The sequence below is a fragment of the Hordeum vulgare genome, chromosome 2H (assembly GCF_904849725.1).
Source record: "Hordeum vulgare subsp. vulgare chromosome 2H, MorexV3_pseudomolecules_assembly, whole genome shotgun sequence".
Classification (NCBI taxonomy): Eukaryota; Viridiplantae; Streptophyta; class Magnoliopsida; order Poales; family Poaceae; genus Hordeum; species Hordeum vulgare.
In genome coordinates, this window is record NC_058519.1 from 535,853,606 (window position 1) to 535,925,694 (window position 72,089).

General features: G+C 43.6%; 3 protein-coding genes across 3 annotated transcripts; 2 read left to right on the forward strand and 1 right to left on the reverse strand.

Moving 5' to 3' along the window:
- The first annotated feature begins 25,679 nt into the window (after positions 1 to 25,679).
- Positions 25,680 to 38,002, forward strand: LOC123427058 (ATP-dependent DNA helicase Q-like 5). The gene is made up of 21 exons (XM_045111001.1): positions 25,680 to 26,801; positions 26,873 to 26,992; positions 27,079 to 27,132; positions 27,393 to 27,505; positions 28,215 to 28,427; positions 28,523 to 28,601; positions 28,704 to 28,757; positions 28,832 to 28,906; positions 29,163 to 29,216; positions 29,359 to 29,403; positions 29,479 to 29,573; positions 29,653 to 29,779; positions 30,563 to 30,661; positions 30,891 to 30,946; positions 31,033 to 31,135; positions 35,957 to 36,085; positions 36,789 to 36,967; positions 37,071 to 37,095; positions 37,182 to 37,297; positions 37,390 to 37,595; positions 37,682 to 38,002. Exons 1-20 carry the CDS (start codon positions 25,779 to 25,781, stop codon positions 37,472 to 37,474), a joined length of 2,844 nt encoding a protein of 947 aa, XP_044966936.1. The 5' UTR covers positions 25,680 to 25,778; the 3' UTR covers positions 37,475 to 37,595; positions 37,682 to 38,002.
- An 885-nt stretch (positions 38,003 to 38,887) lies between these two features.
- LOC123427060 (uncharacterized membrane protein YuiD-like) lies at positions 38,888 to 44,218 on the forward strand. The gene is made up of 5 exons (XM_045111004.1): positions 38,888 to 39,285; positions 41,677 to 41,833; positions 42,315 to 42,365; positions 43,176 to 43,268; positions 43,841 to 44,218. The coding sequence occupies exons 1-5, from the start codon at positions 39,200 to 39,202 to the stop codon at positions 43,910 to 43,912; spliced, it is 459 nt and encodes a 152-aa protein (XP_044966939.1). The 5' UTR covers positions 38,888 to 39,199; the 3' UTR covers positions 43,913 to 44,218.
- Positions 44,189 to 46,560, reverse strand: LOC123427059 (malate synthase). The gene is made up of 4 exons (XM_045111003.1): positions 45,968 to 46,560; positions 45,566 to 45,894; positions 45,167 to 45,497; positions 44,189 to 45,070 (listed from the first exon to the last, which is right to left on the reverse strand). The coding sequence occupies exons 1-4, from the start codon at positions 46,343 to 46,345 to the stop codon at positions 44,417 to 44,419; spliced, it is 1,692 nt and encodes a 563-aa protein (XP_044966938.1). The 5' UTR covers positions 46,346 to 46,560; the 3' UTR covers positions 44,189 to 44,416.
- Positions 46,561 to 72,089: the final 25,529 nt, after the last annotated feature.

The window sequence follows — 72,089 nt, forward strand, 5'->3', positions numbered from 1 at the left end:
CCACCGAGACCTCTGGTTCAGCAATTCCTCAACCAAAGTCAGTGACGTCAAAAACAAGGGCTCCAAAGCCTCAAGAGAAACCAGCTCACGCATCAGTTACAAAACCCTCAACGCCAAAATCCTCAGCGCAAAAATCCTCAGCACCACCACCAAAGCCTCAAGAGAAACCAGAACTGAAGCCGGTCATGAAGCCAATGCCCGCTACCTCCAGCTCCTCACTCCCAGCTGCAACCAGCTCGGAGACAAAGTCTTCGCCACCTCCTGTGAAGACTCAGGTGTCTGCTGAAAGAGCAACACAACCAAGCCCCAGCAAAATCATCACAGCCCCGTCTCCATCAGAGGGTAGTGATGAATATGATGATCAAACCCTGCAAGCTATAATAAAAAACAAGCAGGAGAGGGTAGCTCAAGCGTCTGGTAGCACCATTCCTCTCGCCATGGACCCCAAGGTCCTCCTAGACTACATAAACATCTGGTATGAGGATCCAAACACTCCGCTTGATGATTTGAAACTTCCCCTGGAATCAGCCACATGGTGGCCACATTCATCAACGAAGCCAAGTGGAAAGAACAGCAAGCCAAGCAGGCCAAGGTTGCTAAGCTTAAAAAGGAGAAATTCCTCAAGCAGAATCTCCTCAACTTGACGCCTGATGCACTGGTGTCAACACAGGCTGAGTTGAAGACTTTGACTGATAAGTACTCCAAGCTATTGATCGTCAGAGTCTCAAAAGCAGTTTCATCAAATTTACCACTAAAGTTGTTGATGACTACAACAAGACGGCTGCCCCTCCAGTATCAACTCCTCAGCCTCTGATTGAAGAGCCAGCCGATGAATCTCCTCAAGCTGATGAAACTCCTCAAGCTGAGGAAATACCCCAAGAAAGCCGTGTGGATGTACCGGCTATTGAAGAAATCACCACGGAAAATCCAGCTCAAGAATCTGCTACAGCTGGTGAGACTACCCCTGATCCAGCTGCTTCATCAAAGCAAGCTGATGACCCTCCTCCAGCTAGTTCCTCAAAGCCAGCTGATGAATATGTCGAGAGAACCCCTTCACCAAAAACTTCAAAGGTGAAGAAGATGACTCCGTCTGCATCAGACGTGAAGAAAAACCAGGGCTGCTGAGAAGGAAGCCAAAAAGAGAAAGGCCTCCTCAACATAAGAAGAAACTGAGGCCAAGCACCTCAAAGCGCTTGAATATAATGCTCCACTGGACCCTGTGCCCCTCAACGTCGCTCCATCCTATGAACTAGTCACCCTTGTAGACCAAGAGAAAGGGACGGATGAGGAAATGAAGGATGCCGCATATGAGGAACACACTGACAAAAAATTTCGTATTGACGACAGTCCTCAGCCCTCCATTCCTCAGGAAGACACTGCACAAGGATCAGCTGCACCAGCTGATGAAACTGCCTCTGTCACCAAGCAAGCTGAGGAAGAGCAAAGTGAAATTCCTCAAGCTGATGAAATTCAAAGTCCTGAGAAAAATCCTCAAGATGAGGAACATGCTGACCCAACTCCTCCACCTGAGCAAGATCTTCACACTGAGGCTTAGAATGAACCTATTCCTCAGCCTGATGCCCAGCCAGATCCCATTCCTCAACATGAAGCACAACATGAGCAAGCTCCTCAGCCTGAAGCCCAAGCTGATGAAATTCCTCGGCCTGATGACAATGCTGAAGAAAATGCACCTGATCAAGACAATGCCTTCGTCGTGCTCAACCCTGAGACTGCAATTGTTGTCTCCCCTCCTGTTCCTCAGCAAAATCTTCAGCCAATGCATCGTCAGCCATTCTCCAAGCGTCCAAAGTTTCAAAAGGAGAACTTCTTTGAAGAACGCATGTACTTCATTGGAGAAAATCCCTATGACAAGCCTCAAATCAGACATCTGAAGTTTTGGACGAGGACACAGCTGAATTACTATGCCTCTGTGCTATATGGAAGAAATAAGAGATTCCAGCACAGGCATATTCCTCATGTTGAACTTGAAGCAATTCCATGCCTGGTCCCAGTCCTCAATGTTCTTCATGAAGTTGGACTGCTACCAATGTGCTCAAACATCTCTGATTGGAACAGTGAGCTCATTCTTCAGTTTTATGCCACTCTTCACATATCTGGCGATCCTAAAGACATTAACACCTGGGTGTTTGACTGGATGACACAAAACACTCACTACAAGGCTCCTACTACTGAGCTACTGCGTGAATTGCCAATAGCAATTCCCTCATAGGACGCTGTGAAGCTTTATGGTGAGCGTGAGCTGCCCAACGGGATGATGGAAGTCCTAATGAAGCCTTTGGCTAAAGGGAAACCACCGAGAAAAACCTTCCTCGTCCACGAGCTCAAGTATGAACCAAGATCTGTTTACAGAATCCTCTGCAGCGTCCTTGCACCGATCAAGGGACACGATGATGAAGAAGATGTCGTAGGCATCATGAAGAATATCCTCTTCAACATCATCCATGGTATTCCTATCAACATACATGATTTCTTCTTGAGGACTTTGGCCGACAATGCCATGTGTCCATTTGATCACAAGATATATGCCCCATGGATCATGAGATTCATCAGGACAAGGACAGGCATCAACTTCCATGCTGATGTCAACAACCATGTTGGTTATATGCCTCCTATCCGGGTAAACAAGAATATTTTCGAGCCAGTTGAAGGAAAAGGAAAGTCAGTTATTGATGAAGGTCGTAGGCCCCTTGATGGCCAGTTCAGAGAGCCGGAAGCATATTCTTCATGGGATGATACTCAGACTCACCCTCAAAGCCATGTTGCTCCTCGCGTGCTGAATACAAGAGAGCTTCTCCTCAGTCTTCACTAGAGGGTGGATCGCAATCACAAGTGGGTCAAACGCCAGTTCGGCGCCATTGTGAAAACCATCACTGAAACACAGAACTCTGTGAAGCTTAACCATCACTATCTGCATGAGGTTTTTGATTGCACCTGGGCTACACTTGCTCATCTGAAGACTCAGACAGAACTTGAAGAATTGGACTTTGAGCGAGACTTTGACTGGTCTTGGCCTCCCAAGAAGAAGTTCAGGCCAATTCCAGTTCCAGACCTTGAAGACAGTTCCTTTTCTTCATTCCGCACTGCTGAATCTGATGAAGAACAGCACGACACTGCCACCGGTCCAAGGAAGAAGACTACTCCCAAGAAGCACCACGCGTCTTCATCAACCGCCGAGAAGTGAAGTCTTCACGGGCATTAGTCCTCAGTTTGTCCCTTTTTGTCACTTGATGACAAAGGGGGAGAAACTTGAGATTTAGTCTAGTCTTCAAGCGGGATATTTTGGGGCTTATGAACTATATTTAAGTTACAAACTCTTGGCTCTTCTGAAGTTTTTATGTAATGAGTTGTAACTTAAGCCCGATGGTACTCTGACGCTTTTGAACGTTTTTCTTCGCATGCTTATTCCTCAAGTTTTTAATGCATGCATGCTGGAATTCGTCAGATACCATTTGTCATCATGCATCTTCATTTTCTTCATACTATATGTTACATGTATGCATGATTTACAAGACTCAGGGGGAGATCTCCATGATATAAATCATCAATGTGCATTTGCTGTAGAAAGCAAAATCCTCAAGATATGCACATCTTCAGGGGGAGTCTCTCCGAATCTTGATTTCAAATTCCTCAAATAAGTATTTACACTTCATATTTTTATCCCTGTTGAAGACTTAACCTAATTGTCATCAACCACCAAAAAGGGGGAGATTGTAAGTGCATCTAGTGCCCCTTAGTGATTTTGGTGGTTTGAAGACTTATAGGTTAAGTATCTAATGTGTTTATGAGTGTACACAGGATCTATAAGTCACTGAGGAGTTTGAGATATTTGATGAATATCGACCCCTAAAAATGTATATCTTCGGTTGAAGAAATTGGTCTGAGGCTGAAGAATTGAATCGTGAAGAATCTGCGATGAAATTGATATTCCTCATGAAGATATTGAAATTGAGGAATTCGGTGTGTCCTGAAGAAAATCATTTTGAAGAATTTGAAGCATGAAGATTTACTCTTTCTGTCTTATTTTCTTCACACTTGAGTAATAGGAACACCGTACTGTTAAAGGGGGCCGAAGTTACACTTTGGAATGAATTTCCTCATGATGCTCAACCCAAGCCTAATCCTACCAAAAGCCTCAAGTGAGGAATACGAGTGACATGAGGACTCTCACAGTTGAGGGCTCCGACCATTTTGATAGCCACGCCACATCATTGGTCTTATCCACACCAACGGTCATATTATTTAAGGGCATTAGTGTCAAATCATGTCGGGATGCTCCCAGGCTATAAATAGCCGCCCCCCACAACCATTAGCTGGTTGGCTGCTCCGTTAGAAACTGACACTTGTCATAAGAGCAACCCAATTCCTCAGAGTCTTCGAGAGTAATTCATCAGTGAGGAAATACCCCAAACACCAAACCACAAACCTAGAACCAAGTGATTGAGCATCACTAAAGAAGTTGTTCCTGTGTGGGACTGAAGCTTTTTACCTTTGAGGACTGTGCATCCTCCAAAACCTTTTACCTTTGAGGACTGTGCATCCTCCAGACGGTTAGGCGTCATGGTCTAGAGCAATCCAGCAGTCAATTGTGGATCACCGGGTAACCAAGTTTCTGAGGGTTTGGAAGTCTGCCCTGAAGACTTGCCACGAGTGTTGGGCGAGGACTGTGTGTTCTTAGCCCAAGGAGAACACGGTAGTGACTGTGTGTCCCGGGACTGTGTGTCCTTTGGTTTCAATACCAAGCCGCTCCAAACCAGATGTACAGCTGTAACAACAGTTGGAACTGGGTCAACTATTGTCTTCGCTGTGAAACGGGTTCTAATTCCTCAACTCCTTACTTTTCCTCAGATTATGTGTTGATGACTTTCACTGTTACTGTTTGAAGAATTTGCTAAAGACTTTATATGAAATTCCTCAACCCCAAATTCTTCACGCTAGTTAATCCTCATTTGTTTTCTGCGTGCCTACTCATTGTGCAATCTGTTTTCACATTCCTCACACTGAAAAACTGCTGTTGTGAAACTTTGCACTTCTGATCCTTTACTGTTTTCGCTGTAAGTTAGTCATCAGTGAGGAACTTCCTCAAAAGGAATTTCCTCGGTGATGAAATTCTAAAAATCTCCTATTCACCCCCCTCTAGTCGATATAACGCACTTTCAGCATGTGATATCACGGGGTTTGGATGCACTAGTGAAAGTTGCATCGGTCCTCGAGTGGGCAATGCACGGTACCAAAGAGTCTGGCAAATATGAGAAAGTGAGATTGCGTATGTCCATGGTGTCACATTAGTCATAAAGAACTTATGTATTTATTACAAAAATTTATTAGTTTTATCACAAATCAAAGTACTACTTGCATTCCCTCATGGAGAGGGTTGGGAGAAATTATGCATCGCGCGACTCTAACAAGAAACAACACTAGGATTTCAATGAGGAATAGAAATGCTCACACATCATCACCATGCCTTTTAAAAAATTTAGACGAACAAGAAGTTTAACATCTCTTAATATCTTCACCTCTCTAAATTAATAATAATGCACTCACACCTTTTTCATATCACCACATCAATATCATTAACCCATAATTTCTCTATATGTGCTACATGATGGTTTTAATTATCACTCATTGAACACCTATTATTTTTGGTCCAGTCTTATGACCCATGCGAATTACCGTCACTATTTATTTAACTCACAAACAAATATAAGTGAATAACGAGAGTATAATATTTCTAGAAAATCTACACGCCATCGTGCTAAAAAATATATAAGTGAAGTACTAGAGCAAGTGCTAAGCTTAAAAGATATAAGTGGATCACATAGAGCATTCTAACAAATTATGATGATGGTGTGTCTCTATCAAATAGTATTGGCCATAAAATGATGATTGTGGTACACTTAAAGTAAAAGTAAACAAAAGAAACCAACTCTCCACGCAAAACTCATATCATGTAATGAATAAAAATGTAGCTCCAAGTGACATACCGATGGAGTGAGACGAAAGAGGGGATACCTTCCGGGGCATCCACAAGCTTAGATGCTTGATTCTTCGTGTAATATTACCTTGGGGTACCTTATTCATCCCCAAGCTGAGGCTTTTGCTCCTCCTCATTCCTTTGTCCATCGGGTAATACCGAAAACTTGCAAACTTCAGTCACATAAAACTCAACAAAACTTCGTGAGAGTCGTTAGTATAAGCAACATACCAAATACTTCAGGTACATCCATGGCTTATACCCCCTCATACAATCCATAGCATCATCAAAACAAGCAAACTATGCAAGCAAAAACAGAATATGTTTAAAACAGAACAGTTTGTAGCAATATGTAGTGAACCTACACTTATGTAACTCCAAAAATCATGAAAAACTTGGACGGCATGAGGAATTTGTATATAAGTACCGTGTCAAAAAATCAGCTTAAAAAGACATTCCAGTAAAATCAAAGAAATTCTGCACTCGGCGTCAATTTTTTGTTTTTGCACCGTATCAATTCTACTCATCATACAAATCATCCCAAATGCTTTACTTGGCACAAACACTAACTAAAACATAAAGACACGATTATTATAGAGGCAAAAATTATGTTATCACAAACAAACATAAAGGAAAAACAAAAATAAAGATAACTATTGTATTGCCTCCCGACAAGCGCTATTGTTTTACGCCCCTAGCTAGGCATATTGCATAGTTTCAAGTGTTGTAATATTTGACACTCCACCCATAAGTAGCTCTCATGATTGTTTCATAAGGTGGTATAATTGTCTTTCGAGGGAAGTTTTCCATCCTTTTCTTTAATGGGAATTGGAACCTTATGTTTCCCTCTTTCATGTCAATGATTGCACCTATAGTTCATAGGAAGGGTCTTCGAAGTATAATGGGGCAAGTAGGATTGCACTCAATATCAATCACAATGAAATCTAAAGGCACATGATTTTTCAATTATAAGCACATCATTAATCTACCTAACGGTTTCTTAATGATAGAATCCGCAAGATGCAAGTTTAGGGAACACTCTTCAATATTAGTGAGACCAAGCACATCACATAAAGATTTAGGTATAGTTGAAACACTAGAACCAAGGTCACACAAAGCATTGCATTCATATTTATTTATCTTAATTCTGATAGTATGTTCCCACTTATTATGCTATTTTATAGGAATAGAAACTTCAAGCTCAAGTTTGTCATCATAAGCTTTTACCATAGCTTTTACTATATGTTGACTAAAAGCTTTGTTTTGTTCACAAGAATTGGGTGAGATAATAATGAATTGCAGTAAGGAAATACATTCTACTAGAGAAAAATTATCATAATTGAAGTCTTTGTAATCCAAGATAGTGGACGCATCACTAGATAAAGTTTTGACCTCTCTGAACCCACCTTTTCCGTTTTAGCATTAAAATCATCACCCTCCAAGCAAACGGGATGCTCCTTAACTAGAGTAGACTCATACCGAGTATATTTATAATTAATATTTATATAATTAAACAAATATTCAATACGATAAGTACCAATCATGTTAAGATCTTCATCATGATTCCGATAAAAATCGGGTGGGGGAGCTTTTCCTAGGAATTCCCGCTTAGCTTTCAACTTAGAGGTCCTCTCCTTAATTTCATTAATATAAACTTGGATAGATTTAGTAGTCTAATTAAAATAATTCTTAGGAGGCAAAGCTTTACTTTTAAGAGTTTCTACATCAAGAGCAATTCTATCCATGTTTGTAGCCAAAGTATCAACAACATGCAATTTTTCTTCTACCATTGTATTGAAAACTTTTTGAGTATTAATAGATTATTTAATAATATTTCCAAGATCATAGAGAATTTATTGTTATTGGTAGAAGTATTCTTATAAGATTTCTAAGGTCATGCAAAGTTACCACCTCAGCAGAATCTATAAGATTTCTAGGCACAAAGTTTAGTCGAGCATAGAAGTTTTGGATAATTATCCACAAGTTTAAACCATGGGTGGGACACTTCCTTATCATCAATTTCATTCTCTACCACGCTTGTGCATCATGTTCTTGATCGTGTTGTTTAAAATTCATTATTTGATTTCTAGGGGAGATGATCTTAGCACGAGGAAAATACTTAGCAATATAAGCATATTTACACTTATCCCATGTTCCAATACTATTACGTGGTAAAGATGAAAACCAAGATTTAGCTTTATCTCTTAGTGAAAAAGGAAACAATTTTAATTTCACAGTATCACCATCCATATCCTTTTTCTTTCATATCACAAAGTTCAACAAAGTTATTAAGATGTGAAGCGAGATTCTCATTAGGACTTCCTGAAAATTGATCTTTCATGACAAGATTCGGCAATGCAGCATTTATCAAAAGCCTTTGTACTAGTGGCGGGTGGTATATGAGTACTAATAAAATCATTGTTATTAGTATTTTATAAGTCACACAACTTAGTAGTATCTTGAGACATGGAGACTGAGCAAGCAAAGTAACAAGCAGGACAAGTAAACTAGAGAGCAAAGATGCAAACTATTGACAAGCAAAGGTAAACATTTTTTTCATTTTTTATGATACGAACTAAATATACCAGAAAATAAAAAGGGGAACAAGTGAATGAAAATGTGTGTGAAATTACTTGGTAGTTGGAGATCATATTCCCCGGCAACGGCACCAAACTTCTTCTTGATACTTGTGATGTGCGCTGGGTTTTCTGTGAAGAGAAACGGGTTATCGCAACATGATGTGGGTAAGTATTTCCCTCATTTATGAAACCAAGGTTTATCAAACCAATGGAAATATCAATCACAACCGTCTTCAACGACTGCACACAAAGGAACAAACAACTTGCACCCAACGCACGCAAGAGGGTTGTCAATCACCTTGGTCTCGTTATTTGCAAGCAAGTGAGATGTGTAGATAATTGTAAATTGCAAAATAAAATAAAAACAAGTAAATGACAGCAAGGTATTGAAGGTTTTGTAAATATATGGTGAATAGACCCGGGGGCCATAGTTTCCCCCTAATGGCATCTCGCATGAAAACAACATATGGTGGGTAGACAAATTACTGTTGGGCAATCGGTAGAAAAGCAGATAGTTATGCGATATTCACGGCAATGATCATGTGTATATAGGCATCACGTCCATAAACAAATAGGCCAACTCATGTCTGCACCTATTACTATTACTCTACTCATCGACCGCTATCGAACATGCATCTAGAGTATTAAGTAAAATAGAGTAATGCATGGAGAACAATGAAATGGTGTAGACAAAGTAAACTCGAGCAATATGAATAAACCCATCGTGTTATCCTTAGTAGAAGCAACATAAAAACGCATCTTGTCCCCTTCTATCACTAGGATATAGAAATTCACCAGGTTGAACCTACTACAACGCACCTCTCTCACCAAAGAAATATCAATCTAGTTGGCCAAACTATTTCAATAGATCAGAGAGAATTACGAAGCTATCATAATCATGCACATAAGAAGCATATTATTAATCAGAGAAGACTCAAATATTTTCCTGAATAATCTGGACATGAACCCACAATTAATCAGATCCCAACAAACGCACCGCACAAAAGGAATTACATCATGTGGATCAAAGCAACGATGCGACGATCATTGTATTGAAGATCAAGAGGGAGGGAGGGGGAGAGAGAGAGAGAGATTGCCATCTAGGTACTAGGTATGGATACATAGGTGTGTCGTGAACTATTGACACATCATCGTGAGGGCAACAAGGTTGGTGAAGAGGCCCTCCGTGATTGATCCCTCCTCCGGCAGGGTGTCGGAACGGAGCTCTAGATGGCCTCCCGTCGGAACACGGACTTGCGGCGGCATAAAAAGTGTTTAGGGACTACCTCTAGGGTTTTTAGGATATATGAGAATTTATAAGCGAGAGAACAGAGTCAGGAGGGCCTTAAGGGGCCCACAAGCCATGAGGGGCGCCCCCAGGTTGCGCCGTGTTGGCTTCTGGGCCCCTCGGGTGGCCTCTAGACTTCTTCCAATGCTCAATGGTCTTCTTTTGGTCGAGAAAAAATCTCCAAAAAGTTTCAGGTCAATTGGACTTTGTTTGGTATAGAAAACCTGAACAAAAAACAACAACTCGCACCAGGCGCTGGGTCAATAGTTTAGTGCTCAAAAATAATATAAATTGGTAAATAAATACCCAAAAGTATCTTAGAATGATAATATATCAGCATGGAACAATAAAAAATTATAGATACGTTGGAGATGTATCAACATCCAAGTCCCGCTATTGGTTATTTGTTGATGATATGTCTTGGTCATGTCTACATGATTCTCAAACCCGTAGGTCCGCACGCGATGTAATATTGTTGAGTTATATGTGTTGGTTACCGAATGTTGTTCGGAGTCCTGGATGATATCCCGAACATGACGAGGAGCTCCGGAATGGTCCAGGGGTAAAGATTCATATATGGGAAGTTGGTAGCCGGGTTTGGAATAGTTCCAAGACTTGACGGTTCTATGTCGGGGATGCTGAAAGGGTTCCGGTTGTCCACCATGGAGGTACACCTATGGTGGAGGGCCGCATGGGTTGAGAGGGGTGGTGCACCAGCCCTTGGTGGGCTGGGCGCCCTCACGTCCCAAGGTCCCATGCGGCCAAGGGTGGGAAACCTAGGGTGGCCATTGTCCCCTTACCTTAGGGGCCAAGGCATCCCCTAGGGTACCGCCACCAACCCCAGGGGAAACCCTAAGCCGATCGGCCTCGCCCCTTGCCCTGTATAAAGAGAAGGAGAGGGAGGGCAGCCACACCCAAGCCATGGGCGCATCCCTCCCTCTCTTTCCCTATCCCGTTTTCTCCTCCAATCGCGTCTGCGACAACGCTTGGTGAAGTCGTGCTGAGATTGCTCCACCACCACCGCCACCACACCTTCGTGTTGCCGGTCTACTACCCCAACCTCGCTCACTGGATCGAGGATGCGGAGACATTATCGTGCTACACGTGTGCTGAACGCGGAGGTGTCGTCCGTTCGACACTTGATTAGGACGGGTCATGGTTATACATCGACGACGTTTTAATGCTTCCGTTTAGCAATCTACAAGGGTGTGTAGATACACCCCCCCTCTCGTAGCTATGCATCTCCACGGATAGATCTTGCGTGTGTGTAGGATTTTTTTGTTTCCCATGCTATGTTCTCCAACACGTTGAGGGATGGTTATACGATTCAATTATGGTAGCACTTTCGAGAGATTGCACTAGTGAAAGTATGAACCCTAGGCCATATTTCTAAGCATTGCAACACCATTTTTGCTCATATTTCCTACTTTTTACCTTGTCGTTTTTATAATTTTAGATACAAAAACCTTTATCTACTATCCATACTGCACCTATATAACCATCTCTTCGCCGAACTAGTGCACATATACAATTTACCATTGTATTGGGTGTGTTGGGGACACAAGAGATTGCTTGTCCTTGATTGCAGGGTTGTTTTGAGAGAGACCATCTTCATCCTACACATCCCACAAATTGATAAACCTTAGGTCATCCACTAGAGTTAAATTTGTTGTTGTTCTACAAAACTCTGCGCTTGGAGGCCCAACAGAGTCTACAAGAATAAACTTGCATGGTAGATATCAGGAGGCTGATACGTCCCAAACGTATCTATAATCTATGTTTGTTCCATGATCTTTTGGGTGACATTGTTATATGTTTTGCTACACTTTCAAACCTTTTACACATATTTGGACGAACCTACTAACTCAGTGCACCCAGTGCTAGTTTCTGTCTGCTAATGTCTTTTTTGCAGGGACTTTTACCCCCAATTTACCGAGTCCCAAAAATACCAAGAAAATATATAAAAATCAGCGTGACGGAACCTTCGAGAGCACCAAAGGTGGGCCAGAGGGGAGCCAGGTGTCGCCCAAGCGGCCTCCCTGCGCGGCCTACCCCCTGGTCGCGCCCACGGGTCGCCTGGGTGGGGCCCACCCCCTCTCGTGCCCTACCTTGGCTCCTATTTTTACCCCCGTGGAGGAAACCCTGATTCCGGAACCCTTTTCTCCAGAAGCAATTCCGATCTCCGTCGCCATCGCCAACAAGTTTCGAGGGACCATAATTCCTGTGCCGACACCCTGCCGGGACGGGGAAGTGCCCCCGGATTCATCTCCTCGACGTTGCTTCCTCCCTCCATGAAGCGGGAGTAGTTCTTTCTCAGGGCTGAGGTCTTCTATAGTAGATATGTGGTTAACTCTCTCTCTCTCTCTCTCTCATGACGTGATCTTGATTGTGTTCATGGGCTATGTTAATCTAGGGTGATCCCAAGATGTTTCCCCTTCTTCTATGTATTGGATTGATGTACTCACTTGATCTTATCTAGTATAATCCCCGGGACCATGGTGACAGCGGTCTATTGGACATGGATTAGAGCAATATTTTCATGAGTGATTTCCTCTTTTGTGAATTGATTGAAGATCGAGAGTCTCATGGTGCTTGTCTTTGACTATCCTTGAGATACGTTGTGGTGATTGTGGTACTCTCTTTGGATGGTCGCGGTGACATTGGGAAATCCATAGAGAGAACTATGAACTCTGAGGTGTGCTTTTGTAGTCCTACATAATTCTCATCCTCTCTTGATCACAAAGGAATGACCTCCGAGTACGTCTCCATTGCATGTTTTAGTGAAATATCCTATGATTAGGCTATGTTAATGTTGTTGGGAGTTGCCACTAGTGAAAGTATTAAGCCTAGGCCCTATTTCTCACCATTGTTACACTGTTTATGCTCACTTCTGTCACTTGCTACCTTGCTGCCATTTTTATTTCAGATTTACAATACGTTGTTTTACCATCCATATCACTTGCCTTTTAACATCTCTTTGCCGAACTAGTGCACCAATACAACTGACAATTGTATTAGGTGTGTTGGGGACACAAGAGACTTCTTGTATCTTAATTGCAAGGTTGCTTGAGATAGATCATCTTCAATCTCTACTTCCCTGAGTTCGATAAACCTTAGGTCATCCACTTGAGGGAAATTGCTCCTGTCCTACAAACCTCTGCACTTGGAGGCCCAACATAGTGTACAAGAATAGAAGCGTGCGTAGACATCGGGCTATTTTTGGCGTTGTTGCCGGGGAAGTGAGTGCTTGAAGGTATATCTTTAGATCTTGCAATTAAATATTTTTGTTTCTTGTTTTTATTTCACTAGTTAGGCTTAATGGAAAACAACAAAAATACGAGAGAGCTTTATAATCTTTATCTTGAACTAGGACATGAAGTGTTTCAGGAGAAAATTAAAAAACATATGGAGCTTTATTATTTGCATAACAATTATGATGGTGGCAATGTTATTAGTATGCTTCCTTTGAATATCAATATTGCTAATGACATGGAAAACTCTAGGCTTGGGGATGACGGGTTTGATCAAAATGATATTTTTAGTCCCCCAACTTTTGAGGAGAAAATTTACTTTGATGATTACCATGATGATAATGATTGTTTTACTCCCACTATTACCAATGAGAAAGATTATTCTTATGTGGAGAGTAAGAGTACCTTTTTGCATCTGGATCATGGTAACAATGCTTTATGTGATACTTATATTGTTGAGTTTATTCATGATCCCACTGAAAATTATTATGAGAAGGGAACATATGCTTATAGATATTTCAATAATATCAAGTTCCCTCTCTTTATGTTGAAGGTTTTGAAGCTACACTTGTTTTGCCTTCTTATGCTTATTTTTTGTGCTTCAATGAATTGTTCTATTACAATATTCCTATGCGTAGGAAGCATGTTAGACTTAAATGTGTTTGGTATTTTCTTCTTGATGCTCTCTTTTGTTCTACAACTCTTATTTCTACGAGAGCATCATTAAAATCTTACACTACAAGAATCAGAGACTTTGCCGTCTGCCATGGCAGACGGCAAAGGGGAGCACCCCGGACGGCAAAGCCTTTGTCGTCCGTCAGCAGACGACAAACTAGACGTCAAAAAAATATCCGATGAAGGGGTTCTTTGCCGTCTGCCTCGGGCCTACGGACGACAAAGAACCTTTTCCATGGGGGCACGCGGCAAAGAACATGGACGGCAGATCCGCGGGGCACCTCCGTCAAGTGTTAAGGGTAGCCTGCTGGGCCCACCGACCCTTTGTCGTCTGCCCTTACCCCATTTGCCGTCTGCCGGGAGCCTGCCCTTTGCCGTCTACCGTGGGGTGGCCCTTTGCCGTCTGTTAGCAGATGGCAAAGAGCCTGTATTGCTCCTTTTTTGTGTGTTTTCTTTTATTTCCCTACATTTTCATAGTATACACACACACACAGACACACATATATATATATATAGTTTCAGACATCTTCAACATGTATATTTCACAGCATATATATTTTCAACATCATCATGAAATATTTAACAAGCTAGAGAACACATAGGCTAGCACAATACGTAGTTTCACATAGTTCATCCATATATATACATACATACGTTTTACATTGTTCGTCAATACAAATGAAAAAACTAAACACTAGCAGTCCATCAATGCCAGCTTCCATGAAATGAATCAAATCTGCAAAAACGAGAGTAATTAAGAAAGTTAGAAGAAGTAAAAGAAGAAAAAGACTAAAAGAATAAGAAGTAAAAGAATAAGAAGTAAAAGAATAAGAAGAAGTAGAAGGTGCCAGAATGACCTTAACAATCTTATCAGGGAACTTCTCTGCAAGATCTTCAATGCTCGTTCCTCCCTCGGCACAAGCTATAATGAGCTGGAAAAAAAAAGAACCTTAGCAATCAACCCTAGAAAAAAAACTCTCAAAGCAGGAGTCTCTGCAATTGAAACAGGGGAGAATGGACATTATGTAGCTACAGGTTTGATTGATAATGTACAATATATTACATGCACTAAAATATATTATATTCAAACTCTAGCCATACATGTGTTTTTAGGAAAAGCCAAAGGCTTAAATATTACCGAAACATCACTTTACAATCAATGCCTGATTGTGAGTCTCATCAGAGTTTGGATACTCAATTCTATCTCAAGTGTGGCTAAACTTTGCTTTAGCCAAACAACAAAACATAAAGTCAATTATGTTGCTCTCGGTGCATGGATTCCATGCTTCATCAACATAATAACAAAAGGAAAAGAGAATCCTATTTTCCATGTGTAAGACATAGCAGTTCAAGACAAAGCAATTTTCATATTGTAGTCGACATGAAAGGTTCTTGTTGAACCAAAACTTTGTAGAAATCTTCTACTAAATGATCAACAATAATTATTTCATCCCTTGCAAATTTCACTAGTTAACCCGCCAGTAACATCAACCCTACTACATCAACACTCAACCCAACAATAGTTGTCGAGCCAGTTGCACCTATTGCTATCGCACCCACTGAACCAACAACGCCCATTCCAACTCCTGATGCAGTTTTTTCTCAAAACCTGTTTTAAGAATATTTTGTAAAAAAACAGTTTTTACTAACAATCTGTCAAGAAATCACTTGTAGGAAATTATGTTTGGATTTAAGAGCCTTAAACAACGCATGTAGAGAACCATGTTTTCCTACCTTTACAAAAAAAACTGGATGGATGTGATTCTGTTTGCATGCAGGGCACACTAGATAAACCCGCCAGCTAGAAACTAGGAAGTGGGTTGTTGAGGTTAGAATAAACGGGATTATACAAAAACAACTAATAGCCATTTTCCAAAAGCTCAGTTTTTCAATGTTACGAGAACCAATTTTGGATATCTTTGGGTTAGTTAGAGAAAACCAAACAAAGTTTTAGTTTGTTGCGTTGTTAGACAAGTTTAAGAAAAACTAGATCTCTAAATACTCGTTAACCAAACAACCTCTGTACATGCTACTGCCTGCATAAGGTGGCCAACATAATTTATATCATTGGGTTGACCCAATCAAACTAGTAGCCAGATGGCTCATCCTCTTGCGCCATATGGTTTGTATTGATTTCTAACTGAACAATGATGATTCTGCTAATTTATATAACTCAATTAAAAAAAGCCTAATGAGTGCGTGATACATCAGCACAATAAACCAAAATGGATACTAAATTCCAAGTAATTCTTACCAATGTTCATATTGCAGAACGTTCGACTGACGTAATACTGTTTAGATCAAATTCTCTCTCTTAAGGCTGCCATGCCAAGCATCCCTGGAACCATCTCTGGTTGCGAGTATATCTGAGCTAACAAATTCATTACACTGAAATAGAAAATAAATGTTGACAAATTAGTTTCAAAATATGAAAGAATAGACGCAAATTTGGTCAAGTAATCTTTTGCTTATGCTCAACTTTACGCTAATGTATGTTTGTCACACGACCCGAGATTGAAGTAATACCTGCTTGTAGATGGGCTTAGATCATCTAGATCAAGCAATATATCCCATAATGACATCACAACTGAGTTCAGCATTTGATCATTTAGTCTAACTAAAGAAGCAGCAGCAGGGATCAGGGCCTCTACAACTACAACACGGACATCATCATCCTGATCTTCCAGGCCAGCCTTCCAAGCATGAAGGACATACTCAAACAGATCTTTAAGCATTTCCTGGTGAGGCAGAAAACAATATTATCAATTTTGTATATGGATTGGGTATAAAATTCTTACAATGGTATTAATGAACAAGCCAATAACACTGCACGGTGGAGCACCTAGACTGACATGAGTTGTGCATGCCCAAGGTGTCGTCAACCACATAACAACAGTGCAATATGAAAAAAAAATCTTATATTAGGTAATCAGTTGCTTAATTAGCAACCACCTTGCGAATCGCAACCATGTATTTGGTTCAAAGGAGGTACTGAACATCATCGTATCCATAATGGACATCTGAGACGAGGGGGGCTGAGGCGAGGCAAAGCGTTGGCCCAGGCGTCGACGAGCGAGCGGGGGTTGCAAGCGGCTGCCCTCGTGCTCGATCCCGAGGAGGGCGTGGCGGCGCAGAGAACACCCGGCGACGGTCTAGCAGGGGCTCCGGCGGGTCTCTTGCGCGGCGGGATGGGTGGATCCGGTCTATGTGCTCCGGATTCGGCTTGTGGCGCGGTCGGGCGGAGCTTAGGGCGAGGACGACGACGTCGGGCGCCATGGCCGCACGGGTTCCTCCCTGAAGAACAAGCAAGAAATGATAGGGAGAGAGAGGTATGACATGATGAGGATAACATCGGGAGGAAGGAGAGGGACTTACACATGGACGCGCGAGGATGACTGGTGACTGCGGCAGCCGGCGGCACGGCTCCTGGCACGGGGAAGCTTGGGTCGGACGGACGGAGGGCAACCGGCGGCGGCTGCGAGTGCGGAGTGTCGGAGGGGAGGAAGGTTGTCGAGTTGTGTGGGAGGAGGCGGTGCAGTGATTGGGGCGGCACGACATAGGGGGATCCACCATGAGGGAGGCGGCGTGATGGTGGTGGTGTGGTGGCGCGAGGAGGCGAGGCAGAGTGGATTGCAGAGGGAGAGAGAGAGGGATTGGGGGAGAGGACAAATTGGGAGTGGGGAGATGGATGCACGGTGTTAGTGGCCGTCCTCTTTGCCATCTGCCCGGGTATCAAGCTAACAGCAAAGAGGTCGAGGCAGATGGCAAAGGGTTCTATGCAGATGGCAAAAAGGATCGTGATGGCAAAGGGGACAGCTTCAGCTGCGGTGACTCTTTGTCTTCTGTCCGGTCCATCTTTGTCATCCGCCAGTCGACGACAAAGAACACATTGATGGCAAAGAGTATCTTTGCCATCAGCCATCTCTTTGTTGTCGTTTCTTGGCAGCTGACGGCAAAGAGCTTCTTTGCCATCTGCCAGTAGACGGCAAAGATCACGCACATGGCAAATTCTCTGTTTCCAGTAGTGTTAAGCCTATCTTTATGGCTACAAAAAAATAGCTCTAGGGAGACAACCCTTGTTATCTTTACTTTGAGTTTTCACTTCCAGTTTTTAGTGGTCTTGATGTGTGTTACTACTATAGCAACGTCATTGTATCTTTATTTTTAAACTTTGTCCCAAGTTTTAGCCTCCGATTGCAAGAAAGTTCAAAAGTTGTGACATGCTGCCCAGAAACAGATTATGTCTGCTTGACGGAAAAAATCTCAAAAAATCACCAGATCATCTTTTTGATCTGATTTTTTGACAGTGTGATCTATATAATTGCCATTCTAGCATTTGTTTTGAGTTTTTTGATTTGAGTTGCAGAAGTTGCCCGAAAAAATTATTTACTACTTGTTGTTCTATTTTTCATAGATTCTGCCACGTTTTGTGTTTTCATCATTTTGCAAATCTTAATCTTGCTTTTCCTTTGCAAAAACCTTTTGGCAATCATGAAAAATAGTATTTTTTCATGAAAATATTTGTTTCCATTAGATAATGGATTATTTTATCATGGATACTAACCACTCTAATCAGCTTATGATGAGTTTTGTATGAAAGGAGTTTTCAAGTATGCGATGGAAGATGACGAAAGAAAATCCAGGAGTGTCAAGCGATCAAGCTTGGGGATGCCCCCGTGCACCCCTAATAAATATTCAAGGAGACTCAAGCGTCTAAGCTTGGGGATGCCCCCGTGCATCCCCTTCCCTATCAACAATCATCACTTTGTCCATCTCCATGTTATATTTTTGTCACTTCATATGTTATGTGCTATGCTTGGAGCGTCCCGCTCTTTACTTTTTAGTTTGTTTTTGTTTTGCTTGTTGTTCATAACAAGTCGGAACATAGCCTTCCTTGTTTGGGACATAAACACGCTCCATTCCACTCTAGAACACAACATAGGTTTTCATGCTTTTCTTTTTGTGTGTTCTCTATCTTTACATAGTTGTTGTCATGCTTAGCTCTTAGTTTTCATGCTTTATCTTTTTAAGAGATTTTATTTAGGTTGATTTTGTAACTATCTTGAGTTATGTTGCTTATCTTGTTTAGAGAGTTGGCATGTTGCACTGAGTTGTGTGTCTTGCATGAGTAGGTAATTGAGCTTGCTATTTAAGTATAGTAGTAACTTGCAATAGTTTTGAGGTATTGATTTGAGTAATTTTTGGACTATTGGTGCCAAGAGCTTGAGCCTATTAGTGATAGCTTTCGTATTTTGTAAAATTCGTGTGTTTTCCAAAAACTAAAAATTAGTTGAGAACTCTAGCTACTAGATTGATCGCTAACCTCTGGAGGGGTTGGAATATATAGAGTACCTTCACGTTATAATGGTTCGAGGATGCGCAAGGATAACCAAACCCCCAAACACTCCTCCTGGGGTACTTGTCTCTTTGTGAATCTCCTGACTAGATAGAGAGTTATCGATAATAAGTGCATGAGTTCTTCGGCCTAATGCGAGTATTCGATTGTTGGCACTTCCACCATCCATATTTTGCTAGCCTCTTCGGTACCATGAATTGCCCTTTCTCATCTTGAGAGTTGGTGCAAACTTCGTCGGTGCATCCATACCCTTGGCATGATACGCTCTGCCATCATAAGCCTCATCACATCCTTCCTCAAAACAGCCACCATACCTACCTATTAAGGCATTTCCATAGCCTTTTTAAGATACATTGCCATGCAACATCCACCATCTCATGACTTGATCTTCATGTCATACATGCTTTTGCTTGATCGAGGAGCCGCATGATAGTTGGGCCTTGCCCTTATTATTGCTACATGACGCGCTAGTTTCATTGCATATCCTGCTACACTGGCAGAGGCATACATTTGAATACATCATGGTAGTTTTCATTTGTATTTATGTTGAGCACTTCTTATAAAGTGTGAAGATCTTCTTTTTACTCTTGTAAAACATAGAATGTCGCCCTTAAGTGAGGAAAAGATCCCAAAGAGGACAAATTAAAAAATCCCAAAGTGGACAAATTAAAAGATCCCAAAGAGGACAAATGAGAGATAAATAGAAAGAGCCAAAGAGGCCAAAAAAAATAAAAATAAAGAAAAAGAAATAAAAAGAGAGAAGGGGCAACACTACTATTCCTTTTGAAAGATCCACACTCGTACTCCATTGTTACATTTGTACTCCATAGAGATTATCATTCATGCATAACTATGCGGGGACCCTTACACTATAGAACTTGTCTTGTATATTCCAATGATGAGCCTCCTCAAATGAGCTCTAGGTCTTCATGAGCAAGCAAGTTGGATGCACCCCCACTAGTTCCACTGGAGAGCTTACCTTAGCTCATATTTGCATCCTTTGCATGGCAATCCCTACTCCTCACATCATATTTATCATTTGGCTTTTTCTCGCATATGATTGTCCTCATTGATGTGAGCCTTTCACACCTTTTTGTCTTCCTTCCCCATCATTATTCTCTTTGCCATCCTAAGTGCCAACATATCTTGCTTGCACTCATCCATTGCATGAGTGCTCAAAGTCGAAAGGGAGACGATCATTTTGACTTGTGCCTCACTAGTGGTCTGGGGATGAGTCAAAATAAGATTCCGAATGAGACCAAGTGTGAAGTTTAGTAGATTGAGTTCTCAATTAAAAATATATTTTATACTCTCAACCCATCTCTCATTTCTTGCACGCAAACACCATTTGGAGACATTCGAGTCACGGACAGCGAGAGCTCTGGCACCTTTGTGTTCTTACTTTGCTAATTTCAATACTAGATATAGACTCTTGCTTGTTATTGTCTTGACTTGAATTGCATATCTTACTTACTTTACTTTGAAGTTCTTATATGTGTGTTAGAATGTCACGAGAGAAATTATTTGTGTTATCATTTACCTACTCGAGGACGAGCAGGAATTAAGCTTGGGGATGTTGATACGTCCCAAACGTATCTACAATTTCTGTTTGTTCCATGATCTTTTGGGTCACATTGTTATATGTTTTGCTACACTTTCATACATTTTACACATATTTGGACTAACCTACTAACTCAGTGCACCTAGTGCGAGTTTCTGTCTGCTGATGTCTTTTTTTCAAAGACTTTTACCCCAATTTACCGAGTCCCAAAAATTCCGAGAAAAACATATCAAAATCAGCATGACAGAAGCTTCGAGAGCACCAAAGGTCGGCCATAGGGGAGCCAGGCGTCGCCCAGGCGGCCTCCCTGCGCGGCCTACCCCTTGGTTGCGCCCACAGGTCACCTAGGTGGCCCCAACCCCTCTGGTGCCCTACCTTGGCTCCTATTTTTACCCCCGTGGAGGAAACCCTGATTCCGGAACCCTTTTCACGAGAAGCAATTCCGATCTTCGCCGCCATCGCCAACAAGTTTCGGGGGACTAGAATTCCCGTGTCGGCACCCTGCCGGGACGGGGAAGTTCCCCCGGATTCATCTTCATCGATGTTGCTTCCTCCCTTCATGAAGCGGGAGTAGTTCCTCCTCGGGGCTGAGGTCTTCTGCAGTAACTATGTGGTTAATTCTGTCTCTCATGATGTGATCTTGATTGTGATCATGGGTTATGTTAATCGAGGGTGATCCCATGATGTTTCCCCTTCTTCTATGTATTGAATTGATGTACTCACTTGATCTTATCTAGTATAATCCCCAAGACCATGGTGACAACGGTCTATTGGACATGGATTAGAAGAATATTTTCATGAGTGATTTCCTCTTTTGTGAATTGATTGAAGATTGTGAGTCTCTTGGTGCTTGTCTTTGACTATCCTTGAGATACGTTGTGGTGATTGTGGTACTATCTTTAATGCCTGTTCGGCAACGCTCCCCGGAGCGGAGCGGCCTTTGACCAGCTCCGGAAAATGTTATTGCACGCCACTCCGCTCCGGCGCGGAGTCGCGGAGCGGAGGGAATCCGAACGCGGCTTTAGATGGCCGCGGTGACATTGGGAAATCCATAGAGAGAACTACGAACTCTAAGGTGTGCTTTTGTAGCCCTACATAATTCTCGTCCTCTCTTGATCACAAAGGAATGACCTCCGAGTACGTCTACATTTCCCGTTTCAGTGGAAATATCATGTGATTAGACTATGTTAATGTTGTTGGGAGTTGCCACTAGTGAAAGTATGGAGCCTATGCCCTATTTCTCACCATTGTTACACCATTTATGCTCATTTTTGTCACTTGCTACCTTGCTATCATTTTTATTTCAGATTTACAATACCTTGTTTTATCATTCATATCACTTGCCTTTTAACATCTCTTCGCCGAACTAGTGCACCTATACAACTGACAATTGTGTTAGGTGTGTTGGGGACACAAGAGACTTCTTGTATCTTAATTATAGGGTTGCTTGAGAAAGACCATCTTCAACCTCTACTTCCGTGAGTTCGATAAACCTTATGTCATCCACGTGAGGGAAATTGTTATTGTCTTACAAACCTATGCACTTGGAGGCCCAACATAGTTTACAAAAATAAAAGCGTGCATAGATGTGAGAGGCTAGCACGGAGATCGATCAGGCTCGAGCCGGGGTGCTCAAGGCAGCGGGTCCGTCTCACGATGTCGATTGGGCGTGCTCAATCCCATTCATGGGAACGTCAGTTCCTCGAAGAACTGGTGTAGCACGATGAAAATGGCGAGACCCTGGAAGAATGCCAACCTCGAGGGACAGAACGCACCGATGAGCCACGTGATACAAATCCGCCACAGTCGTCACCACATGTGCAGCGAGTTCGGCGTGGACCCCAAGGCTGTTCAGTTTCTGAAGAACGTTGTGACGATAGCTGCCTCCAGCACACCTCGGGCCTGTGCGTGCAGATGGCGGAAGCCAGTCACGTAGCTCCTGAGCTACTTGCCCGACCTCTCCGGGAGGCGTAGGAGACCAGCCTACGTGGGCCTTGGCTGCCCATGGTTCCTCGAGCGCGGGACACCCTTCCACGACACTAAGTATGTAAATGGCGTTGGTGTCCACTTGTTCCATATATGTCATCCATTTAAAAAGGCTCATATGGCATTCATGGAAATCCAATAAAATTAAGTGGCATAATTGGACAACCCACCAAAGCCCACGATGCCAACGGCTGATCATTTGTTATTTGCATCTTTTTCCAAACACATGAACTGCAATTTCACATCCTAGGCGTTGTCGAGCTCGGTGGCTGGCGGCTGGCCTGCTGCAGCTGCACGACGCCGCGCACTAGCCGCCTACTGCCGACCGCGGACTGGGCAGCTGCGGGTTGTGGGCTGTGGGTTGGATGCGATGACGTCAGGAACAACACGTACTCTCACCTTCTCAGTTGTACCTAGCTCGGGGCTTGAGCAATGGCGAGTTCGGGGACACCCATCTTCCCTGCACTCGCTCCCTTTTTGTTCGGCATTGACCTGTTTGCTCTCCAAGGAGTTGTGCTAAGCGTCGGCATGACCAATACTTTCACCATGACCGGCCGTTGTCCGTCAGCCAGAGGCCGCTGGTGTCCAAGAGTGGCAGGTTCACGCTGGGATTTTTTTTAGCCAGGTACATGCAGCAATCTCACTTAGTAGCTAGGATCGTCTTGGTATTCCAGCGGCGGCACAGCATGCAGCTGGTGGCTAACCATTGTTTGCTTGATGAAATTTCTGGCCACGCATGGGCGCCACATAAGCCATATAAATGTTAACTGGACAATGACAAAATCCCATATAAGAAATTATGGACAATGCGGACAAGTCTCATAATGTCCAACAAACTGTCCACTTACATCCTGACACGACACCATGCCGCCGAGGTGGGCATTGCATAGCCATGGCATAGCGGGAAGAGACCCTGCCAGGTAAATGCACGTGGGCGCATGTCGTAGGACGAGGAATCCTGCCCTGCACCATCCTTAAAGATGCACTTGTCGGATTCGATGCTCGAGGGAATTGGTGAAGTGGACTAAGACAACCAGAGACATCTCAGCCCCCTACCTGGCGTGTCAAATGTTGGTTTCTAAGAACCTACATATGAGTTATGATAAACAACCCTTTGAGAGTTTAGTCGGGGACTGAACGCACCCAACTATCCTAAGTCATGAGTGGTATGTAGTGGATGAACATGAAGAACCACCCAGGTCTGGGCTACCCTGTTGGTGTAATACCCTACTCCTGCTTGGTTGTATTGCAATGGTAGATAGTTACAACGTGTGTTATAATGGTGAAGTTGACCTCTATGTCTCTTCTCTGATGGAAAGATCGGCCCTTTGAGAAGTCCATGTCTCCTCTATTTATAGTGTCGAGAGAGGCCTTGTCGGAGGCTCCTATTGGTCGAATATATACTCTAATAGACTAGTATAGCCTGTACCACGATGGTATGGTTGTTTATGGCACGCTTATACGAGTGATGAACTCGTCCTTCCGGGGCTATGTGATATCCACCAGATACTTACATGTTGTCGCGATGTACCGATAGTGTAGTAGTCTAAGTGGTAGGTGAATCTTACTGTAGCCATTATGGCTGCCCTTGGGCTTCACGGGTCAATTCAGAACCCGTGCGCAAGGGCTAGTCATTCGATCCCCGCATGGCTCCTTAGGGAGCAATGTTTATCAGTGCGGGCCATAGTACTCCTCCGAGAGGTCGCACCCATTCTGTTGGAGGAGTGGATGGTGCCTCATCGTCTCTTCCCGGAATATCTCGGGAAGAGGTCTTGAAGGAAGATCGCCTTGCTCCCTTCAACCCCCCTCGATACGCCAAGTCGTAGCCCACCGGGTGCATCGAGGTCTTCATGAGTACCTTCTTGCTCAGGGAAATATTCGTGCCTTCGAGGCCAAGGCTCTTATCACCGGGTCGGTAATACCCCGGTTTTACTAACATTGACAGGTTAGGTATGTTTTCACGGGCTTGCATCAAAAATAGGATATCATATATGACCTATGGTAGTATCTTTTCAAGCATAATATTATGTACTGACCTCGATATCTTTTCTATGTGATGGTTCAGTATAACCTATGGAGGATGACATTAAGTGGCGATCATCATCAAGGTTGCAATGTGCAAGTTAAAGTGGAGCATCATGAAAAGAGCATGCTTGAAACTTGCCGACTTTTACGATGATAATGGACATGTGAAGATGTGATGAAGAGAGATTCACCCATAGTGGAGTATGGGGGAGCAATTCGCTAGTCTTTATCGAGTCAACGCAATCAAGAACTATGGTCCAACTTGAGAAGCTCAAGATCATCATCATCCAGCTCAAGTGGATTATGGCAAGACAAAGGTTTGTCCTTGATAGATTTTCTATTTTACCGGTCTCCTTGTGTTAGTTGGGAGACCGGGTTATAGGATTGATTGTCCTACTATCAACAATGGCTCTTGAGAGTAACTTGATCGTATCGTTCGTAGAGAGTTCAAACCTTTGCACCCTTGATATAATTTTTCTTGGTTCTTTTTTACACTTTTCTACGTGAGCTTTTAGAGTTTGTGTTTGTCATATTGTCAAATTCAAGTTCATCGAAAGCGAATTTCTTATGCATCATCTTTTCGTCTTATTGTTGTAGTTTGTTGATTCGGATCTAATCATTTTTTCTACGCACAGCTTTGATCTTACATAATTTTGTTATTTGCTACCGTGTTTTTAGTGTGCATAGATTGACGCTGGTTGTGTGTATCATGACTATGCAGAAATTGAATGCGTTTTCAAGGTGCTTGTATATTATTGATACTTCATTTTAAATTAATAAAATTCACCCTTTTTATAGAAAAATATACTGAAAATCCCAGTTTTAACTCAACACCTAACCGAAAATCCTCGACTAATAGGTTGCTTGATTTTCAAATTTTCAGTTCAGACCACCGAAAAATCACCAACCGAGATCTCGGTTTGTACAGAAGAACGCCCGCTGCTGGCCTTGCTACTTCTCCAAACCGGTGCTTGGCGGGAAATCCCCTCAAATCTCCCTCCAATTCTTCGACTCCGTCCCCCACCTCCAGCCCACCGCCCCGCACCACCAATTCCGCCACCAGCGATGTACTCTTCGCTCCACGCCGCCGACTCCGACTCCGACGACTCCCTCCTCTCCGACGTATCCGCCTCCCCGACTCGCCGGTGCTCGCCAGCACCTCGCCCTTCACCGCCCAAGCACCGTCCCACGCCAGATCCCACATCAAAACCCAAACGCAAGCCCAAACCAAAGCCCAAGCCCGTACCCTGCTCTACCCCCGCCCCCGCCTCCGCCTCCGCGCCTCCGATCCGCGCCGCCGCCCTCTCCGACCCGCACGGCCTCGCCGCGCGCATCGCCCCGGGGTCAGCGCTCACCGCCAGCGCCAGCACAGTCTCCTTCTCCTCCTTCCGCCGCCTTGTCCAGTCTCGCAACCTCTCATTCGAACCATCCGCCGCATTCACGAACCCCGCCCCCGCGCCAGAGTTCGAGCCTGAGCCCGAGCCCGCGGGGGGAAACCCTATTTCGAAGCCCGAGCCCGTGGAGATACCAAGCGCCGAGCCCGCGGAGATACCAAGCGCCGAGCCGTCCCCGCCCCCGCCCCCGGCAATCACCCACCCGCCGCCGCAGCTCAGGCCTAAGCGGGTGCACCCCAACTCGGTGTCGGAGGCCCCTACGGCCGCGGCCGAACAACCGAAGCGGCCGAGAGGGGACCCCGCGGGCAACTTCGTTCGGCTCAACATCAACGGGCACGGCCGGAAGAAGTCGTTCAAGTCGCAGGCCAGGCGCCCGACGAAATACCGCTCCTGGAAGCGGCAGCAGCCCGGCGGTGGAAAGCCCCGGACAGGTGCCGATGAGGAAGGGGATTTCGTGGCGGAGGCGCTCCTCGAGCGGGAGAAGAATGCGGCGGCAGGTGATGATGGTGTTTTCAAGACTGTCGAGGTAGCCAGAGAGGACCCGTCCGAGCAGAATCTCGAGATCTTGCTCAGGAAGGTGTTTGGTTATGATTCGTTCCGCCAGGGTCAGCTTGAGGCCATCCAGAATGTAGTTGCAGGGGAGTCGACGGTGCTTGTGCTGCCCACCGGCGCGGGCAAGTCACTGTGCTATCAGGTTTGCAGCCAAAATTGAGTTATTGTTTTGCTATAAGCCAATTCCGACATGGTGTTGATGCTAATTTTCAGTTGCCCGCTATGATTTTGCCTGGACTGACACTGGTGGTGAGCCCATTGCTTTCATTGATGGTTGATCAATTGAGGAAGCTCCCCGCATTTCTCCCAGGAGGCCTTCTTGCGAGTAGTCAGGTAAATGCTAAATTTTCTATGCTTGCTGCTAGTCCTACTCATTTTTTTCTTTCTAATATAGGTGTTATATTGTTTTACTCATTCAGACGAGTGATGAGTTTCATGGAACATTGCGGCTGTTGCGTGCAGGTGAAATGAAGGTACATCTTTCTTTAGCGTCATTTCTGAACAGACCACCCTTGCATTTTTGCCTTATCTAGAGAATCATCCCTGCATACCTTGCAAAATCTATTTATAGCTCAATGTATTTTCTTGATGTTGTAGCAAGAATATGGATTTGAGAAACAACAATTCTTCTTAGATTCGGAATATGAACCCTATTGGCCTCACATGTTTTGCAGTAGTGACGTTGACCTATATTTTGCTTCAGTATGCTGAGATAGCTTCCATTGTTTATCAGGTTCTTTTTGTTTCCCCTGAGAGATTCTTGAATGAAGAATTTCTGAAGATATTCAGGGACACACTCCCAATATCTCTTGTTGTGATTGATGAAGCCCATTGCATTTCTGAATGGTGAGTTTATATTTCATCTTAGTTCATCTGAGAACACTAGATACTTGTTTACAGTTGGCATTGTGATCTATTTTCATAGTTGAAAAAGACAGCAACTCTATTATAGACAGTTACCAGCTATACAAATACAATTGAACAAGACAGCAACTCTATTATAGACACGCATCATTGGCTAGGTAAGAAATACCCAACAAAATTTGAATCACATAATCAGATGGGGGCAACCGATGCACCGATAAGAAGCTATCATATACTCCCTCCGTTCCTAAATATAAGTCCTTTTAGAAATCTCACTATGGACTACGTACGGATGTATATAGACATACTTTAGAGCGTTGATTCACTCATTTTGCTCCATATGTAGTCCCTAATGAAATATCTGAAAAGACTTATATTTAGGAACGGAGGGAGTATCTTGGACTATTGATATGATTATCTTGCTATCTTAATAATAACGCTCCCATTAGCTTTCATATAAGCAAATGCTAGCAACTACTTACTTTTGATTTTAAATTAGCTCTGCCATTAGACTGCATGGTGAATTCTGCTCTACCACTCTTTTTATCAAAGCTTGTGTTTACTTTTTGTGGCACATTCAATTAGTTTCGTTGCTTTGTTTTCTTACTCTATTATGTACTTGCTCTTCATTTTGTAGTGTTAGTGTATCTAAGTTCATGATCTAATCTTTCATTTCTTCCCAAACGGACAGGTCTCATAATTTTAGACCTTCATATCTAAGGCTTCGAGCATCACTACTTCGGAGAAAGCTTAATATTCAATGTATTCTTGCAATGACTGCAACTGCAACAACTCAAACCTTGCAGGAGATAGTTAATGTCTTAGAAATTCCATCTGGTAATCTCATACAGACGTCTCAAATAAGGGAAAATCTAAAGCTGTCTATCAGCTTGAGTGATAACAGGTAGTTTACTCATCCTCAATACCAAAGTCTATTTAATATGGTATATATTTGAAATAAGGCAAATGAGATATGACACATTATATTGTGTGTCACAGGCTGAAGGATTTATTGTTGCTATTAAAGTCTCCCCCTTTTGTCAATATGAGAAGTATTATTGTCTATTGCAAATTTCAGGTTAAATTTTCTCAACCTAAAGATGGTTAACACACCTGCCCAGCTGTTATTTGATACAATTCAATATTGCATATATAACCTTTTTCATGTTATCTTGAACAGACAGAAACAGATTATGTTTGTAAGCACTTGTGTGATAACAACATTAATGCCAAGGTTGGCATTCCATCTTAAGCTCAATATGAGTTAGCTACGCATACTTTTCTCTCTGACATCTTCTATTTTTATAGAGCTACCATAGTGGACTTTTGATGAAAAAGAGGAGCCGGGTACAGGAGCTGTTTTGCTCCAACAAAATAAGAGTGGTATATGCTTGCTTACTTAGTTCCTCGATATTTCGATTTCATAGGTTGTACTCCCTCCATTCCTAAATATAAGTCTTTTTAGAGATTCCACTATGGAATACATACGAAGCAAAATGAGTGAATCTACACTTTAAAGTATGTCTATATACATCTGTATGTAGTTTATAGTGAAATTTCTAAAAAGACTTATATTTAGGAACGGATGGAGTATTATGTAGGTTCAGGTATCTAACTTTGTTTTTCCACCTTGAGGAAGGTTGTTGCAACTGTGGCGTTTGGCATGGGTCTTGATAAGAGTGATGTCGAAGGGGTATGAATATATCCACATAATTATTTTCAATCTACATCCGTAAACAAGAAATAATTCAGTTTTCTTTCAAATGCGCAGCCCATAACTAAAGAATAATAATAATAATTGCTAACTTGGACTGACACAAGCGTTCTTTCCTTAGGTGATCCACTATAGGTTGCCAGAAAGTCTTGAAGAATACATACAGGTATGAACTTCATGATGTGATATACACTTCTCTGTTCTACTCTCTCTTCTTGAACGTATGGGTATGCTCTTTCAGGAAACTGGCCGTGCTGGAAGGGATGGGCGGTTATCACACTGTCACCTTCTTTTTGATTCAACGACATTCTATAAGATTCGCAGTCTTTCTCACAGGTGAATTAATTTTCTAAGTTCTTTGTTCTCTCATCTGTATATTTCCTGTGAAATGACTCTAAGAAACCCCTTTTGGCAGCGATGGCATTGATGAATATGCAATGAGCAAATTTCTTAACCAGATATTCTCCTCTGGCAACACGATAGGGTGTATCTGCTCCTTCCCTAAAGAGTCTACTTCACGCAAGTTTGATATAAAAGAAGAGGTTTGTGCCTGTCCCAACAGCCCATGGTAGTTTGTTTTGTCATTCACACATTTACCATTGCTTAGAAAGTCCCCTCACAACCTCACACTATATCAAGTTAATTGATACATTTCTGCACTGGTAGACATACCATGGAGGTTAGTGGTTGTTTGATGTCACCTACAAATTTAACTATTTCCATTATAATAAATTGGATTAGCTATCTTAAATGACGGTTTTATAGCTGTAATTTAGAGATGATATCTAGCATTCATATCAAAACATCATAGACAATATTTCTTGATCTTCTGTCTTAAGAAAATCTCAATGTTTAATCTAGGGACTAGAGCAGTTGTTCGCAAGAACAAACCAGGATCATCATTCTAAACCTTTTCTCTGAAGCAAGTAGTACCTTTGTGATATTTTCCTGTCGCCTGGACACTGGCACGGTCTCCAATACACTTGTTTGACCATTACATTTTTGAACTGTACGGTACAATGAAATAGGAAGAAAATATGAAAAAATAATGATATAAACTACTTTTGACAAATCTACTGTTTTTTTCCCGTGAGTTGTTTTGACCTAAATTTACCTACATATAAACCAATGGAGTATGCTAGTTATATGGAGTAAAGTATGTAGAGGATTTATTTGAAAATTTCCCTTTTGCCTAGGAATAACTTCATTGGCTTTGCTAATAAACTTCCTTTAAGCATTTTGGCTACTTTTAAATATAATCTGAACTGTTGGATGATCCAGCTAATCTTCAGATGAGATGATCTCCTTACAATTTTTCACTCCAGGTGCTTTTAACAGTCCTCACACAGCTGGAAATTGGTGAGGAGAAGTATCTCCATTTACTTCCTCAGTTCAGTGTTACCTGCACACTGTATTTTCACAAGGTATATTCTTATCCAGTGATCTGAGGTTTGCATCATTTGAACCAAAAGTTTTCTTAGTGTGCTCAGCTGAGGACCATGGTATGTGTCCAGTGGTTAATCCGCAATTGTTCGATAGCATTGTGCCCTTCGCACATGATTACCATGCACATCCCGCGTTCATTGTTCTTTTCATAACACGTTTCTCCTTTTCTTTGAACTTCTCTTGATTCGCTGAATTGTATTGCTGCAGACATCACCGCAACTGCTTGCTGACAAGAATATACTACTTAGATCAATTCTAAATAAGTAAACGTTCCCTCTACTTTTGTTTTGAAGTGCCCTTCTGAACTTACTGAACCTCTCTAAGATTCTGATTCTGTATGAAAAAGCAGGTCAGAAATGAAGGATGGCAGTTATGTCTTTGAAATACCAAGAGTTGCTAATGATATGAGGATCACAATGAATGAAGTGTTTGATCGTTTGCAAAAGCTAAAGGTCTGCCTGAATGAACCTAGTCATTTTTTCCTGTTAGCGTCGTGTTTTTGAGGTGTCCATGAATTCCGTGGTTACCACTTATTTATGTTCAAATATGTGTCGCTAAGCTTATCAAACAGCAAAACTGGAATTGATTTTGAGCTGATTTCAGAATTTCACCCTTAATTTCGTATTTAGTTTAGTTGAATCACTGGTTATATTTTGTTTGCTGCACATAAGGATTTAATTTCAAATATGCAGTAGGTAACTAGCTGGATGCTTTGATCTTTGTTCCTTTGTTTCCTGTAACTTTTTTTTTTGAACACACATCAAAATGCTTGTTGTTGTCATTAAGAAGAGGATGACCACGGAAATCATATCGAAACAAAAACCAAAGCAAAAGAAACACAATAGGACAAAGAAGAGAAACCAACTAAGCTAGGTCAGGTTGGGCCAAAACTGAGACAACAGCTGGTTTGACCTTTGTAACTTCGTTTTCTGTTTAAGTTGCATTTTGGTACCTAACTCCCCCTAAATTTCAAGAAGATTAACAGCTGGCTGTATTGTACCTAGGTATGGACAGTGTACCTAGTATAGTACCTAGCATCTGTAGCAACCAAGTAGTAACTGACAGTTTGGAAATTGCTTTTGGAGGCCAAGCGCCATGGAGGCCTTTAAATTTCATGAAAATACATATTTTAATAGTTCAAAAAATACATAGATATATGAAGGTATAATACACAAGTGTGTAAATTTTCAGAACTAAATACGTTGGAATGAGGGCTATGTAAAAAAGACAAATCTGAAGCTTTTTAACACATGACACTATTCATCTTTCTAGACCATGAATTTTTCTTTTTTGTACAGGTCGCGTCTCAAAGTATTTTGATCTGAAATTTTACACACACACGGATTACATACTTTTTTAGTTGTATAATTTTTTTCAGATTTTTTGGAACCAAAATTTCGAATTTTGAATTTTTCAAAAAATCCGGCCTCCATGGCTCCCGGGAGCCAAACGTCCGTTCTCCCGACAGTTGCTATACTCCCATATTATGTTGGTACAGTAACCATGTCTGGCCTCGAGATGCGACCCGGTAGAAGCAGTAGGACAGATTGTACCATTTATTTTGTTTTGCTTCCTTTTTTGTTTTTGGTTTGCTTTGGCTTGGTTTTGTTAGCTGTACGAATGCATTTCAACGTTTTCTTCTAATACAAAATGATGTGCACTTAGGTGCATATTTGAGAGAAAAAATTGTTGCTATAGAAACATGTATGTTACATCCGTTGTTTTTTTTAAACAAGGCAAAAGTCTTGCCATTTTATTGATTAAGGGAGATGGTTTTAGACATAAGCCGCCAAGCGGCAAATAAAAGGACTACTCTCGCGGCAATACAACACCCATATGTTTTGCTCCAGCCTCCAGCCAAAGCGCAAAGTGACACCTCCTGTTTGATTTTGTTGATGATAACCATGAAAGGGGCCGCCGAGTTGTGGAAAACTCTAGTATTGTGTTCCAACCAAACCTCCCAAGAGATGAGCATTGTGAGGGAGGCAAGCGCCTTGGGTGAGCCGAGCCGGATCTGAAGGTTACTATTCCACCATTCTCTTACCGAAGCCCTCGTCACCCAAGTAGAGACGTGGAGATGTGATGCATGCCGAGCCATGGGAGGACGTCATTCCAAATGCGCATGGTGTAGCGGCACTGGAAGAGGAGATGAGCCGTGGTTTCTTGGGTTTGTTTGCAAAGAGGGCATAGACCGCAATTAGGCCAACCACGACGGCTCAAGCTGTTTCTAAATATAAGACGTCCCTGCCAAAACATCTTATATTTAGGAGCGAGGTAGTAGATCATTTGCCCTGCTATGGATTGCAGTAATGTGCCACCAATAGTCATTGACTGTATTTGCTTTAGCTAATTGCTATACACACACTACTACTACAGAAAACAGGAGCCTAGTTTCTCTGTTATGTATATCATGTTACTTATGATCACACTGTTAGGAAAGCAACTTGTCTCTATTGAAGGCTCAAGGGGCATATATATATATTACACATGACTTGAGGTGCAAGGAAAGTAAACATAGACTAATAAGGACTCCTAGACTAATACTAATAGACTAATAAGGACTCCTAGACTAATACTAATACTTCCTAACACCCCCCCTCAAATGCAAAGCGTATGCAATAGCATTGCATTTGAAGAAGTGTAATACTAAAATGATAATCCAAATCCGCGTCTTGAGAGTGTCGTCGTAGCATGAAGAGTCTTCAAAACTTGTCGAGTCGCCGAAGGAGATAACGAAGAGATGGCACATCAGAGGTAGACACTGCATCACTTGAAGATACAAGATAAGTATCAAGAGAAGATGGGTTGTGAAAAGAAGATGGCACATCAAGAGAATAAAGCATTGCGCGGAAAATCATAGTCCACGACAACCGACGGCAAAAGAAGCTCGGCGGTTAAGGCACGATGAACATAGATTGACAATGCAAAAGAAGTCCAGAAAATCCTATAGAAAACAACAAGGGCAAGTAGGCCACAAAAGTTGCATAGAAAGGATCAGGACCGGAGAAAGGCTGACGGACTAAGGTATGTATGGTGGACTCGCATGGCATGAGGAAACACAAAATATCAACAGATTTGATGGACGCAGCGGAAAACAAAGAAAACACACACTAGATTAGGGATGATGGCAGCGGAAGAGAAAAAAAATATATCATGGCGGCGAAGGCCAATTCCAACCAGAGTGTGCGTGAGACGGTCCTGACTGTGTAGAAGGTGGTTGCTCAGTGCGGGAAGCCTGAGTCACAATACCAGCAGTACCCGTCGAGGAAGAACCTGAAGCAGCGAGTAGAAGCTTAAGTCTCAGGATATCCTGCTCAGTCAAAGCGATGGCTGAAGCTATCGAGGTAGATGACGAAGTCTCTGTAGATGATGGTTGCGCCTGGCGCAAGTGTTTCTTCTTCGTGTAGCAGTGAGACTCAATATGACCATCATTGTTGCAGTAGCCACAATGTGGACGGGGGCGACCTGAGTCTCCAGAAGGAGTGGACAAGAGCGGCGGAGCACTCGAGTGAGAAAGGGTCGGTGCAGCGGGTGGCGTAGAAGTAGCCCGAGCAGCGAGCACCGAGGGAACCTCCAGTAAACCAACACCACGTAAGCGAGTCTCCTCAGCACGAATCTCAGAAAGCGCCTCCATGAAAGAAATACGGCCACGAGCAAACAACTGAGCACGCCGGGGCTCAAACTCCTTACGGAGCCGAGACAGGAACTCGTAGACGCGATGAAACTCCAAGTTGATCTGGACAGCCTGGCAACAGGGGCAAGTACGACAACCAGCAGTGCGGAGAGAATCGAGTTGGCGCCAGATAGCAGAACTCTGTGCATAGAAGTCATCAACAGTAGAGTCACCCTGCTGAAGAGCATGCTCCTGACGAACCACGGAGAGGTATAAGGCATCACCAGAGGGCGCATAGCGCTGACGAAGGCGAGTCCACATCTCAAAGGCAGTAGGAAGGCCCAAAAACTCAGAGGCAAACTGAGGCAGAACGCTAGCAGTGAGAACAGCTACAACACGAGCATCATCATCAAGCCACTGGGTGTAAGCAGACAGAGCACCATGATACGTCTGAAGAGCCTCCTCATAAGCCAAAGCCTTCTCATCATAAGCACGGATAGCGACCTCATCAGCAAGCTTAGCCGTATCCTTTGCGGCCTGAGAAGCATCCGCAGGAAGAGCCGGTGGGGTCGGCGGAGTGGGAGCCACGGGAGGAACCGGACATGGCGGACAACATACCTCAATAGAAAGAAAACCCCATAGACGGATGCCACGCATGTGAATGCGCATGAAGCCAATAAATTCGGTGTAGTTAGTGCCATCAAAGATCACCGGACAATGAGGAACAACAACGTAGCCGAATGCAGCAGACCATTTTTTTTTCGTGGTTTTTTTTTTTTTTGAATCAGAGATCGGAGAGCCAGTAGGATCCGGCGAGATTGGGGTAACCAGTAGTTGGATCGGGACCCTGGGGGCGGCTGAAGGGAATCAGATCGGGACCTGGAGGGCAGCCTGCAGAGACGCGGGGCCGCGTCTGGGAACAGAGCCGCGGGCAAGTCTGGGAGCAGAGCCACTTCTGGCGGATCCGGCGACGCAAGACTGGATGGTGCGGGCGCGCTGGGCAAGGACGAGCTCATGCAGCCGATCCGATCCGGTGAGATCTGGCGTTCGCTGGAGGCTGCGAGTGGAGCCTGCGGGAGCAGACGAGGAGGAGGCGCGTTCCTGGAGGAGCACCGGCGGGAGAAATCCTGGTGCCCGAGGAGGAATCGGCGGATGAGCAGCAGCAGGATGAGAACAAGAGCTGCGTGGAGAAGGATCGGAGCACGGGTTGCGTGCTAAAAAATTAACCTAAGCTCTAATACCATGTTAGGAAAGCAACTTGTCTCTATTGAAGGCTCAAGGGGCATATATATATTACACGTGACTTGAGGTGCAAGGAAAGTAAACATAGACTAATAAGGACTCCTAGACTAATACTAATAGACTAATAAGGACTCCTAGACTAATACTAATACTTCCTAACACACACTTCCCTGTCCTAGCAAACATTTTGGTTATCAGTTGTGCTGTGACACTTATTGCTTATCTCTGTTCTAGTGTAAGATCTTTGGTCATGTAGTTACAGGCTTATGGCCTGGTATAGCTCGAGGTGACTTGCTAAAATATTGTGCTTTTGGAACGATTCATTGTGTGTTCTCTATTGCTTTTTATCCTGTTGTACCGCCTCTATGTTTATGCTCCTTATGTTATATAATATTTAATTATGTCTCTCTGTAATCAGTTTTCAGGAGAACTATCTTATGAATTGAAAGACCCAGCCTACTGTTATATGATCTTAAAAAGGCCACATGACTTGAACGCTCTTTCAGCAAATCTCACAAAATGGCTTTCTGAAGTAGAAAACTCAAAGGTAGTTAACAGTTTCTTAAGCTCATCTAAATAAGTATCTTGTCATACAATATTGTCCTTCAAAGTGTAGCTGCAGGTCATCAGTATATATACATTGTACTCCCTCTTGTTACAGTATATGTGGATTGCACTAGCCCTTTTCATGAGTTCGGACTTTTGGTTGCGTTGGCTAGTGCATGAAGCTTAACATGGTATCGGAGCTAAGGTCTTGAGTTCAAGTCCTGGCTTTCGCAATTTATTAAAAATTGCTGGTAGCCCCCTCCTTTGTGTCCACGTAGAGGCCTCTTGAGTCATACGTGAGTTTCGCGTGCCGTCGCTCTCTTCCGGTTGCACGTGTTGACTTGTCTTCCTCGTCACACGTGAGAGGGGGTGTTACAGTATATGTGGATTGCACTAGCCCTTTTCATGATTTCGGACTTTTGGTTCCACTTTGTACTAGCTCTAGTATAAAAATGTACTAAACTTAAGACACTTATTTTGAGGGAGTATTCCTTAGAGGCAGTAAATCATGTACTCCCTCCGTTTCAAAATTCTTGTTTTAGCTTTGTCTAGAAATGTATGTATCTAAATATTAAAACTTGACTAGATACATTCATATTTAAACAAATCTAAGACAAGAGTTTTGAGACAGAGGGAGTACTCAATAGGCTTTTATAAATGATAGCTTAGTCTCAGTTATGCATATTAACGGACTGTTTAAACAGATCAGGAAACTAGACGCCATGTTTGCTCTTGCGGACTATGCTGTCAAAGGTTGTAAGAAGACAGATGGCTGTTCTGGCTCCGAGCACACCCCATGCATCCAGAAGAGGATTATAAACTACTTCAGCAAGAAGGAAGGCACACCAGACGATGATTACTGTACTCCGCTCCGCAAGAGCAGGTTTGTGTGCTCTCTTCCCACATAACTCACCAGAGCATTTGCTTCTTACGCTGTCCCGAGCTTAAGTCTTATCTGATGGAATGTTTGATTTTGCTTCCTGCAGCACGTTCTTGCAATCCGACATAAAGGTAAGAACTAACACCAGGTGCATTTTCCACTGTGATTGGTAGCAATGTAACAGGCCCGCCTGACAATCTCTTCACTGCGCTGCCAGGTATTCCTCCAGAGCAATTCGTTTGCCAAATTCACCCCGAGGGCCGTCGCGAGGATTATGCACGGCATCTCCAGCCCGTCTTTCCCAGCTGCTACCTGGTCCAAAAACCACTTCTGGTCTCTCTCTCTCTCCGGACGCATTTTGTTATATCTATGTATATCTTCTCTTTCCACCGATTTAGCTCACGGGCTGAAGTTTTTACCCACAGGGGACGCTATATGGAGGTTGATTTCCCAGTGGTCATACAAGCTGCCAAAGCCGAGCTAGTTAAATTCGTTGGAAAGGGTGAATAGTGCTGCAAGAGCAATCAGTCAGAACCCTTGTCTTGCGGTCTTGCCAGGCTACAATGTACAGTACATGCATAAGAATGAAGTTTGAAACCAGGAATCGGATAGAAATTTAACCACAGAGAAGGTTCGTGCCCACTCCCATGTACATGCTCCAATAGTTGTTATCCCGAATGCTCAACGCTGATCGCCGTTGCTTCCATAAATTTGCAGAGGCGGTTGAAAAAAAAAGTATTGGTTGCAGAGCGGACACCAGCCACGTCGGCGTGAAGTATCTATGCAGCAAACCATCGCGGGCCTTTCAGTCAAGCTGTCTATGTAATATGGCGGGTCAGCCAGGATCAAGATGCTTAAGAAGAGACATTTCCTGATTAAAGAAACAAAGAGAAACCAGTGATATACTAGGTCGACAGATGAGAGGGTTGCTGTGTTATGCTTAAACGTTTTAGTAATAATCCAGTGTGAAACTAACTTGTGAACCTGTAATACTGATATGTATATTCATTACTTAGCAGCATCAGCCGAAGCCGAGTATCCCCGAGTCTTGGTCGCACTTGTTCGAGTTGACTGGCCAACCTGGCTTCATTGCATGCTGCCGTTGTCAGCTCTGATCTTAGCATTGTTATTTGGTGGTTGGCAGTTTCATTGCATGCTGCCGCCGCATATTCGCATATGCTCTGGGAGAGGCACACGGTGCGGGTCCTGGCAGCGCGCCTCTATCATTCTTGGAGTGAACCGATCCATTCGATTGATCGTGCAGGTACGAGCTTGAGGCGGTGCGTCCTGCAGCGTTTGTTCACCGGCAGGAGCGCACGGCTTTAGCTGGAACACCGTGTCCTGTGTGCTGCCGTACGAACCATGGGGGCCTAGCCATGGCGTCTACCATGTCGCTTGCAGAGAGAGGCAGTCAAATTGTAGATTTGCATCGTCCGGCACGGCACGGGAGACAAAGCGTGCACACAGCCCATACCCAACATACCCAAACCGAAATTTCAAAAAAAAAAAAAAAAAAAAAACCCCAAACCGGATGTCCTCAACTGAAACCGTGTCAATGTCACGGTACTGCATCTGGACCGCCGACCGACCAGCGGCCTCGCACCTCAAGCAACACGTAAGCGGGGTTGCTGTTGCACCGGTGAACACGTAGCTGCCTTTGTTTAATTAATTAATTATGTGAGCTACCAGGTTGATGCGGTACTGGAACCACCGAAGCACTTGACGATGGCGTGGCATATTCGCGTGGCTCAAATCTAGCGACCCGAAGCATATTCATTCGCCCACAACGCCCATCGCTATCCATCCTAGCCAGCCGTCCGTAACGGAGGGGCCACACCAACACCAGGCAGCCGGGGCCCGTGCCGTTCCAACAGGGCAACGATTCGAACGACTCTCCCGTGCCACGGAATCCAGCCCCGGAAAAGCAATATTCCGTGCTCGCGTCGGTCGGTCCATCTATTCTCCGTGGGCCGTGACGGCAGCGCAGCGCAACGGGGTCCGTAAAGACTGGTAGGAGGAGTAGCGCGGCACGAACGCACGCACGCAGAATTTACCAGAGCACGCAGGAGGAGAGCGAGAGGGGGAGGGGAAAAGCCGACGGCAGAAGGAAGGAAGGAAGACGAAGCCAGGCCAGCCATCCTCCAGTTGCTTCCTCGCGCCGAGCCCGAATCCTCTCCCCTCGCGCCGTACCAGAGGGCTCCGCCGGAGATCGAGGAGACCCGACCCTAGCTGGAGATGGCCGCCGCCGTGGTGAACTACCCGCTCGTCGCGGGGCTCCTCGCCTTCGCGGTCGCGCAGTCCGCCAAGTTCTTCACCACCTGGTGAGCCAGCTGCTCCCCTCCCCTCCCCCGCCCCGCGTTACAGTTATGATCGATGGCTTGGCTCCGCTCATCGGGCTGCTGCCTGTGCGAGCATTGCTGAGCCTGTGGGAGCGCGTGCGATTTTGGTGGTCGGGAGTTCGTTGCTTATCTGCTTAGCGCGAAGGTGAACGGAGATTTGGATTCGAGACCTGCTAGGAACGGGATTTGGCTAAATTCTATTTAGTCTCTTTTTTCCCTTCTATAATTCCGCTGATCAGTTTCGTACATAGGCTGTGGATCCTCGCCAACCTTAGCGAGATCTTCCTCTTATTTCTGCGTTTCGTTTTGCTTCGCTGGTAGTATGATCTGCGTCAACTGCTTCTGAAACCAGCTATTCATGAACCACCCGCAGAATACTTTGTCAACGAGAGGCAGCGGAAATGCCGGATATGCCACGTGGGCGAGAGTTGGACGAACGCTTACAGTTACCCAACTAGGACAAAAAATGCGCCAAAAGTTTTGTGTACCCTTTCGGTATGTTTTCGTCTGGAAGTAGTGGAGAGACATCCCTGTATCACATTACTCATAGTCATGAGGTTTTAGCTACTCCCTCTGTCCGGAAATACTTGTCGGAGAATAAAAATGGATGTATCTAGAACTCGACAAGTATTTCCGGACGGAGGGAGTATTAATTAATCTGAGAGCATTTTAGGATCATACGGATGGTTTGGTGGGGCACTTAGAAGCCTAACCTTTTCACATCCATTCTGGTTCTACTGCCAGATAAGGGTATTATTTGTGATTTCTGTAGCAAATTTGCTGCATGTCTAATGCTAGAGGCAAGTTGGTTACATAATGCTACCTGTATTTCCTTACTTTGGTTCTACTGCCATTGAGATGATTAATCAATACTTTGTGATGATCCTGCCCATAAGAGTTATGCATGTTCTCTGCAAAGAGTGGCTTTGTTTTTGAACTTTTAAGAGTGGCTATTGGCAAAGTAAGTGACGATTCCTAGGCTCTGCTTGTATCTGTCATGTGTGTGACATGATTGTGTCCTGGGTGGTTCATTTGTTCTGGTTGGCTGCTTGTTTTACGGCTGGGTGTTTCTTTAGCTTGGCAGGCTGGTTTGTAGCTGCGGTGGTGCGGCCATGGGTGCGTTTTGGTGGAACTTGATGAATTGGTGGTTGTTTTACCAGTTTCATGAAAATGAAAGGATTTCACTACAATCGAACGCCAGATTTTTTAGCATGGCAAATCGAACGCCCGGAATGGCAAATTATGTTTCGCGAGGATGGCAATTTGCTTTAGCAAGCCATGGAGCAAATTGCCATCCTCACGACAACATAATTTGCCATAAAAAATGTTCGATTTGCCATGCCTAAAAGCCTGATTTATGATTTTTTAGCATTTTTGAAATGAAATTGGGAGCTTGAGCTCCTTTGATTGAAACAAAGTGACGGAGTTAACTCTCTGTTTCCTGATAATTTAAGCAAATTGGTCGGTGCCAAACTATGGACATAAGTAAGCCCTACCCTCAATGGCAGGTGCTAGATCTGTGACCCTGTGCTGTCAATCCATTCAAACTCTTCCTTTGTAAGATTTTTTTTCATGAATATTTTTTAAGAGGGTTGTAGATAATTTGTGATGTCAATTTACATCACCAGTTGTGTGTAAAGCCACCACAACTTGACACTATACATTCACAAGTTATCGACTTATAGCAACTGCACATACCATTTGCTGTCTCCTGCAGTATATATAATTCAAATAAGAAAACCAATTGTTTGGGGGCAATTTGAACATGCACAAACACCTTCATTCGATAAAAATGAGTCCTTATTGACTCAATAGCATGCACACACACACCTGAGTTTGCATCAGGGCAGAAATTTGAGAACACTCCGTGGAAGTTAATTGCTCATGTTTGCCTTGTTATGTATGATGTGTAGTAGCATGTAAGAGGTGGCTTTCCATTTCTCTAACTGTATATCTATCTTCAAGCTGGCGCCTTGTTATATATGATGTGTAGTAGTGTGTAAGAGGTGGCCTTCTATTTCCCTAACTGTATAATTATCTTCAAGTTTGATTTGGATTGGGGCAAGGATCCGATGCCAAAGTAACTGTGCATCATCCGCATACCTGTACCACAATATTTGTTGTTGGAGAGAATTAGTCTAGTTCTCCCCAACAACAAGTATTTAGGAACAGAGGGAGTATATGCTTAATAGGTCGATAAGCTTTGGCTTGTGTTTCAAATTGTACTTCTGCCAAACCCATATAATTTTTGGAATTGAACTTACTATGGAAGTATGTGTGAACTGGTATAAAGCATGCTAAAATGTTGCTTATCACTGTCCTAATGTATGCATTTGGTGTTCTCTAAAGCATTGTTTTTGGGGTTTTATGTAGGTATAAAGAGAAGCGTTGGGATGCCAGGCAATTTATAGCTTCTGGAGGGATGCCATCATCACATTCAGCCACAGTGACAGCACTTGCAGTGTCTGTTGGAATCCAAGAAGGCTTTCGTAGTGCCACATTTGCAACTTCAGTGATACTTGCATGTGTGGTGAGCACACGCTTGAAATTCTTTACGTATATTATAAGCAGATGATATTAAGCCTTAACTGCTTCTGTTGCATGAATATCCAAATATAGAGGAGAATATCAGATTATTTGCATTCATCTTTATTTGTCTCTTCTGTTTTCATGTGGTACTTTGCACATTGCTTTTAAAATTTGCTGTTGTATCTTATAAGCAGATGATCTTAAGCCTTAACTACTTCTACTGCATGAATATCCTAATATAGAGGAGAATATCAGATTATTTGCATTCATTTGTTTGCTTTCATCTTTATTTATCTCTTCTGCTTTCATGTGGTACTTTGCACATTGCTTTTGAAACCTGCTGCTGTATGTTGCGAAACTATTGCTTAACAGCACTTTCCTGACATCATCCATAGTTCACAGCCTCTGAACAGTGATATTATAATAAGGATGTATTTTGACATGAAAGACACGTATGTCTAAAATCTTTGATTTTTTTGTAGGTGATGCACGATGCTTTTGGTGTTCGGTTGCACGCTGGAAAACAGGCAGAGGTTTGTCAGTCTCATCCTAAAAGGTCTTAGACTTTTAGTGAAATAGCACTATGCAATAGCATGGGAGACTGCTTAGTGGCTGCCCTGATTATAAGATAATAATCATATGTTTCTTCTATACTTGCATACAGTCTTTTCACATGGGACTGCTGTTTGATTCTATTATCTTACTGGATGTTTATCAATTGAATCACAATTGCACATATACTTATATGCATTATATTGCATTAGACTTTCTCAGTTTGCTCTTCTCAAATCGAGGATACCCAGTGATTTGCTAGGTTTTCATAATGCTGGAAACGACACTTACAAGACCTGTATCTATAAATTATAGCTAAATGGTTATCCAAGATTGAGATTGTTCTGTTGTTGTTTGCTGCTACTATTCAATGTATAATTCAATGTGTAGTAAGTTACGCATGCAGTATGGGGAGCAGGCATCACTAAGGATATGCCCCTGAAATTGGCCACTATCTCTATATTCGGCTGAATGATATTCACTTTGATTACCTTGAACATTTGATAAGCAGTTGACGAGTATCCTTAGACTACATGTTTGTCCTGGACTTGATTAACTACTTTTTTCACTAACATGTGAACAGGAAATTTAGATAATGGGAACTGTATGTTTAAATTTCCCCATTGACATATATAATAAAGAAAAGTAGCATAGAAGTGTGACACGTCGTTTTCTTGTGAGAGGATAATTTTGTCCTGTTTACCCACTATCATCATCAGTTATGGTCTTTCAAACTTTATGTGAGGCTGAAGCAAGATGACCACTAATATTGTTGATGCAAATCCTATCAGGTGTTGAACCAAATTGTCTACGAGCTGCCTATAGAGCATCCACTGGCAGAGACAAAGCCATTGCGTGAAATTCTTGGACACACAGTCCCTCAGGTTAGCTTACATGCTTCAGTTTCTATACATTGATGTTTGTGGCTCTAAGTTAAGGAAAATGTAATTGTCGATATATGAAGCAGAAAAGATTAATAGACTAACTACTGAAATTCTGCCAGAGCAATGTTTTGTGAGCCACTTCAACGGTTCTTGAATAATTTTACCTGTAGCATGCTCCAAAGATGCAATTATCGAATAATTTCGTGATATGGCATAGCAAACCTCTTTGAGGAGCTAATATTCTGAACACAAATGACATCTCATAAGTTAATTGGGACAAATAGTTGCTAGTTGCCTCGCCCCTACGGTCGATATATCCGCTCCTAGTTTTTTCCTCTTGTGCTCATCTCGGAAGATAGGGCATTTCTCTTGTCAGATACTTCCTCCGTCCGGAATTAGTTGTCGCATAAAATGGATAGAAATGGATGTATCTAGAACTAAAATGCATCAAGATACATTCACTCTTCCGACAAGTATTTTCGGACGGAGGGAGTATATTATTTTGATAACAATGATTAGCCGATATGCGTGCTATGCTGGACGTAAAAACACTTCTTTTTTTACATTGTCAGGTGGTGGCTGGTTGCATCCTTGGAATCCTCACGGCTGTGATCATGCTCTTAGTTCTGGGGAGTTACATTTAAATATCGGCAATATTTGATCATCTAATATCATATCGCCGATCTTGTAAAGCATGAAAATGAAAGCTCATCTTGGATGTAATGTGTAAAAGTGGCCTGTCCATGCTGCTGCTACAAAGTCTTGACTGATTTAGATCTGCGCTGTAGGATAGTAGGTCGTAGCTTCAGTTGGTGCTGTAAATCTGAGATGTTTGCCGTCGGTCAGAACCTCCTCATGTTGAGTGTTTGTTGTACAACTAGCAGTCATGTGAAACTTCAGAGATGAAGGTTCTGAATAGCTTAAACGGTTAAACCACGTCATCAACTTCACTTTCTGGGTACACAATTTATTATAGTATTTGGATTTGATGCGAAGGGTATGGGAAATATGACGCAGAAAACCGAAGGTGCCCCGTAATAACTTAGGAACACACAGTCCCAATCTCCTCCTTCTAGATGATTATTGTGTAAACTTAGGTGGAGTAGTAGGCATATGCATCTGGCAGCTTTCTTAGTCTAGATTCCCAGTCAGAGCTTGGATGGCGTCCCTCTAGGATGGTGCACAACCATGAGGCCGTAGGCGTCCAGCGTGAGGAAGTCGTCCAGCTCCGGCGCGACGCACTGCCGGATGAAGATCCTGCCAGCCTCCGCGTAGCGCCCCCGCCGGAACCTCGCCGCGCCCACCTCCGCCTGGACCCTCGCCATCTCCTCCTCCACGACGCGCGCGAGCAGCTCCGGCGTGGCCCGGACCGCCACGCCGCCGGCGTCCAGCACCGCGCCGTGGCGCAGCCACTGCCAGTTCTGCACGCGGCTGATCTCCGCGGTGGCCGCGTCCTCCATCAGGTTGTACAGCGGCACGGACCCGGACCCGCCCAGCCACGCCGCGAGGTACTGCACGCCGACCCGGGTGTTGAGCCGCAGCCCCTCCACCGTGCGCGCCCCACGCGGCGGCTGGATCAGGTCCTCCTCCGTGATGGCGTCGACGGGCGCCGCCGCGTCGATCTGGTTAGGCTTCCCGCCGAGGTGGCCCTCGAAGACCTCCCGTATCGCCGGGATGAGCCCTGGGTGCGCCGCCCATGTGCCGTCGTGCCCCGCGCGCACCTCCCTCAGCTTGTCCCCGCGCACCAGCTCCAGCGCCGCCTCGTTCGCCGCCGCGTCGTCCTTGATCGGAATCTGGGCCGCCTGTCAATTGAATCAACACACATGTGATTGCTTGCATCGATTAGCTGAGTGGAGTCAATGAGCTGGGGATGAACGAGCGCTTGGTTAGGTAGTTACCATGCCGCCCATGGCGTGGACGCGGCGGCGGTGGCAGGTGCGGATGAGGAGGTGGGAGTAGGAGCGCATGAAGTGCTGCGCCATGCCGACGAGGGCGCGGTCGGGGAGGAGGCGGTCCGGGTGGGCGCGGAACGTCTTGACGTAGCTGAAGATGTAGTCCCACCGGCCGCAGTTGAGCCCCGCCGAGTGGTCGCGCAGCTCGTGCAGGATCTCGTCCATCTGGAACACCGCCGGCAGCGTCTCCACCAGCACCGTCGCCCGGATGCTCCCCCGCTCGATCCCGGCCACCCTCTCCGCCCTCTCGAACACGCCGTTCCATATCCTCGCCTCCCTGCATATGCATGGACGCTTGATCAGCATGAATGAAATGAACCATCACGAAGTGTGCACACAAACTACCTGGAGTGCTCCATCTTGGGGAGGTAGAAGAAGGGGCCGAACCCGGCGCCCTGGCCGGCGCGGAAGGCGGCGTGGCTGTGGAAGAAGTAGAGCCCGAAGTCCACGAGGCAGCCGATGGCCGGCTCGCCGTCGATGAGCACGTGCGCCTCCGGGAGGTGCCAGCCGCGCGGCCGGACGAACAGCTTCGCGGTGCGCTCGTCGAGCTTGTACACCCGGCCGCCGCGCGCCGCGTCGCGGAAGCTTATGGTGCCGGCCACGGCGTCCCGCAGGTTCACCTGCCCGCGCATCAGGTTCTCCCACGTCGGCGCCAGCGCGTCCTCGAAGTCAGCCTGCCACGTCCACGTCACGTTGTTACTTACTTGCATGTACGACTGTACGTACGTTGGGGCTTGGGTTGCTTACCATGAAGACCTTGGCGCCGGAGTTGAGCGCGTTGATGACCATCTTCCTCGGGTCGGCGGGGCCGGTGATCTCGACGGTCCGGTCGGCGATGGCCGGCGGCACGGGCGCGCACGCCCAGTCGCCCTCCCGGACGAACCTCGTGGAGGGGTCGAACCGCGGCAGCTCGCCGGCGTCGTAGCGCCGCTGGGCCTCGCGCCGGCGCTCCATGGCGTACCTGACGGCGCCGCGGAACTCGCGCTGCAGGCCGGCAACGAAGGCCAGCGCGTCGCGGGTGAGGATGGCCGCGAACTCCGGATCGTAACGGCCGCGGATGTCCACGCCCTCCGGCGTGTCGTAGGACTGCGCCATCGCCGGGGTGGTGTTGTGCAAACCGGGCATTGCGTTTCTCGAGCTGGCGTCTGTGTTGGGGATGATTGGAGTGTGCAGCTCTAGCTCGACGAGTGGAGCAGATATATACGCATGGCAGGGGCGCCGAGATCAGTGTAAGATTTCGAATTTGTTTGAGATGGGCGCTAGGAGCCGAAGTGGGTTAACATCAAGCGTGGTTCGTACGTATGCATGCATGGATCATGGAGTGAGATGAATGACGAAGAATTTCGGACAGAAACGTGGTTGTTACGATAAGGCAGGCTCCGCCGGTGTTGGCTGTAGGCTTGTGCATCAGCATGCATGGCATCGGGTAGGCGTGGCTTGTTTCTTTGGCACACCGGGGGGATGGATTTACCCGTCGCGCGTTGGCCGTTTCTCTTCATGTTCTTATCCATCTGCTCGGTTCGGGTTGAGGCTGCAGAAGGGAGAGCCGTGCCGCCATGGGCCAACTACGCGGCTATGGTGTTCTTGAAATGTACAGTACAGTTCCGTTTCAAAAAAGAACAGAAAAAGAAATGTACAGTACAGTAGGAAAATAGTGGGAAATGGTAAAATAACTCTATTTTGGATGCAAGTCCAAGGCTGCAAACACTAGGAATGGACCTAGGGTTCCCCTGCGTGTTCGCCCTGGACCCGTGCATGCCGGAGATTCTCGAGCTCCGGCCAGGGCGGGTGCTCCAGCGAGGCGAGGGGCTTATCCTTCGGGACGACACTGAGACAGTGGTCGATGTGTGCACATGGCGCGACGGATTCGTGCTACGCAAAGGGACGATATTGCACTTCCCGTGTCATGTGGCAGGGGTCGGTGCAGCGACTCACACCCAACACGTCGTGCGCCCCGAGGGCGTCAATGGCGTCCGATGCACGAGTCCACCATTACTACTACCCACCGACCTCCTCTCGCCCGGCGTCCCCTTTGTTTCCTTTGCTTCCTCCGCATCTCCTGCGGAAACCACCAGATCCACGAGATCGAGCGGAGCAAGATGTTGAGGAGGGAGGACCAGATCATGGCGCTGGCGGGCGGTGACGGGGAGAAGATGGGGCCACAACAAGGAGAAGCCGGGGCGACTGAGGGAGATAGAACATTGGTTCCCTCGCAAGGAACATCTCAACAATGCGGTGTATCTGGCTAGGGGGGAGATGCGAGACGACGAACTCCTTTGCTGCTTCCATGGATTTCAGCCGCAGACGACCATGATACTGATTCTATGGGTGATGATGGAGGCAAAGTCCCCGGATCCAGTACAGAGGGACAAGTGGAAGCTCTTCAAGTTGCTGCGATTTCGGGTGGATCCGCTCACGCAGACGTCGCCACCGGAGGTGGAAGTGGTGATGGGACTCCCGGTCCGAGGCTCGGGGGGGGGGGTGCCTATCGAAATCATCGACGGCGACATCGGGACGGTGATGGGGGTGACGCCACCTAGGAAGAAGACGAAGGCGTGGGTCACTTCCCTCCCAAAGAGGTCTTCAAGCTTTCCATGGTGTTCCCCAAGGCTGTTGGCCCTCTCGTGCGAGCAGTAGGATTCTCTCTCGATGGTAATAACTTCTGGTTGTTGGTTGGGGAGGATTCCGACGAAGGGTAATTGGCTCCGTCGTGGGATACTGGTAAGCCCTCAAATCGTAACAAATATCTGTTTGATACCACACTAATTAGTGTGGATGTTTCTAGAAAAGGGAAAAATCAACGGAAAAAATGATTGATGCTAATAGATAGACATAATCCCCCCATTCCGATTCATATGAGAATCAAGGTGCGATTGATAAAATCTATTCTAATACTGGGGTGAATTTATCCCCAACTCGTGCATACTCGACCAATGTGGTCATGGATGCGTTTAGAGTTTTTTTTTCTTTCCATTCCCAATGTTTATCATGAAGAGATTGTTGATTTTGGAGGGATTGAAATCCCTTCCCATTCTGTAGGTGACAATAGACAAAAAATGTCGTATATAAAAAGTTGCAAATGAAAGAAGAATTTAGGAAAAGTGCAGGTTGGGGCCCCGTTGGATTGGATCTATAAAGGGTGCTGGACTTTGGCCGAGTCTATGATCTCATCCCTCGCCCAACCACCCCTCCAACCCTAGCGGTCAATATAAAACCCCATCCAATGAGGGGGGGGGGGTCGACCAGAACTCTTCCTTGCTAGGGTTTCCCCTTCCTCAGCCTCCATAGAGTAAGATGGAGGGTAATTGTAGAGAAGGATTTGGGGGAGGTAGGTTACAAAGAGGAGGGGGAGGAATGGACTTGCTGATTTCAAGAGGAAATTCCAAGGAGGTGGAGCTTATGATAGATTCAGGAATATCGAGGGCAGATCTGATGAAGGTGTGATTTCATAGGAAACATGTTTGGAGATCATGTTGATAATAGTTCACATCATGGAGAGGATGTGAGTACTAACAATCAAGAGGGACAACCAGTCTGGAGGGCCAAGGTTGGCCAGTTAGAAATTGGGAATGGCCTTGGATCTAAATCGGTAGTAGACAATTCTAGGTCTGAGGAGGTTGGTACTGGGGGAAACAATGACAAAGGTGAGGTGCACCAGCAACAACAACTTTTGGGGCCGTGTTGTCCCAGCTTGCGCAAAACTTGGGGTTGGGGGGGGGATAATCTCTTTGATCCATGGTTATAATGGTCCCGATAACAACAAGCAGTTCCCCCATGAAGATAGAAAAAAGAAAGGCTACTCTGTCAATGGGATTGGTGGTGGTGGAAACAAGGTGGCTGAAAATAAGACGATGGGCGATTGAAAGGGGGAGGTGCTCACAACAATGCAAGGGAGTTGAGGGTGAATGACAATATAGGGAGACACACGTGTGGAAAGTGCAAGGAGACAAGACACATTACTAAAGATTGCAAGTTGGGGCATTGTGTGGTTTTTGGAAGAGATAATCACATCACTGACCAATGCACTTGGCTTAAGAAGATGAAGCCTATCCCCAAATATGTTGGATATGCTGCTAAAGGGTTGGGGTGCTGCTTGTGCAACATTTCAAGGATGTAATGATGGCTGATCATGTTAATCCCTTAGTTGTCGTCCATATTAGTTCTGGGCAGATTAATTAGACTGAGTTCATTAAAGAATTCAATGATATGTTCAGCTCGGGGTGGCAATGGAGAATTAGAGAGGTTGGAAAAAACTGGTACATGTTGAGATTCCCTAACAAAGCCAAACTTGTGGAATTAATTAAATTCAAGGATTTTAACCTGTTGGACACTCATGTGGTTATTAGAGTTTAGATCTAGACCTTGGATCATCAAGCAGTTGCTAAAGTGCACACAACATGGATTTGTTTTTTTTGGGGGGGGGGGGGGTGACTATTTGAGACATTTCTTTGGGATGTGTGAGGTGGCTTCTGTTGTTGGTCCAGTTCTAGCTATTGGCTTGGATACCATTGATACGTCCATTTTGCATCATGCTCTCATGTTGATATTTATCGCTTTATGGACTGTTATTATACTTTGTGGAACCTTACTTATGTCTTTTCTCTCTTATTTTGCAAGGTTTATTTGAAGAGGGGGAATACCGGCAGCTGAAATTCTAGACTGGAAAAGGAGCAAGTCTGAGTGCTCTATTCTGCGCAACTCCATATGTCCTGAAAATCAACGTGGATTTTTTTTAGATTTTATAAAAAATACTGGGCGAAAGAAGTGTCATAGGGGAGCAACCAGGGGCCCACAAGCCTGGTTGCCGCGACCTACCCCCCTGGCCGCGGCAACAGGGCTTGTGGGCACCCTAGCGGCCCACTGGCCCCCTCTTTTGCTATACGAAGGGTTTCGTTCCAGAAAAAATATCATTCGAGAGCTTTTTCATGGTTTCGTCGCCGCCACGAGGCGGAACTTGAGCAGATCCAATCTAGAGCTCCGGCAGGACGATCCTGCCGGGGAAACTTCCCTTCCGGTGGGGGAAATCGTCGCCTTCGTCATCACCAACACTCCTCTCGTCGGAGGGGAGGCATCTTCATCAACATCTTCATCAGCACCATATCCTCTCCAATCCCTAGTTCATCTCTTGTAACCAATCTCCGTCTCGCGACTCCGATTGGTACTTGTAAGGTTGCTAGTAGTGTTGATTACTATTTGTAGTTGATGCTAGTTGGATTACTTGGTGGAAGAGTTTATGTTCAGATCCTTGATGCTATTCATTACACCTCTGATCATGATTATGATTATGCTTTGTGAGTAGTTACTTTTGTTCCTGAGGACATGGGATAAGTCATGCTAATAATAGTCATGTGAGTTTGGTATTCGTTCGACATTTTGATATGCTATATGTTGTCTTTTCCTCTAGTGGTGTTATGTGAACGTCGACTACATAACACTTGACCATATTTGGGCCTAGAGGAAGGCATTGGGGAGTAGTAAGTAGATGATGGGTTGCTGGAGTGACAGAAGCATAAACCCCAGACTATGCGTTGCTTCGTAAGGGGCTGATTTGGATCCACTAGTTTAATGCTATGGTTAGACGTTGTCTTAATTCTTCTTTCGTAGTTGCGGATGCTTGTGAGAGGGGTTAACCATAAGTGGGATGCTTGTCCAAGTAAGGGCAGTACCCAAGCGCCGGTCCACCCACATATCAAACTATCAAAGTAACGAACGCGAATCATATGAACATGATGAAACTAGCATGACAGAAATTCCTGTGTGTCCTCGGGAGCGCTTTTCCTCTTATAAGACTTTGTTCAGGCTTGTCCCTTGCTACAAAAGGGATTGGGCCACTTGCTGCACCGTTGCTACTACTTGCTACTTGTTACTTTTCGCTTGCTACGTTTCACCTCACTACACCATCACTTGTTACCGCTACTTTTAGTGCTTGCAGTTATTATCTTGCTGAAAACCTTTTATCAGAGCCTTCTCCTCCTCGTTGGGTTTGACACTCTTACTTATCGAAAGGACTATGATTGATCCCCTATACTTGTGGGTCATCAAGACTCTTTTCTGGCGTCATTGTCGGGGAGGAAGCGCCTTTGGTAAGTGGAATTTTGTAAGGAAACATTTATATACTGTGCTGAAATTCATTGTCACTTGTCACTATGGAAACTGTTCCTTTGAGGAGTTTGTTCGGGGTATCTTCACCACGAACGGAAGTACGAGGAGTTGTTCCTCAACCTGAGGTACCTACTGAAAATATCTCTTATGAAATCCCTTCGGGTATGATTGAGAAGTTGCTGGCTAATCCTTTTACAGGAGATGGATCTTCACATCCAGACTTGCATCTAATCTATGTAGATGAAGTTTGTGGTTTATTTAAGCTTGCAGGTTTGCCCGAGGATGAGGTAAAGAAGAAAGTCTTTCCTTTATCTTTTAAGGATAAGGCGTTGACATGGTATAGGCTATGTGATGATACTGGATCATGGGACTACAATCGGTTGAAATTGGAATTTCATCAAAAGTTCTATCCTATGCATTTAGTACATCGTGATCGGAATTATATTTATAACTTTTGGCCTCGTGACAGGGAAAGCATAGCTCAAGCTTGGGGGAGGCTTAAATCAATGCTATATTCATGCCCCAATCATGAGCTCTCGAGAGAAATTATCACTCAAAACTTTTATGCTCGGCTTTCTCATGAAGATCGTACCATGCTTGACACTTCTTGTACCGGTTCTTTTATGAAGAAGGATATTGACCACAAGTGGAATTTATTGGAAAGAATCAAACGTAACTCTGAAGATTGGGAGCTGGAAGAAGGTAAGGAGTCGACACTCTTACTTATCGAAAGGACTACGATTGATTCCCTATACTTGTGGGTCATCAACCATCAACAAAGAGAAAGTCAGAGCCAAATGTGGTGTGAGAGATGTTGCTAAGATTCCCAAACATGTGGAAATAATTGCCCCAGATCTCCTTATGTTTAGGATTGGCACTGAGTTGGATTGTGTGGTGGAAATGGGATGGTACATCAACGATAAGGACAGGGAAGATGTGCGACTTGAGATGGGTGACAATGGGTTTCATAAATAATCTAGGGAGAAGGCCAGGGTGGAAGAAACTGGGAAAACTAAAGTGACTTTGGTAAGTTTGAACCTAGTGCGGATAGCGGAAATTAACAAAACGAATGAAGAACTTAAAATATCCTTATAAACTACGATTGGAGATGCTCCGAATGAAATCAACAATAATAGGACCAAGATGGAGAGGAATATGGATATTATGTTTAAGAAGATACATAATTTGGAAGAAGTTAAAATGAGAAAAAATGCACTATGAGCAAAGGAAGAAATGGGAATGCTGGAATTGTAAAAAGATAAAAAGAAGTTAGCGGAAGAAGTTCTTGCACAGGAAAAACTGTTCAACAACTGATGCAGGAAGCTGCTGATAGAGAAGCTTATGGTATGGAGCTTGCAAATATGGAAAGAGATGAGGTGGATAAAGATGCAAATGTCTTAAAAGAGAACTTTGAGCATGACAAATACTATGAACCAACTGATTTTATTGCTAGTCAAGAATCTCAGAGTTTTGGAGAAAGGATGGCTACTATTCAAGGTGTCGGTCTTGAAGATATGACTGAAGAAGACAAATAAGAAATTTTGAGAATAAGCATGAGACACAAGGGGAAGGAAGATCAAAAAGTGGAGGACATGGACAAGCTTAGAGCTGAGGAAAGAGACAATTATGGTAACAAACATGTTACATTTGTTTCTAATCCTTCCTTGCTTCACCTGACCTCTCTAGTGGGTGTTGATTTGGTATGTTCTTTATATATGATTAAGTAAAACATTAAGATTATTCAAAAAATGGAAGAAGATAGAAAAGATTTTTGCAACCAGAATATTGCTAACACTGCTGATTTGAGGGCTCCCATGGTGACACCATTGCATATTGACACTCGTGAAAACCCTTTGGAGGAACTATGTTCAGACCTAGGAAGTTCTGAAGTAGTGAAAGTACAACTTCTCCCTAGGTGGTTTTGGTAATTAATAACAATATATATTTCATTAGACTAATTAATATATCAAGTACATTTCAAAAAAATGTTCTCAATGGATTGGCTAGGATTGTGAGGAGTTTCCCTAGATGCATGGTGAAAGCACAATTGCTCCCTAAGGTGGTTTTTATAATTGATCACAACATATGCATCATTGGACTAATATGTTTATCCAAGTATATTTAAGAAAAGTTCAAAAGATGCATTGGCTAAAGGCTTATGTGGAGATGCCCCTTGTTGCAAGAAAGGAATAAGATTGGTCCAAGCTTCAAGGTAGAAGAATCTTCATTTTATATTTGTGAGAAGTCACTTTTGAGTCCATAGGAAAGCCAATACTATTAAAAGGGGTGACATATTAAAAGGAACTGGTTGCTCAAGTGCTCAGATATAGCCACCAAAAATACCCAGTCATTTTCCCACATAACCATTCTGTCCAAAGCCACATACACAAAATCGATGCCACCGAGTTTCTCAATTCGACCCTACCGATTTTCATCCCACACAGAATCCTAGCCAAAGCCACCAAATCGGTGCAAACGAAACTGTGTCGGTGCTAGTGAGTTTAGGTGACCAACTTTATGTTGCCTTGGTACACAAAATCAGAATTTCTGAGTTTGGTTATCGGTGTCACCGAGTTGTGTCATCTGACCGTTAGCCACCTTTCTGGTGTCATCTGACCGAGTTGTGTATATCGGTTCCACCGAGATTCAAAAGTTGCTGCCTTTAGTGCAAATCGATACCACTGAGTTCATGACTTCGGTGTCACCGAGTTGGTCACTTTAGATGTAACAGTTGGATTTTGGGGACTGCCTATATATACCCCTCCACCCATCTCTCATTCGTGGGAGAAGCACTCAGAACACACACTTCATTGCTAGATCCATTTTTCTGAGAGAGAGCGACCTACTCATGTGTTGACATCAAGATATTCCAACCCAATCATTTGAAACTTGATCTCTAGCCTCCCCAAGTTGCTTTCCACCAAATCAACCTATCCTACCCATGCCTATTCTGTGAGAGAGCTACTGTGTGTTGAGGAGACTATCTTTAGAAGCACAAGAGCAAGGAGTTCATCGTTCTACCACATCTATTAGCTTTTGGAGGGTGGTGCCTCCTAGATTGGTTAGGTGTCGCTTAGAAGCCTCCTACTTCGTGTTGTGGAGTTGAACCAAGATGTTTGTAAGGTCAAGGAGATCGCCTACTTCGTGAAGATCTACCATGAGTGAGGCTAGTCCTTCGTGGACGGAAGCCGTGGTGGAATAGACAAGGCCGCTTATTCATGGACCCCTTGTGGGTGGAGCCCTCTATGGACTCTCACACCCGTTACCCTCCGTGGGTTGAGCTCTCCACTAACATGGACGTACGATAGCGCCACCTATCGGAACCATGCCGAAAATCTCCGTGTGAACCTCATCGTTTGATCTCCCTACCTTGCTCCTATACTTTACACTTGCATGTTTTACATTCCGCTGCTATACTCCTAGAACTGCATGTGTAGGGTGTACTTGACTTGCCATAATTGCTAAAACCGACCCACAACTAAATGGGAAAATGCTAATTTTTTATCTTGTCAAGTAGTCTAATCCCCCTCTAGACATACTTTCGATCCTACAAGTGGTATTAGAGCTTTGGTCTACATTGCATTGGTTTCACAACCTAAGAGAGTATGGTGTCTAGTGAGGGAAGTTATTACCGTAGAGGTACATACTTGGATGGCGCAAATTTTGCTAGTTGGAAGTATAAGATGAAAATGCATATTCTTGGTTTTAATCCTTCCGTATTGGTTGTTATTCGTGTTGGTGTGCAAGGTGATTTCTTCGGAGAAGGGCGTGAACCGGATCGTGATGCGACAACGGATGAACTGAAGATGATGCAACTCAATGCACAAGCCTGTGACATCATCTTCAACTGTCTATGCCCCGAAGAATTCAATAAAATCAGCCGCCTTGAGAATGCAAAATAAATTTGGTATACTTTGTTCGATATGCACGAAGGTACTGATTCTATCAGAGAATCTAAGTTGGATGTGCTCCAAAGTTAGCTTGACAAGTTCAAGATGAAGGATGGTGAAGGAGTCGCTGAAATGTACTCTAGGCCAGCCCCCATCACAAATGAGATTGCCGGCTTAGGAAGCAAAGAGATGACCGACAAATTCATCATGAATAAGATACTTAGAGCTCTTGATGGAAAGTATGACACCGTGTGCACATTGATCCAAATGATTCCAAACTACAAAGATATCAAGCCAACTGAAGTCATTGGTAGGATTGTTGCTCATGATATGTCACTCAAGGACAAAGATGAGCTGCACAACAAGTCAAACGATGTTCACAAAGCTTCAAGCGATGCTCCCACTACTTCAAAGGACAATCTTGTCACTGATGAAGAGATAAGCCCACATGGTCAAAAAATTCAACAAGTCCTACAAGAGTAGAGTCAAAGAGAGAAGCTCAAGATCAAGACATGATGAGAAGAGTTTGTCCAGTCGTGACCGAAACTGCTACAATTGTGGGAAGCCCGGACACTACTCCAATGAGTTCTCAGCTCCCTACAAACGAAGAGAAGATTAACCTCGAAGACGAAGCTCAAGGTATGAGTCAACTCGCAGAGAGAGATGGAGTAGAGAAGATCGTTATGAACGAAGACACTCACTGAGAGGCAAGGAATCGGAGAAGAAAGACAAATACACCAAGATCATCTCTAGAAGAATACATCAAGCTCATGTTGGTTAATGGGTTTCTACCTCCGAGTCTGACAACTGATCCGAGAGAAGCTATCACTCCGACTCCGACTATAGTCAATAAGAAGGTGTTGTCGACAATGCACTTGTTTCCTCCAACTCCTATGACTTATTCGATTCACCAAATGAGGGGTTCGGAAACTGCTTCATGGCTAAAGGCCCCAAGGTATCACACCCCGATTATCTTGATTTTAATAATGATGAGGATGACTTGTTAGGATAAGATTACTTTCTCTTTGATAAAACTAGTGATTGCACTGAAAATGAACTTGCTAATTATCATGCTAGTCAAGATAAGTCGAATGATGATGATAAGAAAGAGATTGAACGACTAACTAAAGAATTGAACACTCTTAAGTTAGCTCATGGAACTACTCTAGAAGATCATAGAGAGCTTGCAAGAACTCATGAGAAGCTACACTTCGAGAAGCTCAATTTGGAGCAAGAGCATGAGTTCCTAAAAGCAATCAATGATGATCTTTGAAAGAACAATTCTTCTTATCTAGACAAACAATTACTCTTGTCTACTTTTGTTCCACAAGTTAAACCTAATAACACTAGTAACAAAGGCACAGAAGTTTCTTCTCCTAGTAACAAAAATGCTAAAGTTAAATCTAATAATGTTGTTTCTAGTAGCTCTCTTGATTCCACTAATGATTCTCTTAGCCAAGTACACTTGAGTAAGAAAATGATGTATTGAATGGGATTATAGAGAGAGGTGTCTTCAGGAGTCTTGCCGGAAGTAAGCAATTTGAGGAAATTGCGCACAAGCAAGGAGGACATCGGAAGAAACAAGGTGTTAGTTACTTCAATGTCAACAGAGATGTTTGGGAAGGAGGTCCATATTCCACTCCCTAGTTTGTTCCTCGAAAGGAGAAGTATGATCCTACTTCTCCCAAGGGAACAAGCTCACAAGATGACCTACTACCACAAGATCACAAGGGCAAGGGCAAGCTTCAAGAGGAGATTGACTCATTTGAGGAAGAACCCCAAGACAAGGTCGACTGGGTTCCCAAGGACACTACTAGAACTTCCACATCTATTGCTACCACAACTCCAAGGATCCCCATCAAGTTGATGTGGATACCCAAGAGGAAGAACTAGAAAGTTCTTGAGGGGGTGACCCCGCCAATGAAATTCACTCTTATTCATTTTGGCAAGAACTATATGCAATCAACCTCAAACATATGCATTAGTTCAAGGAGTCACACATTCCCTCAAAGGTAAGCAAGGGATAAGGTAATTAATGTATCTTTGGACATGATCCCATATGTATTTCACTCCATGTCCATAGATATTCTTGCATATGTTCCTTGTGCTTTGGGACTAACCCATGTAGGAGAGAAGAGTAAGAAACAACAAGGATTTCTCGCAACTCAAGATGATCTTCATCAACATTGAGCATCCACCACTACTTCACCTTGTTGAAGTCTTTTACGACAAAAACCAAGGTTAGTTTATCCCTCTTAGGGGGAATGTCATATCAAGGGGGAGCTTTACTCTAAATCTTAAGTATAAGCATCTCCTAAGGATATGAACACATTAATGCTTTATGTAAAAGTGGTAACCCCACTTGTGTTTAATCGATGAGTATGACCTATGATCAAGTATTCTTACTTGGTTCATAAGTCAATATACTCATATATATATGACTTTGTCATCGCCAAAGTGCTTGATAGATGCTAGAATGTTTGTGCACGTTCACTGTGTTTTATGTATCATCTTATTGTGTGAGCATGTTGGTCTACGTATTTTTGCTCATTCGAGGACATTCAATTGTTGTTATTTGGCTCTTGATTTATCTTTTGCCAATTGGATGGACAAGAATGCATATGACCCTCCTCTAGCTATCTATGCTTTCTCATCTCAAGCTCTATTCATGCTTAATCACATAACTTGAACAAGCACTTCTCGATCCCTGTGTGTGAAGGAGCACTCGGAGTTCTGTATCGTCAAAGGCTGCCTTACAAAACCCCTTTGTGAATCTCGGTGAAACCAATCCCACAAAATCAGTTCCACCGAATTACAAAGCTGATTAGAATTTTCCTTCTCGGTGTCGCCGAAATCACTAACTTGGTTACACCGAGTTTCCTCGTTAGCTGTCAGCAAAGGAACTCGGTGACACCGACTTTGTCATCTCGGTGACACCGACAGTGATGAGTATATAACCTGACGAACAAGGTTTTTGAAATCACTTCCTCAAAACCCATCGTCCCCAAACCCTAATCTGCCTCCAAGGACCCATGGTCGTCGCATTTGCATCCCCAAGCTCCTCTGCTGCTGGGATTCACCACCATAGACGGAATCTACACCGCCTTCACCGTCGTAGTTGGACCGCCACCAAGTTAGGGTATGACTCCACTCCTCTTTTGCGCTCAAAATCCAATCCATGTGAATTAGTTGCTTTTATCTAAAATCCACCATGTGCAAGTTCTTCTATCTACCAGAAAATTCCCGTAGAGTAGAGATCGATGAAATTCTGGATCTGATTTCCCGTAGCATGCATCTCGGTGACACCGAGTTTGTGAAATCGTTTCCACCGATTTCGTGTTTAGGGTTTGTGAGAACCATCTCGGTAAGACCAAGTAGCTCTTTTTGGTGACATCGAAAAGGCTGCCAAGTTTCTGTTACTCGAGTGGACAATCTCGGTGACTCCAAAACAACAACCCCGGTTTCACTGAATTGCATTATGCAGTAAATCACACCCGAAGTTTCTGAAATCAAACTTTGAAAAATCAGTTGTGTATTGTGATGGTCAACCCTTCTGCTCTTCTATATCTATTTCACATGGTTGCTGTTTGCTGGTTTGCTGGTGTGTTGTTGCTTGTGTGCCAATATGCCTAATTCAGTGGACAACCAGGACAACTTCAGGGAAAATAGCCGTGAGATGGACTCACACACAAGTCCTGAGAGGACAGAATCTGACCCTGGTTCTTACAACTCCCATGGTTTTCCCAAGGTAGCCACCAGGCAGAGAAAGAAGGTTAACTCACATGAAGAAGATTCATATTTTGTGTCAAAGGAAACTTCAGCACCTTAGAAATTGAAAGAGAAAGCTCGTGTCAAGAAGACTACCAGGAAAGAGTATGCTAAGCTTGCTGATGTTAGAGCCCCAAAGTTTGCAAGAGAAGGGACTACTATTGAGGAACCTGCTAAGAAGCCAAGTGTGAAGAGAGCCAGGAAGAGGGCAATCCATGTTACTGGAAGACCTACTTCCATGTATGAGGACCCAGAAGATGCTCCCGGAGAAGAAGAGATCCCAACTGACGCCTTCCTCCTCGTCCTCAGAACAAGCTCATGGCTGATGCCATGCCCGGGAAAACTGCTCCAAAGCCTGCTTCTAAGGCTAAAAAGGTTGTTGATCCCAAGAGGACTACAAAGGATATTCCTGCAGCTGCTAAGGAAAAAGGCCCTGCTTCGAGTGCCCTTGCTGCAGAGGAAGAAGAAGAAGAGGATGCACCCATTCTCATAAATCTCAGACTGCATCTGCCACTACACGATGCTACTCATCCAGTAACTGAAGATATGAAGAAGAGGAAAGATGCAGGATTGAGGAAATGGAGAGCTGCAGATCCATATGCCATAAGGAGAAGAACTGGTGTTGATCCAAGATTCCACACCAAGGAACGACAAGACTTCTATGAGACTGTTTCGTATGACAAAAGTCCAGTTGTTAGTGACATGAGATATGTTGACTGGGCTTACATCAAAGCCAATGAAGATTTCTTTCCCCATGTGCAAGAAAATTTCAAGTCTATGGACATTGAGGAGTTTGTTGGGAGAGAGATGACCCCATGGAATGATGAATTGATTATGCAGTTCTATTCAACTATTCATTTCTATGGTGATGGCTCTGTAGTCTAGATGACTGATGGTCACAAGTATGAATCCACTGTTGATGATTGGGCCACTATCATTGGTGCCCTTAAGCAGAAAGAAGGTGATGTGGATGTATACTCCGAGCTAAAGATGAATCACAACTCCATGACCAACATGTACAAGCCAATTCCACACAAGTTCTTGGCAACTCACAAGTTTGGCTTAGTGTACTTCTTGCAAGCAGGGATACCTACAACCAATACCATTCTGAGATATACCTTGATGCCTAAATCATATGATGATAAAATGGTTAGAGGTCAGTTCATCAACATGCTGCACCATTTGGACTCTCACACTAGATTCAAAGTGATGGACTTGATAGTAGAGACTATCAAGATGACTGCCGCTGATCAAAAAATATCTTGTGGATATGCCCCATACATTCAAATGCTTATCAATGTGAGGCTAGGCAAGCATGCATATCTACTTGATCATCCCCATTTACCCCTTCATCCAGAATTTGAAGACAATGAAGTGGCGATGGATGACAATGACCCCAGCTCAATTGCAACTATAATGGCAGGAGAGGCAGCAAAAGCCGAGGCTACTAGAAATGTGCCGCCACTAGTTCCACAGCTCAGAACTCCAACTGAGCAAATGGCTTTTCTAGTAAAATCTGTCCAAGGAATGGAGAAGAACATTTCAGAGATTCTGCTAAATCAGAAGAGTTTGGAGAGAATCGTGGAAACAAAGTTCCATGATTTGGATGCCAAAGTGACAGAGATGGCTACATGTGTAGAACAGCTTAAACATGAAGTTGATAGGGTGAGGACATCCAATTCTACTAGTGATGATGCACTACCACTCAATTCTCCACCAGGCCTAGGTCAACTGTTGTGCCAGTTCAGGAGACAAGACATACTTCATCAGCTCAGGCATCTGCTCCAGCTCAAGCACCTCCAGTATCAACCCCTCCAACTCTAGGACATTCTACAGAAGCCTTCGTGGACGCTCTTCTGTCAACTCCTTCATCAACTGCCCAGAGAGACGATTAGCTCTATACTTTTTAACTTTTTGGTAACTTGTTGCCAAAGGGGGAGAAATGTATAGATCATAGGGCTTCAAGAGAGAGAGAGAGATAGCTTTTGACTTTATTTGCTCTCATTTTGGTTTTACAAAACTTTGGTATTTTGGATGACCTTATACTTGTTCATGTGTTTTATCATACGCTTTTCTTGGTTGATGCTACATTATTATCTTTAAGCTATTTATGCGATGATCATTCACTTATCTTTTTGGTGTCATGTGCATTACTATTCATTCTTATCATGTATGCGCACCACTAAGATGTATGTGACATGGAAGAGTGATCCATGATCCTAATTGATTGTGCATTTGCATTCAAACGCAAATTATAAATAATGCACAAATTTAGGGGGAGCTCTTGCTTTTCACATACTTCTCAAAGCGTCGATGCTAATCATTGATTATATCCTTTGTCGAAGCTTTGATCTATATGTTGTCCTCACTTACCAAAAAGGGGGAGATTGAAAGCACAATTGCTCCCTGAGGTGGTTTTGATAATTTATAACTACATATGCATCATTGGGCTAATATGTTTATCAAAGTATATTTCAAAAAAGTTCAAAAGATGCATTGGCTAAAGGCTTATGTTGAGATGCCCCTTGATGCAAGAAAAGAATAAGATTGGCCCAACCTTCAAGCTAGAAGACTATTGATTTTATATTTGTGAGAAATCACTTTTGAGTCCATAGGAAAGCCAATACTATTAAAAAGGGGTGAGGTATTAAAATGAACAGGTTGCTCAAGTGCTCAGAGATAGCCACCAAAAATACTCAGTCATTTTCCCACATAACCATTTGATGTCTACGCACGCTTCTATTCTTGTAGACTATGTTGGGCCTCCAAGCGCAGAGGTTTGTAGGACAACAACAATTTCCCTCAAATGGATGACCTAAAGTTTATCGAACTTAGGGAAGTAGAGGTTGAAGATGGTCTCTCTCAAGCAACCCTGCAGTTAAGAAATAAGAAGTCTCTTGTGTCCCCAACACACGTAATACAATTGTAAATTGTATAGGTGCACTAGTTCAGCGGAGAGATGGTAAAATATGGGTGATAGGTGTGGCAAAGCAAGGTAATATAAATCTGTAATAAAAATTACAGCAAGGTAGCAAGTGATAAAAGTGAGTACAAACGGTGTAACAATGGTGAGAAACAAGGCCTAGGCTTCATACTTTCACTAGTGGCAACTCCCAACAACATTAACATAGTCTAATCACATGATATTTCCACTAAAACATGCAATGGAGATGTACTCGGAGGTCATTCCTTTGTGATCAAGAGAGGACGAGAATTATGTAGGGCTACAAAAGCACACCTCAGAGTTTGTAGTTCTCACCTATGGATTCCCAATGTCACCGCGGCCATCCAAAGAGAGTACCACAATCACCACAACATATCTCAAGGATAGTCAAAGACAAGCACCAAGAGACTCTCAATCTTCAATCAATTCACAAAAGAGGAAATCACTCATGAAAATATTTTTCTAATCCATGTCCAATAGACCGCTGTCACCATGGTCTCGGAGATTATACTAGATAAGATCAAGTGAGTACATCAATCCAATACATAGAAGAAGGGGAAACATCATGGGATCACCCTAGATTAACATAGCCTATGATCACAATCAAGATCACATCATGGGAGAGAGAAGTAACCACATAGCTACTGTAGAAGACCTCAGCCTCGAGGAGGAACTACTCCCGATTCATGGAGGGAGGAAGCAACGTTGATGTAGATGAATCCGGGGGCACTTCCCCGTCCCGGCAGGGTGCCAACACAGGAATTCTGGTTCCCCGAAACTTGTTGGCGATGGCAGCGGAGATCAGAATTGCTTCTAGAGAAAAGGGTTCTCCAATCAGGGTTTCCTCCACGGGGGTAAAAATAGGGCCAAAGGGGGGCACTAGGGGAGGTCCCACTCTCCCAGGCGGCCTGGTGGCGCGGCCTCCCCCTAGGCCGCGCCAGGTGGCCGCCTGGGTGTGGGGTGGCCCCCCTCTGGCTCTCCTTCGAGCGTGTGGAGTCTTCTAGAATGCTGATTTTTTATATATTTTTTATGGAATTTTTCGGGCACTATAAATATGGGTATAAACCTGCAATTCACAAACATCAGCAGACAGAAACTGGCAATGGGTGCACTGAGTTAGTAGGTTAGTCCAAATATGTTGAAAAAGGTATGAAAGTGTACAGAACACATAGCAAATATCACCCAAAACTTGCATGGAGCAAGCATAAATTATAGATATGTTTGGGACGTATCAACATCCCAAGCTTAAATTCCCGCTCGTCCTTGAGTAGGTAAATGATAACAAGCATAACTTCTATGGTGACATGCTAACACACATATAAGAACTTCAAAGTAAAATATGTAAGATATGCAATTCAAGTCAAGACAATAACAAGCAAGATTCTATATCTTGTATTGAAACTAGCAAAGTAAGAACATAAAGGTGCAAGAGCTCTCACTGTCCGTGGTTCGGATGTCTCCAAATGGTGTTTGTGTGCAAGAAGTGGGAGATGGGTTTAGAGCATAAAAATGCTATATAGTTTAATTGAGAACTCAATCTACTAAAACTTCACACTCGGTCTCCTTCGGAATCTTATTTTGACTCATCCCCACACCACTAGTCAGGCACAAGTCAAAATGATCCTCTCCCTTTCGACTTTGAGAACTCATGCAATGGATGAGCGCGAGCAAGATATATTGGCACTTAGGATGGCAAAGAGAATAATGATGGGGAAGGAAGACAAAAAAGGTCTAAAAGGCTAACATCAATGAGGACAATCATAGGTGAGAGAAAGCCAAATGATTGATATGATGTGAGGAGTAGGGATTGCCATGCAACAGATGCACATATGAGCTAAGGTAAGCTCTCCAATGGAACTAGTGGGGGTGCATCCAACTTGCTTGCTCGTGAAGACCTAGAGCTCATTTGAGGAGGCTCATCATTGGAATATACAAGCCAAGTTCTATAGTGTAAGGGTCCCCATGTAGTCATGCATGAATGATAATCTCTATGGAGTACAATTATAACAATGGAGTACGAGTGTGGATCTTTCAAAAGGAATAGTAGTGTTGTCCCCTTCTCTCTCTTTTTTTCTTTTTTTTCTTTCCTTTTTTTTATTTTTGTGGCCTCTTTGGCTCTTTCTATTTATCTCTCATATGTCATCTTTGGGATCTTTTCATGTGTCTTCTTTTGGGATCTTTTAATTTGTCCTCTTTTGGATCTTTTCCTCACTTAAGGGCAACACTCTATATTCTACAAGAAATAAAAAGAATATCTTCACACTTTATAAGAAGTACTCAACATAAAGATAAATGAAAACTATCATGATGTATGCAAATGTATGCCTCTACCAGTGTAGCAGGATATGCAATGATACTAGCGCGTCATGTAGCAATAATAAGGGCAAAGCCCAACTAGCATGTAGCTCCTCGATCAAGAAAAAGAATGTATGACATGAAGATCAAGTCATGAGATGGTGGATGTTGCATGTCAATGTATCTCGGAAATGCTATGGAAATGCCTTGATAGGTAGGTATGGTGGCTGTTTTGAGGAAGGATATAATGAGGCTTATGATGACAGAGCGTATCATGCCAAGGGTTTGGATGCACCGGCAAAGTATGCACCAACTCTCAAGATGAGAAAGGGCAATGCATGGTACCGAAGAGGCTAGCAAAATATGGATGGTGGAAGTGCCAACAATCGAATACTCGCATTAGTCCGAAGAACTCATGCACTTATTACCGGTAACTCTCTATCTAGTCAGGAGATTCACAAAGAGACAAGTATCCCAAGGAGGAGTGTTTGGGGGTTTGGTTATCCTTGCGCATCCTCGACCCTGATAACGTGAGGGTACTCTATATATTCCAACCCCTCCAGAGGTTAGCGATACTTCTAGTAGCTAGAGTTCTCAACTAATATTTTTTTAAGTTTTGAAAATACACACGGATTGCCCAAAATACGACACCTATCACTAATAGGCTCAAGCTCTTGACACCAAAAGTTCAAAAATTACTCAAATCAATACCTCAAAACTATTGCAAGTTACTACTGTACTTAAATAGCAACCTCAGTTACCTACTCATGCAAGACAGACAACTCAGTGCAACAAGCCAACTCTCTAAACAAGATAAGCATGATAACTCAAGAGAGTTCCAAAAGCAACCTAAATAAAATCTCTTAAAAAGATAAAGCATGAAAAGTATGAGCTAAGCATGACAACAACTATGAAAAGATAAAGAACACACAAAAAGATAAGCATGAAAACCTATGTTGTGTTCTAGGGTGGAGTGGAGCGTGTTTCTCTCCCAAACAAAGAAAGCTAAGGTCCAACTTGTTATGAAGAGCAAGCAAAACTAAAACAAACTAAAAAAGTAAAGAGCGGGAAGCTCCAAGCATAGCACAGTGCATATGAAGTGATATAAATATAGCATGGAGAAGGACGAACTGGTGATTGTTGATGGAGAAGGGGATGCACGGGGGTATCACCAAGCTTAGACACTTGAGTCTCCTTGAATATTTCTTGGGGGTGCATGGGGGAATCCCCAAGCTTGAGCGCTTGACACTCCCGGATCTTCTTTCATCATCTTCCATCGCATACTTGAAAACTCCCTTCATACGAAACTCATCATAAGCTGATTAGAGTGGTTAGTGCCCATAATAAAATAACTTTCATCCACTGGAAATAAAGATTTTCATGAATAGCTATTGTTTCTCAAGATTGCCAAAAAGTTATTGCAAATAAAAAGCAAGCTTAAGATTTGCAAGACGATGAAAACGCAAAACGTGGCAGAATCTGTGAAAAACAGACCAGTAGGTAGTAAATATTTTTTCAGAGCATTTGTGCAACTCAATTCAAGAAACCTAGAACATACGCCAGAAATACAATTGTATAGAGCATACTGTCAAAATAGTTCAGATCAAAAAGATGATGTGGTGATTTTTGGTGAATTTTTCCGTCAAGCAGACATAATCTGTTTCTGGACAACATGTCAGAACTTTTAAACTTTCTTGCAATCGGAGGCTAAAACTTGGCACAAAGCTTAAAAATACAGATACAATGATGTTGCTAGAATAGTAACACACATCAAGACTACTAAAAACTTAAATTTAAAACTCAAATTAAAGATAACAATGGTTGTCTCCCTAGAGCTCTTTCTTTATAGCCATAAAGATAGGCTTAAGATTTTAATGATGCTCTCGTAGGAATAAGAGTTGTAGAACAAAAGAGAGCATCAAGAATAAAATACCAAACACATTTAAGTCTAACATACTTCCTATGCATAGGAATATTGCAATATAATAATTCATTGAAGCACAAAGCAATAAGCATAGGAAGGCAAAACAAGTGCAGCTTCAAAACCTTCAACATAAAGAGAAGGAACTTGATATTATTGAAATATCTGTAAGCATATGTTCCCTTCTCATAATAATTTTCAGTGGGATCATGAATAAACTCAACAATATAAGTATCACATAAAGCATTGTTACCATGATCCACATGCAAAAAGGTACTATTACTCTCCACATAAGCATAATCTTTCTCATTGGTAATAGTGGGAGTAGGACTATCATAAACAACCTGAACACTAAAGATTAGTTGTGTATTGGGGAGCCAATGGTTAGGACATTTTAGCATTAAAGTTTTAAGTCTCCCCCAAGCTTGAGCTATGCTCTCTCCGTCATGAGGATAGAAATTATAAACATAATTCCTATTCTCATGGAGTTCATGAAGAGGATAAAACTTGGAGTAATAGAGAGACTGAATCTCATCCCAATTCCATAGGTGAGAATCATCTAGTAGCCTATACCTTTCCAATGCTTTTCCTTTCACTGACAAGGAAAATAATTTCCTCATGACTCCATCTCTTGTCAAACCTGAAATCTTAAACAAATCACAAAGTTCTGTAAGTTTCAACAAATGAATACTAGGATTGACTGTTCCATCTCCTGCATAACAATCATTCATAATTATTTCAATTATCCCAAGTGGTATTTTGAATGGGATACATTCAGTAGGTGGAGGAGACTTCTCTACCACGGGTGTGGTAAAGCGGCCTTCCCCAAGTAGCGAACTAAGAGTGCATTTTTTCATAAGCCTAACTAGTGAAAATAAAAACAAGAAACGAAAAGATTTAATTGCAAGATCTAAATATATACCTTCAAGCACTCACCTCCCCGGCAACGGCGACAGAAATAGCTTGATGTCTACGCACACTTCTATTCTTGTAGACTATGTTGGGCCTCCAAGCGCAGAGGTTTGTAGGACAACAACAATTTCCCTCAAATGGATGACCTAAGGTTTATCGAACTCAGGGAAGTAGAGGTTGAAGATGGTCTCTCTCAAGCAACCTTGCAATTACGAAACAAGAAGTATCCTGTGTCCCCAACACACCTAATACAATTGTAAATTGTATAGGTGCACTAGTTCAGCGGAGAGATGGTAAAATATGGGTGATAGGTGTGGCAAAGCAAGGTAATATAAATCTGTAATAAAAAAATTACAGCAAGGTAGCAAGTGACAAAAGTGAGCACAAATGGTGTAACAATGGTGAGAAACAAGGCCTAGGCCTCATACTTTCACTAGTGGCAACTCCCAACAACATTAACATAGTCTAATCACATGATATTTCCCCTAAAACATGCAATGGAGACGTACTCGATGGTCATTCCTTTGTGATCAAGAGAGGACGGGAATTATGTAGGGCTACAAAAGCATACCTCAGAGTTCGTAGTTCTCATCTATGGATTTCCCAATGTCACCGCGACCATCCAAAGAGAGTACCACAATCACCACAACATATCTCAAGGATAGTCAAAGACAAGCACCAAGAGACTCTCAATCTTCAATCAATTCACAAAAGAGGAAATCACTTATGAAAATATTTTCTAATCCATGTCCAATAGACCGCTGTCACCATGGTCTTGGAGATTATACTAGATAAGATCAAGTGAGTACATCAATCCAATACATAGAAGAAGGGGAAACATCATGGGATTACCCTAGATTAACATAGCCTATGATCACAATCAAGATCACATTATGGGAGAGAGAATTAACCACATAGCTACTGTAGAAGACCTCAGCCCCGAGGAGTAACTACTCCCACTTCATGGAGGGAGGAAGCAACGTCGATGGAGATGAATCCAGGGGCACTTCCCCGTCCCGGCAGGGTGCAGCACAGCAATTCTGGTTCCTTGAAACTTGTTGGCGATGGCGGCGGAGATTGGAATTGCTTCTGGAGAAAAGGGTTCTTCAATCAGGGTTTCCTCCAGGGGGTAAAAATAGGGCCAAAGGGGGGCACCAGGGGAGGTCCCACTCGCCCAGGCGGCCTGGTGGCGCAGCCTCCCCCTAGGCCGCGCTAGGTGGCCGCCTGGGTGGGGGTGGCCCCCCTCTGGCTCTCCTTCGGGCGTCTGGAGTCTTCTGGAATACTGATTTTTTATATATTTTTTATGGAATTTTTCGGGCACTGTAAATATGGGTATAAACCTGCAATTCACAGACATGAGCAGACAGAAACTGGCAATGGGTGCACTGAGTTAGTAGGTTAGTCCAAATATGTTGAAAAGGTATGAAAGTGTACAAAACACATAGCAATATCACCCAAAACTTGCATGGAGCAAGCAAAAATTATAGATCGTTTGGGACGTATCACCATTCTGTCCAAAGCCACATACACAAAATCTGTGTCACCAAGTTTCTCAATTCGGACCTACCGATTTTCATCCCACACAAAAGTGCAACCGAAACTGTGTCGGTGCTACCAAGTTTAGGTGACCAACTTTCTGTTGCCTCGGTACACAAAATCAGAATTTCTGAGTTTGGGTATCGGTGCCACCGAGTTGTGTCATCCGACCGTTAGCCACCTTTTTGGTGTCACCAAGTTGTGTATATCGGTTCCACCAAGATTTAAAAGTGGCTGCCTTTAGTGCAAGTCGGTACCACTGAGTTCATGACTTCGGTGTCACGGGAGTTGGTCACTTTAGGTGTAACGGTTGGATTTTGGGGACTACCTATATATACCCCTCCACGCATCTCTCATTCGTGCGAGAAGCAGTCAGAACACACACTTCATTGCGAGATCCATTTTTCTGAGAGAGAGCCACCTATTCATGTGTTGATATCAAGATATTCCAATCCAATCATTTGAAACTTGATCTCTAGCCACCCCAAGTTGCTTTCCACCAAATCAACCTCTCCTACCCATGCCTATTTTGTGAGAGAGTTATTATGTGTTGAGAAGACTATCTTTAGAAGCACAAGAGCAAGGAGTTCATCATTCTACCACATCTATTACCTTTTGGAGGGTGGTGCCTCCTAGATTGGTTAGGTGTCGCTTGGGAGCCTCCTACTTCGTGTTGTGGAGTTGAACCAAGATGTTTGTAAGGGAAAGGAGATCGCCTACTTCGTGAATATCTACCATGAGTGAGGCTAGTCCTTCGTGGACGGAAGCCGTGGTGGAATAGACCAGGCCGCTTCTTTGTGGAACCCTTGTGGGTGGAGCCCTATATGGAGTCTTGCAGCCGTTACCATCCGTGGGTTGTGCTCTCCACTAACATGGACGTACGATAGGGCCACCTATCTAAACCATGCCAAAAATCGCCGTGTCAACCTCATGCGTTTGATATCCCTACCTTGCTCCTTTACTTTACACTTGCATGTTTTACATTTCGCTGCTATACTCTTAGAACTGCATGTGTAGGGTGTACTTGACTTGCCATAATTGCTAAAACTGGCCCACGACTAAAATTGGGAAGGCTGAGTTTTTATCTCGTCAAGTAGTCTAATCCCCCCCTCTAGACATACTTTCGATCCTACGCATGAAACATCAGTTGGCAAAAGCTTCAAGACTCTACATTTTGTATTTATGTGAGAAATCACATTTGACTCCATAGGAAATCCAATACTATTAAAAGGGCATGAGGTATCTATGATGACCTGGTTGCTCACAGTGCTTAGAGATTAGCCATCAAAAGCCTCAACATTTCTCCCACAAAATATTTTGTCCAAAACCCTGAAGTGAAAATCGGTGCCACCAACTTTCTACATATCGGCCACACTGATTTTTTCCTTAGACATAACCCAAGCAAAACCCTAGCAAATCTGTGCAACCGATATTCGCTTCGATACAAACAAAAAGTAGCGACCAACCTTGTGGTGTCCATTTGCTAAAAGTTGAAATGTATGATTTTTACAAATCGTTGCCAACGAAGTGAGGAACTGCCTAGGCTAACCGAATCGGTTTGACCAAGATGTTGTATATCGGTCTCATCGAAATGCCAAAAGTTAGGACATTTTGCACTAGTGGGTGCAACCGGGTTTTTTACTTCGGTTCCAACGAGTTGGGTTATAATGTGGTACGATTGGGTTTTTGGAGATGGCTATATATACCCCTCCACCCCGCTCTCACTCGTAGAGAGAGCACCCGGGAACAAGCAAACACTTGTACCATTCATTTTTGAGAGAGAACCACCTACTCATGTGTTGAGATCAAGATCTTCCACTCTAACCATATGAATTTTTATTTCTAGCCTCCCCAAGTTGCTTTCCACTCAATTAATCTCTTCTACCAAGAGAAAATCTACGAGGGAGTGATTGAGTGTCGTGGAGACTATATTTTGAAGCACTAGAGCAAGGAGTTCATTATCCATACCACATCCATTACCTTTTGGAGAGTGGTGTCTCCTAGATTGGTTAGGTCTCGCTTGGGAGACTCCAAATCATGTGGAGTTGAACCAAGAAGTTTGTAAGGGCAAGGAGATTGCCTACTTCGTGAATATCTACCTCGAGTGAGCCTAGTCCCTCGTGGACGTAAGCCATGGTGGAATAGACAAGGTTACTTCTTCGTAGACTCCTTGTTGGTGGAGCCCTCCATGGACTCATGCAGCCGTTACCCTTCACGGTTGAAGTATCCATCAACGTGGACATAAGATAGCAGCACCTATCAGAACCACACTAAAAATCTTCGTGTCTTCATTGTGTTTGATCTTCCTATCCCTACCCTCTACTTACACTTGCATGTCTTTACTTTCTGCTTCTATACTCGTAGACTTGCATGTGTAGGGTGTGCGAGACTTCATAAATTGCTAAAACTTGCCAACCGGTAAAATTGGGAAAATGTGAAGTTTTTAATTGGTCAAGTAGTCTAATCACCCCCTCTATACATACTTTGGATCCTACAAGTGGTATCCGACATTTGGTCTCCATTGCATTGGTTTTACAACCTAGGAGAGTATGGCGTCTAGTGAGCGAAATTACCACCGTAGAGGTCCATATTTTGATGGTACAAATTTTGCTAGTTGGAAGCATAAAATCAAAAATGCATATTCTTGGTCATAATCCCACCGTTTGGGTTGTTGTTCGTGTTGGATTGCAAGGTGAATTCTTTGGTGATGGAAAGGAGCAAAATCTAGAAGCGATTGCGAATGAATTAAAGATGTTGCAATACAACGCCCAAGCATGCGACATTCTATTCAAATGTCTATGCCCCGAAGAGTTCCACAAAATAAGTCGTCTTGAGAATGCAAATGAAATTTGGGACACTTTGGTTGATATGCATGAAGGAACCGATTCCGTCAGGGAATCTAAGTTGGATGTGCTACAAAGTCACCTTGACAAGTTCAAGATGAAGGATGGTGAAGAGGTCGTAGAAATTTACTCTAGGCTTTCTCTCATCACAAATTAGATTGCCGGCGTAGGAAGTGAGGAGGTGACTGACAAATTCATCATCAATAAGATCCTTAGAGCATTGGATAGAAAATATGACATCGTGTGCACATTGATCCAAATGATGCCAAACTATAAAGATCGCAAGCCCACAGAAGTCATTGGAAGGATTGTTTTTCATGAAATGTCACACAAGGATGAAAGATCTCCACAACAAGTCAAGCGGTGCATACAAAGCCACAAGTGACACTCCCGCTACCTCAAGTGACAACCTTGTTACCAATGAAGAGATAAGCCTCATGGTCAAGAAATTCAACAAGTTCTACAAGAATAGAGGCAAACAGAGAAGTTCCAACTCAAGATACGAAGAGAAGCGTTCTTCTAGTGGTGACCAAAATTGTTACAATTGTGGAATACTTGGATACTTTTCCAATGAGTGCATGGCCCCCTCCAAGATAAGAGAAGAGTCACCTAGAAGAACAAGCTCAAGAGATGTGTCACCTCGAAGAGAGAGAATGAG

Coding starts and splice junctions, on each gene's coding strand:
- LOC123427058 (XM_045111001.1), top strand. CDS start 25,779: ATGTACTCTTCGCTCCACGCCGCCGACTCCGACTCCGACGACTCCCTC. Junction 28,907..29,162: donor GCTCCAACAAAATAAGAGTG/GTATATGCTTGC, acceptor ACCTTGAGGAAG/GTTGTTGCAACTGTGGCGTT. Junction 37,096..37,181: donor TCTTGCAATCCGACATAAAG/GTAAGAACTAAC, acceptor CTGCGCTGCCAG/GTATTCCTCCAGAGCAATTC.
- LOC123427059 (XM_045111003.1), bottom strand. CDS start 46,345: ATGCCCGGTTTGCACAACACCACCCCGGCGATGGCGCAGTCCTACGAC. Junction 45,498..45,565: donor CCCAAGATGGAGCACTCCAG/GTAGTTTGTGTG, acceptor ATGCATATGCAG/GGAGGCGAGGATATGGAACG. Junction 45,071..45,166: donor TCCACGCCATGGGCGGCATG/GTAACTACCTAA, acceptor TTCAATTGACAG/GCGGCCCAGATTCCGATCAA.
- LOC123427060 (XM_045111004.1), top strand. CDS start 39,200: ATGGCCGCCGCCGTGGTGAACTACCCGCTCGTCGCGGGGCTCCTCGCC. Junction 39,286..41,676: donor GCCAAGTTCTTCACCACCTG/GTGAGCCAGCTG, acceptor GGTTTTATGTAG/GTATAAAGAGAAGCGTTGGG. Junction 41,834..42,314: donor CAGTGATACTTGCATGTGTG/GTGAGCACACGC, acceptor ATTTTTTTGTAG/GTGATGCACGATGCTTTTGG.